Below are 72,089 nucleotides of genomic sequence, written 5' to 3' on the forward strand. Positions count from 1 at the left end.
CAGAGACTTTGGGGCACTACTCCAAAGTGTTCTTCTGTCATTCAACAGGGAGAACATTGTCAGCTACTTGGACAGGGCTTTTGCTCTTTGTTCAAAATTGAAGCCATGGAAGGATATTAGAACATTTACAGTGCTACACATATGTTCTGCACATGTGCTCAAAGCTGTCGCTCAGTCAATTGGGAGAAAAACAGCAGACATTGGTTTGAAGGATTTTGCAACATTTGCCAGGTTGCAAAACGTCTCGGGTTACATGTGTAACCCTTGTTCCCTGAAAAAAGCGGAACGAGATGTTGCGCTGCTAAGCGCTACAGGGAACAGCTTTAGCTGTGAGCCGAGCTGAATAATGTGTGGAACACGTCAATGAACATTGACCGGAATTTATAGCCTCGGCTGATGTAATCATTAGATGCACCTGAGGCCAGGCTATAAATGGATACGTCACCAGGTGTCGTCAGATACTTCTTTTTGAAGAGCAGTCCTGGGACGTCCCAGTGCGGCAAAGCAACGCAACATCTCGTTCCGCTTTTTTCAGGGAACAAGGGTTACACATGTAACCCAAGACGTTCCCTTTACAAAAAGCTTCACTACGATGTTGCGCTGCTAAGGGCTACGGGGAACGCATTACCCATGCCGCCGCACTTGGGGCTGTCCGGACCCCTACGGTTGTGGAGTGTACTCACAAAAACGCGAGAGGTCTCAGACATGAGCTTCAGATGTCGACTCAAGGGCATAAGAGCCCGGAGTAGCAAAGCATCTAACCCATAAAGTTCGATGAATTTGTGCGAAGAGAACCCTATCGCAACACAAACTTGTCATAAAAACTGATGAATGTGAGCGGAGAGGTCCAGCCTGCCACATCACAAACTTGTTCAGGTATGAGCTGAGATGTCGACTCAAGGGCATAAGAGCCCAGAGTAGCAAAGCATCTAACCCATAAAGTTCGATGAATGTGTGCGAAGAGAACCCTATCGCAACACAAACTTTTCATAAAAACTGATGAATGTGAGCGGAGAGGACCAGCCTGCCGCATCACAAACTTGTTCAGGCATGAGCTGAGATGCCGACTCTAGGGCATAAGAGCCCAGAGTAGCAAAGCATCTAACCCATAAAGTTCGATGAATGTGTGCGAAGAGAACCCTATCGCAACACAAACTTGTCATAAAAACTGATGAATGTGAGCGGAGAGGACCAACCTGCCGCACCACAAACTTGCTGCAGAGGGGAACCTCTAGCCAAGGCTTTAGAGGAGGAGAGCCCTCTGGTAGAGTGCGCCCTAAAACCTACTGGCGAAGCTTGATCGCGCGCCTCGTAGGCCCGGGCAGTAATGTCCCTCACCCAAAGTGACATAGTCTGTCAGGACGTGACCGCCACCCAGTCAAGGCTTCCAAATGAAGAATTGCTGCCCTGATTTTACGCCACTAGCAAATGCGGTGGACATAAATCTGACGGGTACAGACTGGACAAAGTCTGAGAAGTCTTAGCTGCTCCGGCGTTACAAACGGCAGGGAGCAGAAGGCTTAGAGAATAACCGGCCATGGGTCGCGAAAGGCACCTTGGGCAGGTAGTCAGGGTGAGGGTGCAAAGAATGCTTTTGGTCCTACCTGGGGCAACTCAAAACAGGCCGGCAAGAGAGACAGAGCCTGTAGGTACCCAAGTCTCCTCAGAGACGTAATTGCCATAAGAAAAACCATCTTGAGAGTCAGAAGTCTACCAAACGCTGACTCTACAGGTTTTAAAAAGGGGGGGTCTTACCCTATGAAGAGGTCCTAGCAAGGATGCCTCTTAGAGGGCACCCCGCCCACCAAGGCGTGGCAAACCGCCAGCACCCCCGAGGGGGGGGACTGGGTGACTCGGGGATCCTCTTCTGCCCTGTAAAATCTACCCAGATCAGTTCCAAGGGAGGAAGCCCTAGCACTTGCAATGGTCTCTATAACTTCAGGAGAAAGCCCTGTGAACCTCAGTTGATACCCTACAGGGGCCAAGCATGAAAGGTTTCACAATTCGGGCCGGGGATGAATATGTCCCCTGAGCCTGAGAAAGAAGGTCCTACCTGTTCGGAATCGCCCAAGGCGAGCCATCAAGGAGAGATATTAACTCCGAGAACCATATCCTGTTCAGCCAGCGCAGCGCCATTAATAGGAGGCAAGACCCTTGCTGGTGAACATTGCCAAGACTCCCGGGAGCAGAGAAACCGGGGAAAGAAACGCATACAGAAGCATTCTGGGTCATGTATGTGTCTTAACGTCCAGACCCAAGGGGGCTGGGTGATTTCAGGGAAAAGTAGAGGAGACATTGCACTATTCATAGAGGCGAAGAGGTCCTCTTCTGCCCTAAGATCTCACCCAAACTTGTTCCAAGTGGAAAAAGCCTGGCATTTAAAAAGGTCTCGATAACCTCAGGAGAGAGCCCTGTGTCCCTCAGTTGGTACCCTTAGGGGCCAAACATGAAAGATTCCACAATTTGGGGCAGGGATGAAATATTGCCCTGTGCCTGAGACAGAAGATCCTTCCTGTTCGGCATCGCCAAAGGCGAGCCGTCGAGGGAAGAGATTAGCTCCGAGAACCAAGCCCTGTTCGGCCAGCTGGTGCTATCAGTAAGAGGCAAAAACCCTTGCTGGCGAACTCTGGGCAACTACTACCTTAGGGTGGAGTTCTTAACTCCCCCATTGGTATTTTCTGTCTGGACCGTAAATCTGCTCCCATATCCAGGGATATAACTGACCTGAGTGACAGGAGCTTGCCCTGGGCCTTAAGGAGAACCCAGCGTGTCAGAAATACAGCTGACAAGAATGTGGGTCTCCTTGATGATTTATGTAAGAGGCTACCGCTGCATTGTCCACCCGCACCAAGACATGGCAGCCTCAGGAGGAGGTATTTCAGGGCCAGAAATACAGCCATCAACCCGAGACAGTGACTGTGACAACCGAGCTGATGACCCTCCTATCCCCTTAAGCTGGACGACCACTTAAGGCCGCTACCCCGCCCATCAGGGAGGTGTCAGTCGTTAGCAGCCTGAGACAACAAGACGCACCTAGAGTGGGACCCAAGGCAGAAAACCGGGGTCTGAACCACATAGAAAGGGAACGAAGCCTGAGGCGCGTAACCCTATTTAGCCTAGGGGTTTTGGCCCTTGGAAGAATCCCCTGGCTTTTGGCCACAACAAAAACGGTCTCATGAGCAGAAGGTCCAGAGGGATCACTGTGGACGCATTCGCCCTGAGACCTGGAAATCATTGATACTGATAACAGTGCAACCTTGACCTAGCCTGACTTTGCTCAGGGTGATCTAAATGGACTCAATCCTAGCGGGAGACAGTTGTGCCCGCATTGAGATTGAACTCGATAGACAGTGTTCTGAGTGGGAGAGAGGACGCTTTTCTTGGCGTTGAGCCTCAACCCCAGAGAAACAGATGAGCTAAGACGATGTCCCTGTGCTGAACTGCCAGTTCCTGGAACTGCGCTAGGATCAGCCAGTCGTCTACATAATTCAGAATGCAGATGCCCCGAGTCGCAAGGAGCCAGCTACATCATGCATTGTGAATGTGCGGGTAAAAAGGGCTAGGCTGAGTGAAAGAACCTGACCCTGGAAGACTTCAGCCCCCAGAAGTGAACCTCAGGAACTTTCCATGTTGTGGCAGAACTTCTAAATGAAGTATAGAAGTGCGTCATAAGATCGATGGTGACCAGCCAAACGAGTTGTAGGGCTTGAGACACGACCGTCTTGACAGGCATCATCTTGGACTTGAACACCCACGGGTAGTTCAAGCTTTAAGATCTAAGCCAGATGCCACCCCTCACCCTCCATGGGTAACGGGAAGTATTTAGTGTAATAACCTAACTCTCTCTCTGGAAGGGGAACACATACCATGGCCCCTTTAACCAGGAGAATGAGTTTTTGTTTTTACAAAAAGAAATCCGGTTTACGGTAGTGGGAACACGCCGTTGAAACACGGAAAAGCGGCGAGTGAATTAAATCATGACGCCCTTATAAGACCCACAGAAAAGAATATATCTGGCAGGAGTTTCCACGCTGCCAGGATCTCTGAGATGGGTATGTGACAGCCGCCAAAGGAAGAGACGGAAACAGGTGTCAGCTTAAGGGGTAAGCTTTTTATTTCTCTCGTCATATAGTGACAGTGTTGTAGGGTTTTCCTTGGTCGGGTTCTCCGCGCCCATGCTCTGTCACTGCTGCCCTTTTATGCTGCTCTCCTCATGTTACTGAAATTAGACACAGGTGTTAGTCATCATTTTAGCTCAGGTGTGGGCGCCCTTACCGCTTTTCTCTCCCGGACGGGCGCTTGACCACGCCCCCGCTGCCACATAACCCCACCGCCCGACTCAGGCCGGGGCGTCATCCGGCCTGCCTACCACTCCCCCCCCATTTCTGGAGAGGAAGTCAGCGGCAGCCATTTGCACCCCCGGTCTGTGGACCACCTTAAATTTAAAGGGCTGGAGAGCCAGATACCAACGGGTGATCCGGGCGTTAGTATCCTTCATGCGGTGGAGCCACTGGAGTGGGGCGTGATCCGAGCAGAGGGTGAAGGCCCGCCCCAGCAGGTAGTATCGGAGGGTGAGGACCGCCCACTTGATGGCCAGACACTCCTTCTCTACAGTGCTGTACTTAGTTTCCCTCAAAGAGAGCTTCCGGCTAATGTACAGCACCGGCGTTCCTCTCCCTCCACCACCTGCGAGTACGACCCCCAGCCCCTGTCTGAAGCGTCCATCTGCAAAACAAAAGGGAGAGAGAAGTCAGGTGCATGCAAAGCGGCCCCCACAGAGTGCAGCTTTAATCTGTATAAACGCCTGTTGGCACTGCTCTGACCATTGGACCGGATCTGGAGCCCCCTTTTTAGTGAGGTCAGTCAGCGGGCTGGTGACATCCGAATAATTAGGCACAAATCTTCTGTAATAGCCAGCCAGCCCCAGGAACTGCCTCACCCCCTTTTTGGTCTTGGGTCTAGGGCAAGTCGCAATCGCCGCGGTCTTGTCAATTTGGGGACGCACCTGGCCATGACCCAAGTGGAACCCCAGATACCGTACCTCCACACGCCCAACCGCAGCACTTTTTGGGTTTGCCGTGAGCCCGCCGCCGCAGCGATCTCAGGACGGCCCTCAGATGTTGCATGTGCCGCTGCCAATCATTGCTATAAATGATGATATCGTCTAGATAGGCAGCGGCGTAAGCAGTATGCGGTCTGAGGATCCGATCCATGAGGCGCTGAAGCGTGGCTGGTGCCCCGAAAAAACCGAAAGGAAGCGTCACGAATTGGTGTAATCCGAGCGGCGTGGTGAAGGCCGTTTTTCACGGGAAATTGGTGTCAAGGGGATCTGCTAATAACCCTTCGTTAGATCAAAGGTCGAATAAAATCGAGCCGTACCTAACCGATCGAGCAGTTCATCAACACGGGGCATTGGGTACGCGTCAAATTTAGACACCGCGTTGACTTTCCTATAATCCACACAGAAACGTACAGACCCATCGCTCTTGGGAACAAGGACGACCGGGCTGGACCAATCGCTGTGGGATTCTTCTATTACTCCCATCTCAAGCATCGTGTCCAATTCTTCTCGAACTACTTTCTTTTTATGTTCGGGCAAGCGATAGGGGCGGCAACGAACCACCACGCCCGGCTCAGTCTCGATATGGTGATGTATGATGTTTGTGCGGCCCGGTAGAGGAGAGAACACGTCCGCAAACTCCTTTTGTAATTCGGAAACCTCTGCGAGTTGGCGCGGTGAGAGGTGGTCTCCACACGGAACCGGGGTGTTGAGATTGCGGGCTTTGTTTACCTCCGGCCCGAGCTCCGCCCTCTCCGGAACTACCGTTGCCAACATCACGGAGGCCGCCTCTTCTCTCCACAATTTCAGGACGTTGAGGTGATATATTTGACGCGCGCCCCCTCTATCGGTACGTTTAACCTCATAATCGAGATCCCCTACTCGTCGTGTGACCTCAAATGGTCCTTGCCACTTGGCGAGTAATTTCGAGCTCGATGTTGGGAGTAATACAAGTACTTTATCTCCGGTCGCGAATTCCGTAGCTGGGCACCCCTGTCATACAGCCGGCGTTGGCGTTCTTGAGCCTGGAGCAAATTCTCTTGTGTTAATTTCCCCAGTGTGTGGAGTTTTGCTCGAAGATCAAGAACGTATTGAATTTCGTTTTACTATTAGAAGGTCCCTCCTCCCAAGCCGCGGATGACGTCGAGGACCCGCGTGGGCGTCGCCCGTACAGCAGCTCGAGCGGTGAGAACCCCGTGGAGGCTTGTGGGACCTCCCGTACTGCGAATAACAGGGGTCGAGCCACCTATCCCAATTCCTAGCATCTTCGTAGTACGAACTTACGAATCATATTTTTTAGTGTTTTATTAAATCGCTCCACTAGGCCATCAGTCTGCGGATGGTAAACGCTAGTGCTTGAATCGACTTAATGCCCAATAGTTCGTAAAGCTCGCTGAAGTGTACGTGACATAAACGTTGTGCCCTGATCGGTGAGGATTTCTTTCGGAATCCCCACCCGGGAGATTATTTTGAAGAGTGCCCCTGCAACACTACGTGCAGAGATGTTGCTCAGGGGCACTGCTTCCGGATATCGCGTTGCGTAATCCACTAGGACTAACACAAAGCGATGTCCGCGTGCTGTCCGTTCTAATGGCCCGACGAGGTCCATTCCAATTCTTTCGAAGGGGACCTCGATCAATGGAAGGGGGTGCAAAGGCGCTTTTGGGGTGGCCGGTGGGTTTACCAACTGACATTCACGGCACGCCGCACACCACCTGCGGACGTCACCGCCAATGCCCGGCCAATAGAAACGGGCTATTAGACGGAGAAGTGTCTTTCTTTCCCCTAGGTGACCGGCCATAGGATTATAGTGAGCCGCCTGGAAAACCATTTCCCGGCGGCTCCGTGGAATCAATAATTGAGTCACTTCCTCCTTTGTTTGAGCGTCCTGCGTCACTCTGTACAACCGATCTTTAATAACTGAAAAATACGGATATGAAATGGCGATACCGGCCGGAGTTGTTGACCATCGATTACTCTCACTTGGTCAAAAGCGTGCTTAAGGGTTTCATCCCGCGACTGCTCCAAGGGAAAGACCCCTCAGGGAACTCCCTGAGAGGAGGGCGACCCCTCGCCCCTTGCCTCGTCACTCGGAGCAGCCGAGGGCGGCCCCGGCTCCGCCTCCCCGCCAAAGCATCGCACATCACACACCTCTTCATTTTCATGCAGGACCCATCCGCACAAACTCCCTCTAATACACTTCTAAAATTCGGCCAATCAGTACCCAAGATTAGCGGATGGGTGAGGCGGAACTAACCGCTGCCTCCACACTATGTTTTTCTCCCCGAATTTGATCGCTAAAGTCACCAGGGGTACTTGTGAATATCCCCATGCACACACCTCACCCTCACCCGTTTAGCTGTGCCCAAAGCCCGGGTTGAACCAAGCGTTGGTGGATGGTGGTCTGATTACAGCCGGTATCCATCAATGCTTGGTATGTACCCCCTGGATCCTTACGGGACCCGTACGCTCCAGCCCGACCGGGGGCAGCCTGCGGGACATCGGAGACCCGCACCACCGTCCCCACCTCCATCAGCGGACACTGATCCCGGAAGTGGTCCGGGTCTCCGCACCTCCAGCAAACCGGCCCAGGCGCCACGGCCGCACCCGTGCTGGCAGGCGCCACCACCTGAGGAGGAGAGCGGCTGAAGGACGGGGAAGGGTTAGGCGGGTTCTCCCACGGCCGGGAAGTTGGCCTGGTGTATCCTCCACGCCTGCGGGGGGCAGGAACGGGCCCTGGGGAGAGAGCAGAGCGAGAGGGAGCAGGGGAAGCAGGGAAGACACAGGGAAGGGGAAGAGAGAGAGGGGGAGGGCTCATCCGCCCTCGGTATCACCGCCAAGTGGTCCTCCGCGAGCTGAACAGCTGCCTCCAGCGACGCCGGGCGGTGGCACTGGACCCATTCCACCGTTCTCTTGGGCAGTCGTTGCGCGAATTGCTCCAGTACCACCTGATCGATGACTCCCTCGACGTCGCGGTCCCCCGCGAGCAGCCACCGCCGACAGGCGTCCCGGAGCCGTTGAGCAAACGCAAACGGGCGGTCGGACTTCTCAAGCTTCATGCTCCGGAAGAGCTGGCGATTCTCCTCCGGGCTCCGACCAACCCGTTGCAAAATGGCCTTCTTTAGGTCAGAGTACGCCAGGAGGTTAGTCGCCAGCAGTTGTTGTGCCGCGAGTTGTGCTTCCCCGGACAGGAGAGGAATTAGACGGGCTGCCCACTGTTCGGGCGGCCAGCTCCAGATTTCAGCCGTCTTCTCAAACAAATCGATGAAGGCCTCAGGATCATCTGCTACCCCCATCTTCTGTAACGTGGGCGGGGCAGCGTAGCGTGAATGTCCGGGGTCGCGGCTGGGGCCGGCGCAGCCTCCTGGCTGAGGAGGCTCCGGATAGCAAGTTGGTCCTCTGCCTGAGCCCGCATGATCTCGAAGAACCGCCGATCTTGATCCTGCCGGAGCTCAAGCAGGGATTGTTGGTGGCCTTGATGGAGAGTAGCGAGGGACTGGAGGATTTCCGCCAGCTGGGAGGACTCTATGGGATGACCTTGCTCCATAACACAAAAGAAAAAATGTCCCGGGTTTCTGCACCAATGTAAAATAGCTCAAGGATGGGCAAGGAGGAGGCGAGAACCGGCTTGTCAATATAAATGATAATTTAATGAAAACTTAAACCAAAACACATAAACAAACACACACGACGGACATGCCCATAATTCTCTCTCTCTCGAACCATCGTCACCGGCCGCCTTTATCCCTCGCTCGCCTCATCAGGCCGATTGGGGACCGGGCGCGCGATATTCTGATCGGCCGCGCCCCCCCTCCGCTCCACAGGGTATTATATTTTAACACTTCCTGTTGACTGGTTGTCAGGTGTTTCGCGTCCTGAATATGATGCAGGAACAGCGAAAACACCCAATTTTGATGGAAGCCTCTGCAACCCGAAACACCAAGAGGTGGCGGAATGGGGGGCTTCGAGGGGGTACCGGAAGGGGTGAAGTGAAACACGTGCCCCGTCCCGAGGGGAGCTACCCCCTAATCTAGGTGCAAGACCGTTAGGGTTTTTTCTTGGGTCTTGCTTTGGGGCTGGCGAGGGCGGCGAGACTGTCCCCAATCCCTGGGAGGAAGAGCACGACTCGCCACGCTTTGTTTTTGAGCCTCCCTTCAGTCAGGACCGAGGCGGTCTGCGGCTTGCTCGTCAAGCGCAGAACCCACACTCAGGTCGTCCAGGGGTCAGCCTGGTACGCCTGTAAAACAGCATAGTGTGCAGAGCAGCACCAGCCTGACCTGCTGCTTGATAAGCCCTTCCCACTAAAGTGGAGGTTGTCCTACAAGGCTTTGAGGGAGAGAGGGCTCTTAAGTGACGATGCCGAGCCCGGCGAGAGATAGCCCATAGCGTCTCTTCGACTGGCGGCATCACTGAATACCGCCGTGCCTCAGCACCCACGATAGTCGAATATAATGACGTCGAGGGTATGCTGAACACGGGAAGGAAATATATATATATATATATATATATATATATATATATATATATATATATTTTTTTTTTATTTTATTTTATTTTTTTTTTGGGGTTCTCCATGAGCTAAAAAGCTCTTCATGGAGGTTATCAAAGAAGGAAGGGACCCATGAGGCTTTCCCTTTCTTAGACTGGAAGATAAAATATATCCCCTAATTTGAAGCGTTTGGAGCGTTTGGGGTCTCTTTTCGCGTGGCCAGTCCAATCTGGCAACCGCGACGAGTAACAACATCGAGCAATTTCCTCCGTAGATTTTTTTATCGCGGACGGAAAGCTCGGAGGCGGGAAGAGAATCGCGATCCACCTCATGACCCGAAGAAGCGTCGAGATCATGTGTGAAGGACCAGCTGGGTTTGGGGAGAGAGTGAGAGAAAGGGATCAACCCGTCTCTTGCTCCTCAGCCACATCCATGCAAGAGCCTCACGAACGATTTATTTTTTTTTTCGTGAGTGCTGACTCCCGGAAGCAGGCGAGTACGACGCACTCTGCCTGTTAAAACAAATCGCAGTGCTCGCACCTGCCCTGCTGCAACGCGAGAGCAGCGTGCTCTTACCCCCAAACAAACAGAGCAAAAACTGATGTGTGTCGTCTTCAGCTATAGAGCGGAAGAGGGAACACGCACCGCTTATGACTTTCAGTCATTCTCTCTTTTCTAAACAGAAGAGAACAACGTTCACTGCACACTGCCTAACTGATTCTAACTTCTAACAGAGGAAAGAAAGTTTTGACAGGGTTTGTGAAACACACAGAAACAGAATCACTCTGGAAAAAAGAGTTTCTGACGACACCTGGTGACGTATCCATTTATAGCCTGGCCGCAGGTGCATCTAATGATTACATCAGCCGAGGCTATAAATTCCGGTCAATGTTCATTTACGTGTTCCACACATTATTCAGCTCGGCTCACAGCTAAAGCTGTTCCCCGTAGCGCTTAGCAGCGCAACATCGTAGTGAAGCTTTTTGTAAAGGGAACACTACCTCAATGACCACAGCACTCAAAATCTTTAGCTCACAGTGCACTGTATTAATTGGCAAACACAACACCAATACTGTCCTGAAGGCCATGCAAGACTTAAAAGAATGCAAGATTCCCAACATGGAAGTGGCAGACAAATTAAAGAACAGCCCCTTAGCTCAGGTAGATGATGATGAAGAAAGAACAAATGCCCACACAATTGTTGGCAGATCTCCCTTCACATATGAATTCAAGAAGGTCTTGATGGAGGTACAGGAAGAGCTTGATAAAAAAGGATGCAGAGAACCCACATGATGAAGAAAATCCATACTTCTGCCAAGGCACTGTTAATGTCTTTTTGAGAACATTTTCCCTCTTTAGAGTGGTCTCTAGTGGTTGTGGAATTTGAAAAGGTATGCATCTGACAAAGATGACAACTTTGAACCAAGTAAAACAAGGGACACAAACTGACATGTAGAGAGATGGTTTGGAATTGTTAAACAGTCAATTCTGAAAAAACAGAGGTGACTGAGGCCAGGGACCTTTGTCAGGAAAATGCATGGCTCTCTACAGGTGTAACGTTTGGTGTGCTGGAGTGAAACTTTTTCTTTGAATCTTTTAATTACAAACACAGGCGTCGTACATTTGCTGAAACTTAAACAAACACATTAACAAACATATCCATTTAAACATAACAAAAAAAGGGTTTATATACACATGGACACTAATGAGGGAATGGCATACATGTGGGGATAACAATGAAGTGATTGGGGCAGTGGATTCTGGGAAATGTAGTGCTGAGGAAAACTTCAAAATAAGATTCCTTTTATACAGTTGAGACAAACTGTGACAACAGGGTAGATACAGAGAACACATGTCTCATAACTGCTCTAAGCAGTTACTCCTTAAACCCATGCTACCAAAATACATCAATCACTCTCAGGAGGGTTGGGCAAAGAGAGATGGAGCAAAGCCCCACACTGCAAACTCCAAATTTTACACTGCTCCACCCACTGTTCCAGTTCCAAAGAGAGCAAAGTCAACTGTAACCACTGGCAAAGATCTTCAGAAGAGCACAGATGTGAAGAACAGCAGCAATGACCTCACATGTAAAGTGTCCGAGCCTGCCACAGAGGTACTTATTTGCTGATCACTAAAATAAAATGTATGCTCGAAACCCATTAAAATCAATTAATTGTAACTTGTAGAGCCTGAAACCACTTAGCACTTTGCAGAGCTATATAAACATTGTTAAGGAAGCATTATGAAACATTAAGCATTAAGCCAGCTGTATTGACACCCAAGGTGTGTTAACCCCTGGACATATGGTCCATCTTCCAATAAATACTTCCAAAATCACAGAAAATAATATCCTTTGGACATGCAAACCAACTGTTGTTGTTGTAGCTGTTGTGGCACACGGAGTTTCAGAGTTTGAGGCCTGATGAACTCATCGTAGGCGAGGCATGTTTCTCATTAAAACTGTGGTTGTACCAGATTGTTAACGCAAATGAATCCATCTGCTGACGCATCAATCCTTAAAAAAGATTTTGGGAAAATATCATGGGTTTTTCTGCATAAATTGATATCCAAGTAGAGTCCAGAAGTTCTGGAGTGACTTCAGACCAAAATCTTACCAAAGTGTTGCATATATGATCCATTCTCAAACTTGTTGACAGCGATGTGATCAAACATTAAATCATGTGTGATTAATTTTCTCTACAATTTATTAAAAAGGTGATAGAACGTTACATTGGAGCCATCCTCAATTCTAAGAATTTTGCTGGCCGACTATACCACATGAATCACTACACCATAGGTGTAATTTTACACGGCACAAGATGACCAGGCAAGGGTTAAAAAATTTATACACACCATTTATAGTGTTATCATAATCCATGATATGATACTGGGATATTTAGTTTTTAACCAATACACTTTGGTTCATCCTGTGGAGGATAATGCATAATGTATACTGTGTACATGCAATCTCTATTTTACTTCTGTATATTATGGAGAAAATAGTTGTTTTTCCATTTTCACACATTGTATCAGGTCAAATTTGATGACTATTATGGAGCCATTGGATTTGTCAATATAAAAAATGTACACTGGAAGCTTGTGGTGAGTATATATCTACTCATGTAATACTTTGTGCCTTTAAGCATTTTTGCATGTTTCGTGGTTTGTGCATTTAAAGCTTATCAGACTTTCAATTGCTATAAAGATGTATAACTACATATAATCAAGTAAATATAACTAAATATACATTCATATTTATTAAACATTTTAATAAAAGTGAATGTTTTTTTTTAAATGTAATTAATCAACACACGGACGGTGATATATACTGACATGTGATCTCATGCAGCCTCATTTTGTACATGCTGATAATAACATATTGTCAGTGCCTCAAAATGCCTCTTCATGGTCTTCATCTCTATCTTAGTGAAATAATTTAAAATTATTGCCCAAACAAAGCACTCAGATCATCCAACAGTATCTCATTGATGGTCCATATTGCTCATCTAAAGTTTTGAGTCTTCTTTCATTCAATATGACCCCAAATTGATCTGAAAGCTTAGAATTTTCTCAATACTTTTAAGAAGAATATTAAAATATACCTAATTAAAATGGCTTGTTACTTTTTATACACCTACTTTTAAGTCTCTTTTGTACAGCAAATGTACTTTCAATGCTGTGTATCAGTTTGTCAACTGTGGTTTTTAAGTCTGATATAAAAAAAGCGTATTTTCTATTTATTAGTGATGACCTATTTAAAGATGGCATGGTGTAATTATATGTCATTTTTCAAACAGTATCTTCATGCCCTTTCAAACCACATTTTTGTGGTTGATCCTATGCAAGGGTCAAATGAAGTTGAGGACTCTAAAAAGGCTGGCTACAGATGTGGGTAATATAAGAAAGATTATAGAAATAAATAGGTCAAGATGACAGTGATGGAATTTCCAAACATACCACAAACGTTTCACATTGACTCATCAAAACAGTCTATTCTTAGAAGAGACATGGCAGAAGAAATTCTAAAAGCATCAGGTATCGTTCTAAATATTAAATTCATGTGTTGAACACTTCTTACAAATTTAGCAGTAATATACTTGTATTGTTTCAAAGAATGATTTCTGTTCCTTGTGTGGAAATGCGGACCTGCCAAAAACTTTTGATGCTGTTTGGGTGAGACTTAACGTGTAATTGTTTTAAACCATCAATACAATTGATAATCGAAATAGTACATAATCTCTAAATAATCTGTTGCGAAATCCCAGGGATATAAAATAATCAAATATTCTATACTTTTATGCATTACAGGATTCCTAAAGTTAAAATTTTCTTAAAATGTTTAACGTATTATCACCATATAGATTCAGTGTGGAACTTGTGCAAGATGGTTTCAAATACAATGCCTTGGAATGAAGGAGCACAAATACCAAAAAAGATATCCCTTGGCCATAGGAGAGTTTGGTTATCTCTTATAGAGTTAGTAAAAAAAAAAAAAAGTGTCCTTATAAAAAATTCCCAGCATTATGCAAAAATGATGTGTGAATTGAATTTGGTGACACTACAATGTGTAACAGTGAAGTTATTGAATATTTTGTTGTATCGCTTTTCGGTTTTGCACTTTGTAGACGGTCCCTGCGGACTCGTCTCTCAGCCGGCTGCGTTTAGAGATCAATGTAATTTGTCCAGTTCCGATGGAGGCTTGTTTTGATGAAAATGAGCTTGTAGCTCGTTGTCTACATTACTACGGTTGGAAAGAGGTGTTGTTTGTATTTTAACAACGTTTCGCTTATGAGTTATTGATCCGTGAAGTTCGAATCTGTGAATATATTTCCAAATTTAAGTTGACACGTTCAATCATTGATTAAAGTAATCATCGCAGTGAGTGAATACTACATTTCTGCAATAGCATCTGAAACTGAAAACGAATGATTTTAAATTAATCTGCATCCAACTCGCTCAGTGTTACTGTAAATCCAAAATGACACAAACAAAATAAAAGTGTGCTCCTTTAATGGGTATTCAGTTTAATTTAAAGGCGCTCTCAGTAAATTTTGTCTTTGTCATCTTGGACTTACAGTGACACCCAGCGGCTTGGATGCAGCATAATTTAAAATCAATAAATTGGTGAATAGAATCAGAAATAAATAAATAACAAATTGTCTAAAATTATAGAAATTTAAATTCTGCCATTATCAGACATCAGATCTGATAATGGCAGAATCTGACATATCAGACAATCTCTGTCCTAAAAACACTGTTCAACCTTTCAGTTGATCTACCTTCATAATATAGTTGATAATATAGTTAACTCTTGCCTTAACGTATGCCAGTGTGGTTAAGTTGTTCACGTTTATTTACCCCACAGCTATTACAAAAATATTATAATACAAAAATTTTAGTTTGGAGGGTATAAATATAAATATTGGCCCTGCGATGGACTGGCGACCTGTCCAGGGTGTCCCCCGCCTTTCGCCCAATGTTAGCTGGGATAGGCTCCAGCCCCCCGCGACCCTGTACACAGGATAAGCGGTTGACGATGGATGGATGGATGGATGGATGGATGGGTATAAATATAAAAAAATATCCTAATTTCTTACAGTTTTGAACAAGGTGTTTGAAATCAACATACACAACCACTGCTAGAGAAATCAAACAATTATTTATTGGACAGTTGAATCACAACCTTACAGTTTCCTGTAATATCTTGCCCCTACAAATGAAAAACTAAATGAACAGTCGTAATTTGATACATAAAATAGAACACTGAAAAAAATGTATTGTTATATATGAACACTATAATTCTTACAGTTAAATTTTTTTTTAATACAATTCTCTTAAATATTTGAATAGCATCTTTGCCTCTGAGTTCAGTGCAAACAGTACAAAATCATTGCAGTTAATGGTTCAAAAATAGAAGTCAGTTGCTCTCAACTGGTTGATCGCACCAAAATATGGCTCACAGGTTTGTTCTCGTAGGGTTGCGTAAAGGAGTGAAAACAATGCTTAAAGCAAATAATTAAAAGCAACTAACCGTATAATCATACATTTCGGATTGCAAAATAAATAGGATTATCAACTTTTAAAAGGGAGGAGAATATACTTTTGTTGTTTGTCAAACCAAACTCTCTGCACAATTTAATCTGTCACTTGGTTGAACTTAGCTAAAGTAGATAGATGCCAACATGGCCAGGTTGCGTGAACCATGAACCGAAACTATGCATGTAAAAGAAAATACGACCCAGACTACATTCAATCCGGATTACATGATTGCCATTGTGTTGGGTCGCAACTTGATATCCAAAGTAAAATCTAGGTTCTGAAGCAAAATCAGTCAAGAATCAATAATATAAGTAACAGTCTAAGAATTTAAGCTCAGTTGTGTTCCCCTGTGTGTATTTTCTCTATACTGCAAGCATATCAAGTATCAGCTTCTGCCTAGAATCGATTTCTCCATTGGTTTAGAAGGAATCCCATAAGCTTCTTTCGACTGGCTGTGATTCTCCCAAAATGTTTGCCGGATCTTTTCCAGTTCTGACATAAAAGAAAGTCCAATATCCAAGTGCATCATCAGGTTCTCAAGCCACTCCTCCAATTTTGCAAAAGTAGGGCTGTCGAAATGAAAATGAAGAAAAATCCAGAAGTTTAAGCAGAGGAGATTTTGTTTTTAGTATTGTTCTATAATTTGCAAATGACAATTACCGTTTCTCAGCCTCCAAGGCACAACACAAAACAGCGATGGGAAAGAAAGCAGAAGGGCATTCTTTGGACCAGCAGCGCTCCAGAAATTCATTCACATTCAATCCAAACTCCTGAGTTCGAGGGAGGTAATCTGGATCAGCATACACCCTGCCGATAATCTGTCATGAGGAATAAGGACATAATGTTAACTTGGTTTTAAACAAGTATTTTAAATGTTTTGTAAATTTCAATATATCTTCAGAATATGAAAAATTCTGAGGTAAGAAAGTTCATTTTCATGTCTTATGATTCGATTCACAATCATATTAATGGATGTAAAAATAACAGATCTGGTATCATCTTAAAGTAAGGAGCGTGTAAAAGTAACTGCATACCTCACAGAGCACAATCCCAAATGAGAAAACGTCAACACGTTCATCATAAACCTTTCCTACAGGTGAGAAAATGGGAATGTAACGTGCATGTAAAAATACCACAGTAGTCAGTGCTATGCTGGCAGTCCCATTGTTTTTCCAGTCCATTTATTTATTATGGCTCACCGTGGATCATTTCTGGTGCCATCCAGTAGGGGTTCCCCACCACAGCATACCTTTTCTTACGTCCAAGATTGTTCAGTTTGGACATTTGCCCAGGAGAAGAGGGTCCTCTCTTGTCTTCCTTCACAAGCTGGGCCAAACCAAAGTCTGCAATTACCACTGTTTGGTTCTAAGGGAAGAAATTGTACTGGTAAACCATTCCAACAGTCCAGATGGAGAAATAAATTGTGCATTCATTTATATTAAGATGTATTCTGACCTCTCTGACAAAGCAATTATGTGAGTTTAGATCCCGATGGATGACATTCATTGAATGCAGGTAGGCCTGGGATGAAGAGAGAGAGAGAGAGAGAGAGAGAGAGAGAGAGAGAGAGAGAGAGAGAGAGAGAGAGAGAGAGAGAGAGAGTGAATAACTGAAATATATTTGCAGACTTTATTATTTCCTTTATGTGATTTTTGGAGCTACAATGTTTTGGTCACCATTCGCTTGCATTGCATGGACCTACAGAGCTGAAATATTCTTCTAAAAATCTTTGTTTGTGTTCAGCAGAAGAAAACAAGTGATATACATTTGGGATGCTTGAGGGTGAATAAATGATGAGAATTTCCCATTTTTGGTTGAACTAACCCTTTAATGTTTCAATTGTTTGCCTACATAGTAATTCAATTAAATAGATAGCAAATTGAGACTTGAGTCTACTGCCTTTTAGAGTGTTGTCCCTAGAAAAAGTAATCTCACATCTCAAAACCACATTCTCAATAGCTCTATACTTGTACTGTTTATGTCAAAAATGGTCTCATTTGCTTTTATTTTTATTTCTTCTAAGGAAATTAGGGGAGACATCTGAAGCAAAGTTGATGCCTTGAAACATAACTGAGTGTTTTTGGAAGGATTTGTTTTTTAACATGCTTCAATGACAAGCACTGCATCACTAAAATCAGCTGGTTGATGAACGCTTTTGATTCTTATTTCCTGTCAAGACATGTCTTTGTATTATGGAATGAGGCAGCACAAACATGTGACCCTCACTTTACAAGAGTGAGGGTCACATGTAAAGATCTCTTTCTTGTTTTGTTTGGATACTGACAGACAGAGCAGATTCCTGCAGTTTATACCTTTAAAACTTATTCACATTTATATGTGAACACTTTACTGCTCTCCATTACCTACCATTCCAGCAGCAATGTCCTTGGCATAGCTCACTCGACGATTCCACGGGTGATCCCTATCCTAAATGAAGAGAGATAAAGTAGTGTTGTTGTTGTTGTTGTCAAGGAATACCATGAATAAATATTCAGCAAAGTGAACTGAGACAAAAAAGGAAATGTTCATACCATTTTCTGTATGGTGTCCGTCAATGTCCCTCCTTGTACGTACTCAGAAATCAAGTTTAGACGCTTGTCTTTGTAGAGAATGCCGATAAACCTTAAGACATTAGGATGTTCCAGGCATCTCATAACTTTGACCTATAGGGATAAAAAAAGATTCTAAATAATTTCACGTGGTCCTGCAAAGTTGAAATATTTATACACTACCTGCACAAGAAAGAATGTACCAAACCTCTTTCAAAAATGTCTTCTGGGTGTCCTCATCGAATTGAAGAAGTTCTTTAATCACCATCACCTCACCTGTTTCCAAATGTGTCACCTGACAATACAAAGGGTGCAACTGTTTTCAGTTCTGTTGTGAAACCAATCTCATTTTTTCATCACTAGCTGAAGCTGTGGTACATTCCCCTGCTGAAAAGACCAGCTTAACCAGCATGGTTTAGGCTGATTTGGTGCTGGTCTGAGAAGGGTATAGCTGTAGGCAAAGCTTTAAAAAGAGACGTGAGCTCCAATTTGCCATTTAAGATATTGGGAGCCCCTAAACTTACCCTTTCCCTAACCTTAACCATGAGTGGAAGTGACGTTCCCTTTTGGAGTTGGCACAACCACCTTTTGGAGAAACCCCACCCTCTTTCGGTGTAACTCCACCCTCTTTTAGAGATTTCATCCCCATTTGGAGGTCTCTGGCCTATAGCTATACCTACTTGGTTGGTCTAGCTGGTGGATCAGCATAGCCTATTTTTCACAAGCAAAACCTAGCTGGCAAAGCTGGTTGACTGTTATGTTTTTTTCTGGTTATGCTTGTTAAACAAATAAAGTCTTAGGACTAAAGCTAGTCAGAAAGTCTTGTTGGATCACCAGCACATGAGCATCCATTGTTGTGGAGCAGCAAAAGTGCTCACAAAGATGTAGTTCGAATCTGGCCTGCGTCATGTACCAGTCCCATTCCATTTATCTTTGTCCACTTTCCTGTCTATCTCGACTTTTCTGTACTAAAAATGCCATAACGAATACAGCAGTGGTTCCCAACCTTGTTCCTTTTTATGTGACACACCCAATTCAGGTTGCGGAGTCTCTACTAAAGAGCTAATGAGTTGGGAACCACAGTATTTCACTTACTATAACGTAGAATCAGTGACTCTGCTTTACCTTGATGGCTTGGCCAAAACAGCCTTTCCCTAGGACTTCCCCATATATTAGGTCAGAGGGACGAAAGATTCGTTGCATCTTGTCAGTAGAGTCAAAACGCAGAGACTCCGATCGATTAATGTCTCTTCTATGTGAAAGCAGAGATGCATGGCGTTGTGAGCATGGAGCTTTGTCAATACTGCAGCTACGCCTGCAGGGAATAATAAAGTGAAATAAACATTAATTTGTATATCAGTTAAAGGTTAAAGGAATAGTTCAACCAAAAATACAAATAATCTCATCTTTTACTCACTCTCATGCCATCCCAGATATGTATGACTTACGTTCTTTGGAACACAAATGTAGATTTCTAGAAGAATATTTCAGTTCTGTAGCTCTATACAATGCAAGTGAATGGTGCCAAAATTGTGATGCTCCAAAAAGCACATAAACACAGCATAAAAGTAATCCATATGATTTAAGTGGTTAAATCCATATATTTAGAAGTGATATGATAGGTGTGGATGAGAAATAGATCAATATTTAAGTCCATTTTTGCAACAAAAAAAAAAAATTCTCCCTGCCAGTAGGGGGTGATATGCATGAAGAATGTGAATCACCAAAAACACAAGAAGAATGTGAAAGTTAAAGTGGAGATTGACTGAGAACTAATATATTGATATTTTTCTCACCCACACCTTTCAGATAGCTTCTGAAGACACTGATTTCACCTCTGGAGTCATATGGATTACTTTTATTCAGACCTATGTGATATGTACACATAGATCTGGACCTACAGAGATTAAATATTCTTCTAAAAATAAAAAGATGTGTGTTCTGCAGAAGAAAGAAAGACAAACACATCTGGGATGGCATAAGGGTGAGTAAATGATGAGAGAATTTTCATTTTTGGGTGAACTATTCCTTTAATTTCATCAAATTGTTGGAGTAAACTAAAATATTGATGTCTTCAAAGTTCTTACTGTACATAGACTAAAAGCTACTAAACTCTTCAAAAGGCTTAACATTCATTAATAAGAAATAACATTTATTAAAACTTGTTATCTAATGTGTTACCACATCTTAATTCTTACAGAATATTATTGGAACGAAGGCCTGCTCGTTTACTGCTGGGGGGATAGAAACCTAATTTTCCAGGCTGGTCCAACTCTTCTCCAGATAAGTCCTCCTGTCTTGTGAAGTCTTTTGGGTCATGTTCAATTGTGATTTGTAGCCAGTGCTCTGTATCATGAATCACAAGATCTATCTATTCAGAATGAAGACATATTTTGAGGGTAACGGTTAGAGTATTATGTGTAGTACAGGTCATCTGTCTTATTATCTGAGATCTTTGAACGCGATCTACCTCATCGAGCGGAATTTTCTTCGCAGAGATTCCATTGATATCAACGATCCTGTCTCCAACATGGATCAAAGGCTTGACCTCAGGACTCAGGTTCTGCAAGTCCAGTCTGTTCCACAGATGCAGGAAAAAAATTCAAGATAAATTCAAAGTAATGTTGAATGGGCTCTATACTGTATTTGTTGCAATTTTGACTCACTGAACCACTTTGATCACAGGGCCCGTGTTATTTGCAGGACTCTGCTCTACAGTGAAGGATAAACCTCGCCTGCTTTCTGCAGAGGGAGGAAATGACATTGACGTCACTGTATGTGGCAGTGTTGAACATTTTGCTCCCAAATGCTGTGTTGAAACCTTCTGGTAATAACATTGACCACTACGAGAGAGAGAGAGTGATACAAAAATCAGTAAAAGACACAAACCAGGCTAAATTAATTGGATTAAATAATGGTCCATTTATTAGTTTCTGAAACTAACCAGTATAAATTGGTATAATCCACTAGAGTGAAAGAATCTCCATCCCCAATGTACATGCTGCAGCTTTCACAGAGGAAACACTCTGGATGATATTTATGCTTTCCAGCCACCTGCAGGGATGGAAGGAAGAGGTAAGGTGTTTATTTATTATTTTCTAGAACAGTTTATCTTGAGTTCAACTGAGAAACACAGAGAGAATGGAGGGAGGTATTGGGGTGGGTATCGGCCTGATGACATCAGGGCAGCAGAAGTGAAGCTGCACAATGAAAGGAAGTGAGATAGTGAGTGGGAGGGGATGTCTGCCCTCAGGTCAAAATAATGACAAAAACACAAAAGAACCAAAACTCCAATCTTCTCATGATAAAAGAGACCAGATTAATGCCAGCTAATCTATTACTATAAAGGAATGCATGTGATTATATGAATCTGTTGGGTTCACACCCAGTGTTCCAGTCAGTAACTCCTCAGAAAGTACAATTTGTTCCATTTGTTGATAGTGAAAAGAAAACTGTATAGATGCATTTCCTATAAGGGGAACATGTTCTTCTGAAAATCTTTTGCTGTAATTGTTTAAGGGCACTCAATTTGTGGCAGGTAGTGCTACTTTAAAGGGATAGTTCACCAATAAATGAAAATTCTCTCAGCATTAACTCAGATATGTATGACTTTTTTCTACTGCAGAACACAAACAAAGATTTTTAGAAGAATATTTCAGCTCTGTAGGTCCTTTCAATGCAAGTGAATATTGACCAGAAATTTGAAGGTCAAAAAGGCACACAAATTCAGCATAAAAGTAATCCATATGACTCCAGTGATAAAATCTATTTCTTCAGAAGCAATATGATGGTGTGGGTGAGAAACAGATCAATATTTAAGTCTTTTTTTTTTACTACAAATCTCCACTTACACTTTCACATTCTTCTTTTGTTTTTGGCGATTCACATTATTCGTGCACCTACTGGGCAGGAAGGAGAATTTATAGTAAAAAAAACTTAAATATGTATCTGTTTCTCACTCACACCCATCATATCACTTCTGAAGACATGGATTAAACCACTGGAGTCATATAGTTTACTTTTATGCTGACTTCATGTGCTTTTTCTGACCTTCAAAGTTCTGGCCACCATTTACTTGCATTATATGGACATACAGAGCTGAATATTATTCTAAAAATCTTCATTTGTGTTCAGGAGAAGAAAGAAAGTCATACACATCTGGGATGGCATGAGAATGAGTAATTGACGAGATATTTTTGGCTGAACTATCCCTTTAATGTCACTGAGTAGAACTAAGAGCTCACCCCTAAACACAAACATTCAGTGTTTCATAAAGTGATTTGATATATGCTTACCATAATGAGACCAGTAGTGATAGACTCTGAACAACCATGGCACTGTTCCCCAAATCGTGACCAGTAATCTTTCTTACAGAAGAACTGTCCATCTCTTTCATAGTACCAGTGAGAAAGTACACAATTACATTCACAACACCTAACAAAGGATGAGAGAGAGAGACATTTGTTTTTGTTTAATCTGATTTGTTTATGCAAACATTTATTGCTTAAACTATTCATTTATATCAAAGAGGACATCTGTTTTGCCTCTCTAGTTTATGAAAGAGCTTTCATCATCTCTTTCCTCATCTGCTGATAGCTACAGTGTGAAGCCTATATCAACAGCAAGAGATTGCAGGCAACCATGAAGGAAGTCATACTACAAAATATAATGGAATAATATTTTTACAATTACAGTTAGAAAGACTCATTTAGAAATTAGTGAAATATCACAAATTGAATAACTGTGTAAGACTTTTGTCTTTACAGTAAGAGTATCCATTTCCCTTTGTTGATGAAGACTTTCATTTTTAAACCACAGTTCTATAAAAACACGAAACTACCAAAACATCCAAAATCCTTAAATTGTTACAGTTATTCTTACAGTGCCAATATCTTTTCAATGAACTATATGAACATCCAATGGAAGTCTGAAGTAAAAACATGAACATTTTAAGCAACCTTGAAAAGGTTGTCTTAACTTTTATGCAAAAATACCAAAAGAGAATTAAAATAGTGTTCACAACAAGCAATTTGACGAATTCAGTCGGACAACTTTTCTTTTCTTTTCTTTTTTTATAGAAGTTGTTTGGAGACTTTTCGTGTGACATAATTAAATATATAATTTGTTGTTTATCAAAAAAAGCTTTTAACTGCTGTTAGAGTAACATTGAGCAAGACTGAATTCCAGGGGCGTTTCCTATCTGTGAAACATCCTGCCATGTGTTTCACAGCTGGCGGTTATCTGCTGTTCCATTCTTCCATCTAACAATATACAGACCTTGTACGGAAACACATGTACATTCTACACACATGTATGCACAACTTCACACGTATGCATAGACACACCATGATACCTACAAACAACAGTAATTAAAGAGTACATCAGCAGACTAATAAAAGAGTGTTTTTTAGTACTATAGTGAGAACAGATTAAATGGATATAATCCATGACACACAGAATATCCCTGCTAAAAAACAAAAACAATAGAAACCCTCATAGAAATGTTAATGGTTATAATGCTAATTGTAATGGCCCCAGTAAGTCTGTACTGGTAATGGGTTGGCATGTTATGTTTAGTGGATTCCATTAAAGACCATTGTCTATAATGTAAACCAATACTAACCATTACATTATAATAGTATATGACCCAAAACATATTACACTCACAGTGGCATTCATAGTGGAAACCATTATAATTTCTAAAACATTTTTTTCATCAGGGATGTTTTTGCCCATTTCCTAGTCAAACACTAACATTGCCTTTAATTTGTCATTTGTTTCAATATGAGTTCAGTTTAAAACTATATTTAATGCTACTTTTTTCTCTTTCGAAAAGGTAAATGTCTGTTTAAATGTATAATATTTCAATGTTCAAATTTAAATTAAAATGTTGTTGAAAATGTGCTGCATCACTTCTGATGTGGAACAGAGAAATGGGCAGGACTGGTGTGAAACTAACGGTTTATGTTCTTGTTTTTACATGAACACTCTAATAAACACAATATAATATTGAATCGTCATGCCAAAGGATCTTAGCCCAAAGGATTGAAGACCACACATTGTGCAGAATAAGAGGATAATGTAACCGTTAATATCACATACAATAAGTCCAATAATCACATTATTTCAAGATCATCTGAAACTAAAGTGTTGACAAAGAAGTTCCTGTTTTTGTTTATACAAGAAATGCATCGGCATTTCTTACCATGGCTTCTAAAACCACAGCTGCCAATTTCTAAGAATTGAAAAATGAAAAAATAGAAATAGAAATGAAAGTTTCAGGGAAATTGTAAACAAGTAAATAAACAAAACATGTACAATCTGCCTTACCTTGCCTTCCCCCCTCTCCGATAATGCAGGTCCTGACAAGACTTGAGCATAGCAGCAATGGTAAAGCTGTATTAGTCTTCTACTGTCCCTCAATCATTTCAGGGGAGGAGTGCAGAAGTATAATGAGAGCAGAAGAAAACCCAGGAAATGACTGCAAACAGACTGATGTTGAAATGTTTGATGTAAGTTATAGTTTCCTTTCAGCAAATGCAGAATAGAGCTGCACTATACTACTTCCTGTCAAAAAAAAAAAAAACATGAACAAGAATCTTAGATCCCTCCCACTCCTCCTAACTTTAGCCCACCTTCAGACTGCTTTAGTAGGCAGAATGTATGCATGCTGTCAGAGGATAGAGTTACCAAACCAGTGTCACCTGCTGATGGCCCCCATGAACTACATGACCAGGCAGAGACCTGCATTTAAATCCCACTCCTATCATGAAGGGAGGTTTTGTGTGAGGATATTCATGCAGAGGAGATTTCAAAAAGGATCTTCTTGCCAAACATTTCATTTTGGTCCACTAAGTCCAAGCAAGTAGAGCAAAACCAAACAGCTATTTCAGACCCTTTTGTGTCCCAGTTTTTTTTTTTTTAGAAGTGTAGATGTACACTAGATGTATATTGAGTGGAAACAAAAACAAGATACATTTTTATAATTTATTTTAGAAATGTAAGATGGATAAAAGGCACAATTAAAATCAAAGGTCATACAAAAAAGTGAACTTGATGAAATTTCACAAAATTCTAAGTAACAAGTGCACAAAAGTGAAGATCAAAGTAAACAATGCAAAAAGATTCACTAAATGCATTGCATTATCGGAGGTTCAGGTCACATCTGAATTTATATAGCACTTATACAAACACAGATACATCATTCACAACAAAAATTGCTTACAAACCCCAAATTAAATGCATAGATATCCTTACAATACAACATTAACATAATTTAAAACATGAAAACAAACAAGGTTTTACTAGGGTCAGGATACTATGAAAGAAGCCTTAAGTTTCTGAGGTATCTTTGAAGAAAACTTGAAATCCTCAGTCTTGGCAAGTACGGTCACATGTAGGAATTACAAAAAGACTAAGATTTTGCATTCCTAGATCCCGTTCCTTTGTGTCTGAAGCCGTTGGGGAAAATAAATGTAAATGTGGAATCATGCACTCAACAGTTATAGAGGAGGCCCCCTTTACTTTAAATAGCAAAGAGAAGTGCATAGTGTTTAAAAAGGTGGCCAGAACATGTAGCTTAATGACACTGCTTACTCCACTGACACAAGTTTATCCTGAAATAGCGGCTACACATCCCTATATGACATACAGCTCTGGAAAAAATGTAGAGACCACTCCAAATGTTCAGTTCCTCTGGATTTAATATTTACAGGTATGTGTTTGAGTAAAATGAACATTTTAGTTTTATTCTATAAAGTACTGACAACATTTCTCCCAAATTCCAAATAAAATAATGTCATTTAGAGCATTTATTTGCAGAAAATGACAACTGGTCAAAATTACAAAAAAGATGCAGTGTTTTTAGACTTCAAATAATGCAAAGAAAACAATTTCATAATAGTTTATAAGCTACACAATACTAATGTTTTAACTTAGGAAGAGTTCAGAAATCAATATTTGGACGAGGAAATAACCCTGATTTTCAATCACAGTTTTCATGCATCTTTGCACGCTTTCCACAAGTCTTTCACATTGTTGTTGGGTGACTTTATGCCACTCCTCGCTCAAAAGTTCAAGCAGGAATTCAACAGACACTGGAATGGAATGGCTGCCATACATGTAGAGATGCTGATTTAAGAAACATTTGGAGTGGTCTGTTAAATTTTTCCATAGCTGTGTGTCTGAATATACAGCTACTGAAAAGAGTGTGAGCAACTGACTCATCCATAAGTATACACTATCAATTGTAATATTGGTAAAGGAAATGTATTGTGACATTATTATTAAGTAAAGGGAGCTTAGGCAGTGCAAAGAGTGCCCTGTGAGGTTCACATCACACTTGTTTAGGTCACACCTAATCATACAGCTGACAAAAACACTTAATGTTCCAAATCACAATCACATATTACATAAGGCACTTTTTTAATCAATTGTAAAAAAGTGCATTTGAGATCAGGCAGTAGCACCATTTGTTCATGAGGTCACATCTCCCGCTGGTGTCTCACTTCCTTCTCCTTCCGCAGTATTTGCCTTGACATCCTGCGCCCCCTGAAGGAAAAGACACAGCTAAGTCACCACTACCACCACTACTAAAGAATTGGGTTTAAAAAAATGGTTCAATGGCAGTCTATAGGGCAAGGCATTTCGGAGTGTTTAAAAGGGTCATGACATGCCTTCATTTTTATTATTTTAAAATATTCCTTAACGGATTAGTTGCTTTTGGGGAAATCCTTATCTGACGACCAAGTTGAAACCCTTGTATAATAACGTCAATCTTATGATCGGCAATGGTGTTTGAGCCCCACCTCTTTAGGCGTGCAGTTGGCCTATATAAGCGGGTGCGTGAACCCCATTTCTTCAGAATTTTCTGACTTTAGGATGAGAATGCATTGCTCATACCTCAAAACTCTGAAGAAGTAGTATGGCCATGTTTCGCAATGTCTCGTCACCGTCATCTCAGGGAACTGAGGTTACATGTGTAACTGGAGACGTTCCCTATCGATTCAGTTCAGTCAACATGAACAAGCTTTTGGGGAAAATTACACCACACTACATGGCGTCATACCCTGAGAGGTACACCAGGCTATAAACACTTGTAAAAGAATATGTATATGAGGTCATGGGCCGGCCAGGCAGTAAAACATATTTCAAGTGTATAGAATAATTAATAACCCCACATGGTGACAACCAGACGGGAAGTTAAACCTAATTTGGGGGATATATATGAGTCATATAATACACACAGTATAAATGTAACCCCTACTAGAGGTAGGGAGGGAGGTTTATGCTTATTGTAAGTGCTTGTGACTTCTAGTGGTAGTAAATTGGTAGTAAATAGCCTACACAGGCGGTTTTATTAAAATTGCATATACGCTCCAGTGAGAGAGCCTTTGCTTGGAGATGGACATGCCTTTTGTGAGTCCTCCATAACAAACAAAGATCTGATCTGACAATCTAAACTGGTTGGTGCACTCCACATAAGTGTGTAATGCCCGCACAGGGCATAATATATGCGTTAACTGCTCCTCATCTGAATTAAACGGTGGGGAAGAGAAGGCTTGTAGGTGGACTACCTGAGCCCTAAATGGTGTGGAAAGCACCTTAGACAAATAGCTTTTTTGGATTTGATGGTGGCTTTTGAAAGCCCCAGTCCAAATTCCAGTTATGAACTGTCAACCGACAGTGCCTGTATATCACCAACCCATTTAACAGAGGCAAGATCCAACTGATGTGCAGTCTTTAGAGAGAGCACACACAACTCAACGGATTCCAATGGTTTGAATGGGGGCTCGTGAGCGCCCTCAGCACCATATTTAAGTCCCATGTTGGAACTGTAGCAGGGCTGTTCAAAACTAGATGATTGTCGTAGAATTTTTATTTTTGGGTGAACTATCCCTTTCATATCCCTCCCTATTATATCTTTGTAAAACATGATAATTTTCCACCCTCAATCTGAACCTCTGTCAGGGACACTCAGGTTCGGTGCTGCTTCTCCTTTAAGATGGCCACTTTTATGATTGGCTCTCTGCTCTTGATAGACCTGCTCTCTATACTTGCCATCTCACTGCTCATCACTGCTGGGCAGGCTATGTTAGTAATAAGGTAAAGTAGTTGTTGATGTGTTGTTGTGGAGGAGGTAAGATGCAAATGTCTACCACATTGTGACATAACAATGTGGAGGAGGTAGAGAACTAATCATTTTGTCAGCTTTGTTTCAACAAATGCACAGTATATTTTTATTGAACAATAACCTCTTAAATGTCAAAAGATCAAGGAAAATGTGATGCCTCAAGTTTATTCTGCAGTAAAAGTAAAATTGGAGATTTATAGTAAATAAGAACTAAAATATTTATCTGTTTCTCTCCCAAAATGGTTACATTGCATCAGAAGGCATGGATTAAACCACTGAGTCATATGGATTACTTTTATACTGCATTTGTGTGCTTTTTGGGCCTCCAAAGTTCTGGTCAACATTCACTTGTATTGTATGGAACCACAGAGCTGAAATACTTTTCTAAAAATCTTTGATTGTGTTCAGCAGTAGATACAAGAAGTCATACACATCTGGGATGGCATGAGGGCGAGTAACTAATGAGAGAATTTTCATTTTTGTGCGAACTATCATTTTAATTTAGATTTCTGGTTATGAAAACTCAAAAGTCAATGTTTTAACAGGTTTTTGCTGCACGGTGCATAAAAAAAGATGGGAATTGAGAGAAGTGCATTTATATTTATATACCTCTGTAGCCTCCTGCACCTAGAAAGCCTTGAAGAGCTGCATATTTGGCTGCTTTTGCTATATAAAAAAATAATAATAATACAAAAATAAATACATAAAATACATAAAAACCATAATGATGGCTGTGGATAATTGATTGCTTTCACCCAAACTGTAAGTCATTACATTACATTTTAATGTCTGCTGTATTAGTGTATATATAGCAATGAACGTTATGTTTTTCATGCTGTAATAGTGGCATTTCTTACATTGTTGAGGTGTAAGTGGTGCGGTTCCAGGTCCCCCCCCACCAGTGCCTCCATAACCTACAATGTAATGTGAACAGGACTTATTGATTATTCTGAATCAATTGCAGCAATTGATTTCTGAAACAAAAATTCATCTTTTGTTCTGAACTGTAATGAACAAGAGTGTTGTTAGGTCTGTCCTCTGAATTTTGATAAGGCATAATATTTCACTATAGAACACTTGTGACGAAGGTTTTAAGGTAGGTTTTGTCAGGGGGCCTGGGTAGCTCAGCGAGTAAAGACGCTGACTGCCACCCCTGGAGTCACAAATTTGAATCCAGGGCGTGCTGAGTGACTCCAGTCAGGTCTCCTAAGCAACCAAACTGGCCAGGTTGATAGGGAGGGTAGAGTCACATGGGGAAACCTCCTCATTGTGGTTCTGGCTCTTGGTGGGGCATGTGGTGTGTTGTGCGTGGATGCTTCGGAGAATAGCGTGAAGCCTCCACACATGCTAGGTCTAAGTGGTCTCAGACACAGAGGCAACTGAGATTTGTCATCTGCCACCTTGAATGAGGTGAGTCACTACGCCACCACGAGGACTTAGAGCGCATTGGGAATTGGGCATTCCAAATTGGGGAGGAAAAAAAACATCAGATTTTGTTTTCATTACCTGGATATGGTTGTTGATATCCACTGCCAGGACCTACACCAGTTCCATATCCTGGCACTGCATTACCTGCAAGATAAATAGATGGAACACTGTTTCCTGACATCTGCTCTTTCAAACCACTTCTTACAGTACATGCAATCAAGAGGACAACAAAAGTTGTATAAGGAGAATTGAGGAATGATGTAATAATGGCTCACCTGGCAGATAACCTTGACCACCCAAGGCACCTGTGCCAAAACCTTTAAAAGAGGACACCGATCAAATAAAAAAAGAAATAATATAATCCATCCAAGCAGCCTAACAACATAAGAAGGCATATTACAAGTACTCATTCAGTTGATGAGACAGATTTTGACAAAAATCATGCACAACACTGAGTAAATGAATATACCTGATTTACCAGGTTTCCCTGTTCCTGCTCCCCCTGGGTACCTGAGACCTGAGAACAACCAACATATATAAAAATTACCTTTCGATTCAAACTTGAAATGTAATTTCCATCTATTGTGAAATATAAGTCAGTTTAAGTGAAAATGTTGAATACAAAGTTAATAATCCACAATGGTTTACCTCCACCCGTTCCTACTGGGCTTCCAGGACCTCTTCCTACACCTCCTGGACCCCCACCGACTCCTCCAAGACTTCCTACACCTCCAGCTTGACCTACACCTCCATAACCTGCAATACAAGCAACATGTCAAATACATTAATATCATGTTCATCAGTATCTCAAATTATGTCAGTAAAGTAGTATTCCACAATTTTTCAATTTTTGTAAAAAATTTGTCAGATTCAGAACTTATACTATTTCTCTGCCATTTTCCAACACAAATGGATTATATTTCATGGTACCGGTAAATATATTTTAGACATAAGTAACATGATTTTGAACTCGATTACATTTCCTAGTGCCATCTAGCACTCTGTGCATGTGTCAAGCACTAGGAAGTGTAATCGAGCTGAAATCATAATCGTGCCTAAAGACTGCAAGGGCAAGACAATGAAAAACGAGTTACATATTGGTATATTAAAGGGGAGTAAAGTAACGAATTACAAATCCTCAAGTTACTGTAATTAACTACTTTTTTCCCAAGAAGTTGTATTTTTAAGTAGTTTAAACATTGTATACTTTTACTTGAGTACATTTTACTGTACTTTTACTGCGCTATTTTCCCACTGTCTGTTTTTGCTTCTTCCCTGTCCTGATTTTATTTTTATCTATCAACATGATTGCTAGGGAGAGTCTCGTGACTCCCATCCAATCAAATCACAAGTAAAAAACTTGAACGGCAGCTGCAGATCTGGCGCCAACTGTTATGGATGTGGAGAATGCCTCAAGCACAGTTTACACCTGAACATGTCGGCCACATCTGGAAGGGATTTCCGAAGTGAAAAAGGCCAATTGCATGATCGTGTCATGTGAGTTTAACTTGCTCAAGCCAGATATCAGCATTAATCCTGCCTCTAATTTGAAGAAACATATCGAGGTAAATTTCATATTTCTGCTTACTAGATTCGCTGTCTATAATGTAGCCAATAATTTAATGTAGCCAATAATATCTATCACTGATATTATTGGGCTGCTGTGAGAGATTAATGCAATGTTATCAATAGGGCTGGGAAATAAAATGATCTAGATGTTTAACGGAAAAAAGAGAGATGTCCTCGATCAAACTTTTGAGTAATTTTCTATATTAATCAAAATCAGAATCAGCTTTATTGCCAAGTATGCTTACACATACAAGGAATTTGTCTTTGTTACAGGGGCGTCCAGTCTACAACAATACAAAAACAGCAACAAGACATAGATAATTAAAAATAAATATATAAAAAAGAATAATAAAAAAATTCTTATACATATACGTACATACACTCACCTTCATACATACCCACATATACACACACGTAGTGCAAATCTAATACAAATCCGTTATATAAAGAACAGAAATACAGTATATTATGTACAGTGCAATGTAGGCCTATGTAATGCAGAATTGGATATGTTGGATAATTTAAATAGACTTAACTGTGTATTGCACATAATTATTGCTCAATGGGGAAATTGAACTGTTCATGAGATGGATAGCCTGAGGGAAAACACTGTTGCTGTGTTTAGCCTATGTTTTACATCTAGAACAGGGGTGTTCATTACATCAATCACTCTAGCAAGAGCACCACTGGTTAATTGATCTAGATGAAATATAAAATATTGACTTTTTATTTCCTGACATCTGACTCTGCGTGTTGTTTGATTGACAGGCAGCTAATGTTTGAGCGCTAATGCAGTTACGCACCTAAATGATCAAATACACTTTATAATTCCACCAATCCCCATCTTAGTGAGGATTTAATGTAAATCCAGTCGTTTATGTCTAAAGTGAATTCGCATCAAAATGTCGGACTTTAAATGTACATGTAACAGAATTGAGCACTGTCTAGTATAGGCTATGTCATATAAAGGCTATTAATCAAACAACATTAACAAGGAAACAAGAAAACCACTCACTGCTTTTGGCTGAATAACTTGAGTAGCTTTAAAAGTATTAATGTAATAGAATAAAACAGTGACATTTTTCATAATAATATTTGTTCAAAATATTTTTTTATGTTTTTTAATAATACTGACCCCTGATGTAGAGATTGTGTTAATTGGTATGATAAATTAACAGGAAAGTAGAGATGATAAAATAATGTATAATTATGCTCAGCCTTTACAAAGATAGAAAAGTTTCAACATTTGTTGAGCAATACTTCAGCAGAATATTCCACCAGCCACAAACTTCAGAAAATTGTGCATCATGAATGAGAACACAACTACTGCTGGCTTAAAGATACAAGAACTAAATCATTTTGGAACATTGTATCTCAAAAAGAGGACAAAGTTCATGTGCTACTTAAAGAAATAATTCACACAAAAATGAAAATTCTCTCATCATTTACTCACCCTCATGCCATCTGTCTATGAATTTCTTTCTTCAGAACACAAATTAAGATCTTGAGAAGAATAATTCAGCTCTGCAGGTCCATGTGCCCCTTCACAATGTATGTGCAGGGGTGCCAAAATTTTGACACTCCAAAAAGCACATAAAAGCAGCATAAAAGTAATACTTACAACTGGTTTAATCCATGACTTCAGAATTGATATGACAAGTGTGGATGAGAAACAGATCAATATTTAAGTCCATTTTTGCTAGAAATTCTTCTCTCTGCCCAATAGGTGGTGATATGCATGAAGAATGTGAATCACCAAAAACACAAGAAGAATGTGAAATTTAAAGTGGAGATTGACTGAGTAGGGAGGAGAATTAATAGTAAAAAAGGTATTAAATATTGATCTGTTTCTCACCACATCTCTCATATCATTTCTGAAGACATGGATTAAACCACTGGAGGCACATGGATTAGACTACTTTTATGCTGATTTATGTGATTTGTGGAGTTTCGATATTTTAGCACCGATTTACTTTCATTGTCTGGACCAAAAGAGCTGAGATATACTTCTAAAATCTTAATTTGTGTTCTGCAGAAGAAATAAAGTCATACACATCCAGGATGGCATGAGAGTGAGTAAATGATGAGAGAATACATTTTTTTTTTGTGAATTATTCCTTTTTAAGCATGATGTAGCCCCTGTACCAAACAACTTTTACCATGTCTGCTGTACCTCCTCTATTGGTTAGGACGTGACGTGCCAAGTGATCCTACCCATTTAGTATTTTTTTGCATTCCTTGCATTGTTTGAACATGTTTTATACAAGAACTCTCTGTCGGCATTAAGGGAAATTTAGACCCTACACATAAACTGATTTTAATGTAATTGTTTCATATATAATGATTTAAAATGGTGATCAGTGTATTGAAAATAACTTTTTATTCTTTTCATTTCTGTTATCATGTCTCCCTTTTATTTTATGGAATCAGATTCATGTAGTGTTTATCATAGATAAGTGATGTATTTTAAAAGTTGGCATACATTTTTCATTATAAAGGGGTATAGGTTTTGCAACTCAGTACTCAATACTCACTACTCATTAGTACTTTTAAATGAGCTGCTCTTTTACTCTTACTTGAGTAGTTTTTAGGACAGCTAATATAATTTAGGACAGCTTTACTCTACTCACACTCAATTTTTGGGACGTAACATTACTTCTACTTGAGTATGATTTTTCAGTACTCTACCACCCCTGATCTGTTCTCACCCAAAACCCAAAATGTGTTCTGATCACTTCAGAAGACATTAATTACTCCACTCTAGTCTTATAGATTACATTTATGCTGCCTTAATCTCCTTTTTGGAGCTTCAAAGGCCTGATCACCATTCACTTGCATTGTATGGATATACATAGCTGAGATATTCTTAAAACAAAAATTGTTTGTGTTCAGCAGAAGAAAGAAATACCTACACATCTGGGATGGCACGAGGGTGAGTAAATTACAGAATTTTCATTTTTGGGTGAACAATCATATTAACCCTGTTAGTCTTTGTGTATATAATACCCCATGTTCTCTGAGTCTTTGTCAGTTCCTGTCCATTCATGGCAGTAGTATTTGTGTTTCTTTTTTGTTTTTTAGTTTAAATGAAATGCTGCAGTTAGATCATGTTCTTCTCCTCTCTCATCTCTGTAAACATTACAATCAGTTAATGCATTTTATGTGAAGATGGAGATGCATATTCATTTAATGTATTTTGGCATCGCTTTCTTGTCATTTATAATTATCTGTCATCTAATCAGAAATGTTTTCCAGGAAATTGTATAATAAAATTGCATTGCATTATTGTCAGATTTTTGCTTGATGTATATTAAATTATGTCATACCTGCACCTTGTCCACCAAGTCCTCCAACTCCTCCAGAACCTCCCCCAACCACTCCTGTTCCAACTCCAGGACCTCCACCAATACCTCCTGGTCCTACTCCTAAACCTCCACCAATACTTCCTCTTCCAGCCCCACCCAGTGTTCCAGCTCCTCCATAGCCTGATATCATAACAACAGAAACCAAAGGTTTATTATTATAAGTTGTTTCTAGTCTACACAGGTTTGGCTATTTTATTGTTTATTGCAAGTGCTGACTGAAATTATTGTACATACTTTTAGGCGGCTTTATTGTGTCAGGACCATAACCAAGCCCTTAAAACAAAAATATTTAAATATTATACATGTAAAAAAAATTGTTTTGATGTATACAAGTTTCTATTCTAAAAAATAAAATATGTAACATTAATACATGTGAAGTTATGAGGGAAACTGAGCATTTGTAAACACATCAGAAACTCACGACCAAATCCGGTCCCTCCAAGTCCACCAGGACCAACTTGGCCTCCACCGTATCCACCAGGGCCTCCACCGTATCCCCCTGCGCCTCCACCGTATCCACCAGGGCCTCCACCGTATCCCCCTGCGCCTCCACCGTATCCACCAGGGCCTCCACCGTATCCACCTGGTCCACCCCCATAGCCACCAGGTCCTGCTCCATATCCCCCTGGGCCTCCAAGCCCACCAAGTGTGCCTGCAGCCCCATAAACTTACACAAAAGTGATCAAGACGTTATTTTAAAACAAGATTTCTTGCTTTTTCATTGTAAGAGTAGTGGAATAGCAAGAATGTTGTCTGATACCTTTTCCTTGTTTGCTGCCCACTGCAGCCCCACTTGGGAATCTGAGACCTGTAAAAGATTAGCAGATACTCCTCTAAGTTTAGAAAACCAGAATTATCTTTACTGTGTGTAAAATAATAATATACCAGAAAAAAACAGAGAATAACAATATGTTTTCTGTTTGTTCTTTGAGAAGAGAGTAACTGAAGAAACTTACCAGTCCCTGGAAGGATTCCACCAGCTCCTAAACTTCCAACTCCACCATAACCTACAAACGATTTATAAATCCTTATACACAAGCGAATCATAGTCTATTTGCTGTTTAAAGTTCACAATTTGTTGTCTTTATTATATCTAAAGTTATTTTAGTGCACTTTAAGTAATCTAAGTTTTCATTAAAGCATTTGACAAACACTATTATCCACAGCAACTTAAAGTGCATTCAAGGTATACATTTTATCAGTATGTGAGTTCCCTGTTCATAGAACCCATGTCTTGTGCATTGCTAGTGCCATTACCTACCAGTTGTGCTTCAGAAACTATATTAAGTTAAGTTTACATAATAAAATGTCTCTTGAGCTAATCAATGCTTTAATTACTTTTGCCTGGTTTCTGTGCTCCAAAACCTGTGCCTGCTCCAACTCCTGTACCTATACCTCCTGGTAGCAGACCACCACCTCCAGGCAGAAGTCCAGCTCCACCCACTCCTCCAACACCTAGAGTTCCTGTTCCACCAGCACTGCCATAAACTATTAGAAGAAAATTGCTTTTGCTACAAAAGTACATAAGTACAAAATACATTTGACAGAGTCAGGATTTTTATTGCAAATAACCTTTAGGAGGTTTAACTCCTTCTGGAACTCCACCCACTCCTCCTGGAACTCCACCTACTCGTCCTGGAACTCCACCTACTCCTCCTGGAACTCCACCTACTCCTCCTGGAACTCCACCCACTCCTCCTGGAACTCCACCTACTCCTCCTGGAACTCCACCTACTCCTCCTGGAACTCCACCCACTCCTCCTGGAACTCCACCCACTCCTCCTGGAACTCCACCTACTCCTCCTGGAACACCACCTACTCCTCCTGGAACTCCACCCACTCCTCCTGGAACTCCACCCACTCCTCCTGGAACTCCACCTACTCCTCCTGGAACACCACCTACTCCTCCTGGAACACCACCTACTCCTCCTGGAACTCCACCCACTCCTCCTGGAACTCCACCCACTCCTCCTGGAACTCCACCTACTCCTCCAGTAGCACCACCAAGTCCTCCTTCAATAGTACCTGGAGTATCTCCACGTCCAGCAATGGCACCACCTCCGATGCCTACAATAAAATAAATCAAATATAAAGCATCTGGGGTTATTAAAGATTTAATTTTAAAAAAGAATCAGTAGCACCATACTTACATATTAAAAGCACCTGCTTATTTGAATATATCGAGACAGTTATAAAAATGGGAAGAGTATGAATTACCTGGGGGTTTTAGTGGTTTGGCCCCAGGTAGTGTACTACTATCACCAATTCCACCTAAGAACAACATATTTATTTAGTATAGTAGTTCAGAGGAGTGCCTAACTAATTCTTAAGAATGTATAATTGATTTCAAATACATTTAGCTTTCTGGCTAACCTGGACCAACACGATCTGTAAACACAAAGCTCTTAAACACAAAGTCTACTTGAGGTTCTCTCTGAATGTGTTTATATGCTATTATACAAATATATATTTGAATTTAATTCTAAAAGATTTCTTTGTTTAAAAATTTTTTTAGTGTGCATGGGAGAAAAAGTCATCTAGGTTTGCTACTTCAACATTCATGTGACTCTTCTCACCTCTAGAGGGAGCTGCACAACAAGCTGCCTGTCCTAAGCGTAAATGGTGTAAATCTAAATGTATAATGATCTATATTAGATTAATTACAGGTCGACCATTGAACGTTTTGAATACGATGTAGAGAAATTATTTGAATTAATTAGAAATACTTAAAGATAAAATAAATAATAATAATAAAAACAATACAAATCCAGCTATTGAAAGAACTAAGAAACTCATTTTGAGCTCAGTTATCAAACGCGCATTTTCAGCAGAAATGTTTTGATGTTGTGAAAGGAAAATCTAACTTGCTGGTCGTGGCACTCCTGTTCCACCTGAAAAGATGAGATTGTGAATTCAAGTAACTACCAACTTTCTCACTCTTTTCCAAACCATTTTAACATTGCCACTTAATTAGTATTAATACATAGTAAGTTTATACATTTTAAAATGTTCAGTTGGTATTACATGAAAAATAAGTGTCTTTGTTCATCAGTGGTGCATCTTAACTTTGTATTACAGCTTAATTTGCCCCTGTGTCATTTATGGCCAAATGCCTTAATCCAATTATGTTGCCACTCATTATTCTGGAATACATACTTTTATGTTATTTATATTTATAGTGCCAAAATTTCACCATCTATAAGCAATTTTAAACAAAGACTGAGGGCAACCCTGATTAATATATCTCTCTAAACAGCATCATATAATGTCTCATGCACTCACACTTTCTGAATTACTATTGTTTGGTTTATGTTGTTTTTCTGAATATTTCAATTTTCTGTTTTTATACTGTTCAAACTTGCATGCATGTAATTAACTAGATTTCAAATCTCTCCTGCATATATTTCTTTCCTATTGTGTGGTCTTGTATTGTTTATTATTATTATTATTATTATTTGATGATGCAAGCAAACAAACAAACAAGCAAGCAAGCCAAAAAAAAAAAAAACCAAACAAACAAAAAAAACGTATCAGCTTGTAGTAATAAAATTCAGAAACATACCTGGAGTTGATCCAGGCACTCCTAAAACATGAACAGAAATATGATCAGTCATTTAATAGTTATGTTTATTGGTACTGCAGCTTTGCAAAATGCACATTTCAACACTCTACAAGTCAGTACAAATCATTTGGGACATGCATAATACAACAAGAGTATTTGAGTCTATGAGAACATGCAATTATTGGATTTGTTCTTCCTGTTGACAACAAATCTATGACCCAGTAATCTTACCATCTGATGCATTTGCTGTATTATGGTGCAATAATATCAGTTTCACTATACACATACCTTTTAGCTTTTAAACCAGTTGTCCTAAAGACATATTTGTAAGCATAACAGGTACCCTCACAGTTGGCGGTGTAATACATTTATAGACAATGGATGAACAGTAAAAAAGTGTGAATATGAGAGATTGATGTTAAGCAGCACCTGACACCTTAATTCAAGCACCTTCAAATCTCCTCCCTTATCTGTTCAGTGGTAAAGAACATGAAAGTGTGATGTTATGGGGCAAGATAAGCCATGCTAGAAAGATGAAGCTTAAAACTTATGATACTTCAGCAGTGTGACCAACCTGCACTCAATGAGTAGTGCAGCTGGACAGTACTTGTGCCTGAAGAACCACAATCAATCTGGTGAGCTTTTAATGCCTGTATTGCATATTTGACATATTGTCTATGAGCGTAGAGATCAGCATAGGTGTACCTGGTTTTGTTCCAGCTAAGATGGGTATTCCGGTGCCACCAAGTCCATCACCATCAGTTGGCCCAACAGTAACACCTGAAAAAGAATAAAGCAAATTATAATAATTAAAAACAAAATTAATTAGTAAGTAATTAGCACTCAGTTCCCACAACTTAAAAAGTGAAATATCTCATTGATCATTTAATAACTTGACTTGGTCATACCTTCGCCTGGGCCACCTCCAATGGACCCACCTGATCCCTCTATTGGCCCTCCAGATTCTGTTAAGTTAAAACGTAAAATAAAATAAAACTAATTGCTAAAAGGTGGAAGCACCTGGTCACTTTTTCTTTAAATGTTCAAACAAAAATGTTTTATCACAGATGCAGAAGTTTACTTTGGCTAAAAGACACTGTGGCATGTATAACACAATAAAAGTAGACAGCCTTACATGACTTGCAAATCTGAAGAAGATTTAACACAAATGTGCAGGGTCTTGAACAGTCACTACAGACTGGCAAATTTAAAATGACTGTTCTTGTGAAAGACTCAGTAATTTTTGTTCACATTGTCTTGGACTTACACTGACACCATGCGGCATGGATGCAGAATCATTCAAAATCAATAGTTTTCAATTTCAGATGCCATTGTAGAAATTCACTATTCACAGCCAGCCATGATTAATTAAATCTCTGAGTGAAAGTGTCAAATAACAGGATGGTTATTGAGATTAGGCGAGTAGTATTCAGCTGGTCATATGATTCTAACAAGGCAGCCCCCATGTGTGGACCCTCTCCATGTAGAATAAAAGAGCATTTATAAGGTTACTGAGATGACTGAAGTCTTGATTTCATGTGAGTGGTCATGATTTTAGACATTGGTTTCAAGATTACAATTAATATCTTTAGAAGTAAAACTTTTAAAATAAGGAAAAAATTACTTTGTGCACCTTTTTACGCCTTTGTACAATTTATTTGTATAATGTAAACCACAAACTTTGACTGGTTCACCAGCAAATTTGTATTACCTGGAGATTTGTACAAAAGTTTTTTGTAGTTACAATTTACTGTAGTAACAATATAATTAGTTACATTTTAATGGATTTATTCAGGGATTGCAGTACTTTACATTACTGCACAAACTTGACTACTTTAATATCACATATTTAAAGGGGGGGCACTCCGAATTGTTTTTTTAATATTGCACTGACACCTAACCTCGTAGAAAAAAAATTCTTACCTGTCTTTGGAGCTTTTGTTCCACCTGTGTGTTCAGAAAATTATTGAAATTACTATGGAGGAATAAACTAACAGCTCAACTATTTTTTATATTATATATTAAGTTTATATATATATATATATATATACATACAGTCGCAAGAAAAATTATGCGAACCCTTTGGAATTAACTGCATTTATGTATACATTTGTGGGTTGATCTTTATCTAAGTTACAATAATGAACAAACACAATCTGATAATCTGTTTTAACTAATAACACACAAATTATTGTATTGTTCTTGTATATATTGAATACATATAATTCAAACATTCACAGTGTAGGCTGGAAAAAGTATGTGAACCCCTAGGCCACGCGTATTGAACTGGTGGCCTGTGGGCCAAATCCGGCCCGTTTGAAATTTTCAGTGGCCCGCCTGAGGTTGTGAGTTGTCTTAGGGCTGTTCACACCAAACAAATTTTGTGTCTGATTGTGCTGCTTTTCAATTGTTTTCATGTGTAAACTTGATTTAGTACTTTGGCTTCTCTCCCTAGAATTGGCTGTTCAGTCAATATGACTCAAAGAACACACCACAGAATGCTCAATGAACATACCTATTAACAGTCCCGTTTTTCCTGGGAGTCTCCTGTATTTCAAACCCGCCCCCCACCCGTTTTGTTATTTTTCCCGGGAAACTCCATAATTTGTATGGCCCAAACCTCGTTATATGAATAATCACATCAATACATTATTCCAAGTTTGTCCAGTTGCCAGATCTTGTATGAAACGCATCCTACTCACACAATCAACACATCACACATATTTCAACACAGTTGTGACCTCAACCTACAACCCAGTTGTGCTGTTGATATCTGCTCCGGTAGCAGATGCGGGAAGTTGAATCGAGCATCACTGGTAGATGGGAGGAGAAGATTCGGGTGGTTCTCCATTGGAAAAAAATTAAATATACATGTAATTTTAACAACAGCTAGACGGAAGAATTTAATTTCATATCTCGAAGCCATATCGACAATGCCCACGCGTTTTGCAAAGTGTATCGCACTGATTTTAATATCAGTAGCTAAAAAAGCTAAAGACACTGGTTATCATCTCTGTTCATGAGTCTATTATATGAAAAACATTAAACTGTGTCAATGGCAGGACACCACGAAAGAAGCCACAGCTTTCCAACAAAAACAAATTGCTGTGCTCCTGAAGGTTGCCAAAGACCACCTTGACACTCCACAACACTACTGGGAAAAATATTTGTGGACTGATGAAACGAAGGTTGAATTTTTTGGGGAAAATATGCAGCATTATGAGTGGTGTAAAAAGGACATCGCATACCAACATGAAAACATCATCCCAACGGTGAAGTATGATGGTGGGACCATCATGATTTGGGTCTAATTTGCTGCTTCAGGGCCTGGACCACTTGCCATCACCTCCCTATATTACGGATCTCCTTCAGCAACACACGCCTTATAGACTACTAAAGGTCTTCGCAGAGTTTATTTTTAACGATCCCCAAGTCCCGTCTTAAGTAAAAGGGAGATCGGGCCTTTTCAGTGGCGGCACCACGGCTGTGGAATAGCCTTCCACTACATATCAGGTCTTGTACATCAGTTGATGTTTTTAAATCTTATTTGAAGTCTCACCTTGTTTTACTTGCTTTTAACTGTGCTTAATGTGGGTTCATATTTTATGTATTTTTATATTTTCTATATCATGTATTTATATGATCTGTTTATGCTATAATGTGAAGCACTTTGGTCAACATGTGTTGTTTTAAATGTGCTATAGAAATAAAATTGATTGATTGATTGATTGATTGATTGATTGATTGATTGATTGATTGATTGATTGATTGATTGATTGAAGGGAAAAATGAATTACCAAGTTCATCAAGATATCCTAAAGGATAATATCAGGGTAGGCGTGCACCAGCTTCAAAAGTTAAGTGATGCAACAGGACAATCACCCTAAACACTGAAGTAAATACACTACAGAATGGCTCCACAAAAATAAAATCCACCTTTTGGAGTGGCAATAGTGGTATCTTTGATTTTTAATGAGAATCACAACAAGGCTTTGAGGGATCGCTTCAATTGCATGCATGGAATAAAGCTTTAAAAAGTGCCTAGATAACATCTGATTTTCCATAACTCATGTTGTCTGGAGTTTTTGTCAACTGAATGTTCTTGAACAGATGTTTTTTCAATGTTTTGTCCACGGAATGATCCAAAAACACTTTAAACTGGAGTATAACCCATTGAACAGACTTTACGTCTATCCCTCACAGCCTCATTTCCATCAAAAATCAAAGATGCCGCTGCTGTGAATAAGGTCTATGGCTGAGCTGAAGCAGTTCTGTAAGGAAGAATGGTCTAAATTCCTTTTGAACGTTGTGCAGGTCTAATCCGCAGCTACCGGAAATGTTTGGTTGCCTGAGGTTATTGCTGCCAAAGAAGGATCAACCAGTTATTAAATCCAAGGATTCACTTACTTTTTCCACAGCACTGTAAATATTTAATGAGATGTGTTCAATAAAGACATGAAATATTAAATTGTTTGTGTGTTAAGTGAACATCTTAAGCACATTGTTTTTGTCTATACTTGTGACTGATGAAGATGAGACTTATGATTTATGAGACTTACAGGTGAAACTCGAAAAATTAGAATATCGTACAAAAGTTCATACATTTCAGTAATTCAACTTAAAAGGTGAAACTAATATATTATATAGACTCATTACAAGCAAAGAAAGATATTTCAAGCCTTTATTTGATATAATTTTGATGATTATGGCTTACAGCTTATGAAAACCCCAAATTCAGAATCTCAGAAAATTAGAATATTGTGAAAAGGTTCAGTATTGTAGGCTCAAAGTGTCACACTCTAATCAGCTAATTAATCCAAAACACCTGCAAAGGGTTCCTGAGCCTTTAAATGGTCTCTCAGTCTGGTTCAGTTGAATTCACAATCATGGGGAAGACTGCTGACCTGACAGTTGTGCAGAAAACCATCATTGACACCCTCCACAAGGAGGGAAAGCCTCAAAAGGTAATTGCAAAAGAAGTTGGATGTTCTCAAAGTGCTGTATCAAAGCACATTAATAGAAAGTTAAGTGGAAGAAAAAGGTGCACAAGCAGCAGGGATGACCGTAGCCTGGAGAGGATTGTCAGGAAAAGGCCATTCAAATGTGTGGGGGAGCTTCACAAGGAGTGGACTGAGGCTGGAGTTACTGCATCAAGAGCCACCACACACAGACGGGTCCTGGACATGGGCTTCAAATGTCGAACGTCTTACCTGGGCTAAAGAAAAAAAGAACTGGTCTGTTGCTCAGTGGTCCAAAGTCCTCTTTTCTGATGAGAGCAAATTTTGCATCTCATTTGGAAACCAAGGTCCCAGAGTCTGGAGGAAGAATGGAGAGGCACACAATCCAAGACGCTTGAAGTCCAGTGTGAAGTTTCCACAGTCTGTGTTGGTTTGGGGAGCCATGTCATCGGCTGGTGTTGGTCCACTGTGCTTTATTAAGTCCAGAGTCAACGCAGCCGTCTACCGGGACATTTTAGAGCACTTCATGCTTCCTTCAGCAGACAAGCTTTATGGAGATGCTGACTTCATTTTCCAGCAGGACTTGGCACCTGCCCACACTGCCAAAAGTACCAAAACCTGGTTCAATGACCGTGGTATTACTGTGCTTGATTGGCCAGCAAACTCGCCTGACCTGAACCCCATAGAGAATCTATGGGGCATTGCCAAGAGAAAGATGAGAGACATGAGACCAAACAATGCAGAAGAGCTGAAGGCCGCTATTGAAGCATCTTGGTCTTCCATAACACCTCAGCAGTGCCACAGGCTGATAGCATCCATGCCACGCCGCATTGAGGCAGTAATTAATGCAAAAGGGGCCCAAACCAAGTACTGAGTACATATGCATGATTATACTTTTCAGAGGGCCGACATTTCTGTATTTAAAATCCTTTTTTTTTTATTGATTTCATGTAATCTAATTTTCTGAGATTCTGAATTTGGGGTTTTCATAAGCTGTAAGCCATAATCATCAAAATTATATCAAATAAAGGCTTGAAATATCTTTCTTTGCTTGTAATGAGTCTATATAATATATTAGTTTCAACTTTTAAGTTGAATTACTGAAATTAATGAACTTTTGTACGATATTCTAATTTTTCGAGTTTCACCTGTATGTCTTATGACCAATCAATGCAGAAAGGCACAAATGCATTTAAAAGGTGCTTACGATGAGACAATCTGTTCACAAACAAAAGAACGCCCAGACCATCGGTGATAATTTCCCCTCAGGTGTATACTAATTTGCACATTTCCATGGCAACCTATAGGACCCGGTCACAGTCTAGCTCAGTGTTTCCTAACCTTGGTCCTGGAGTACCCCCAAAACTAAACATTTTAGATGTCTCTCTTATCTGATACACCCAATTCAGTTGATGGGGTTTGGGGGTGGAATGGCATCACAACTATTCGAATTCGGATAGAATTATAAAAAATTCAGTATAATAGACTATTAAAAATCAGTAGTCACGCAACCCCTAATATATCCTATATATATATATATATATATATATATATATATATATATATATATTAGGTTAGTTAAAGTAACTAACTAACCTTGACCTTCTCCAGCACCACGAGTTCCACCACCAGGGCTGCCAGTCACTGTGACTGAACAGGTTACAGGTAAGACTGATAGTTACTACACCATTACAGAAAGTAAACACAAGCATGTTAACAGTTATCAAGAACAGTTCAGATAAATGCATTACCCCCATCAGCTCCAGGTTTAGAACTTTCTGCACGATCTACGCCAGTGGCCACTGCACCACCTGGAATTGCTGTTCCTCCATGCACAACTCCTGTGATACCTGGAACCCCTGGATTTAAAATGAGAAATGGAGACATGGATTACACTACATGAACATGTTAGCAAATTCTTGTCTGTATCTCTCAACTTGTATTTAATTTAGCCCTGTTTTACCAGTAATCACCCACCATTTCCAATTCCAGTTCCTGTGCCTCCAGTTGCACCAGTTCCTGTTCCAACCCCACCACCAGGCTGTCCTGTTTATGCAGATTCATGAGGTTAAATCTCAACCTGGACTGGACATTTTAATTTTAGTCTCTAAGGTGACCAATCAAAAGTGGTTTACCATATTTAGGTGGTTTCTGTGCACCCCAATAACCTTTAAATTTAAACATAAAAAAACAGCATGTACATCAAGTAATGTATTGTAAAACAATTTTGTGATAGGTATTGTACAATCTACAAACGTTTTAATATTTACCTCCATACCCTCCATATCCAGCACCCGGCACTCCACCTGGAACTCCTCCAAGTCCAGATCCAGTCCCAGGACCTCCCCCAACTGAAAGAGAAAGGAAAAAATAAATGTACGGTGGTGTTATTCAGAAATGTTGTATTCAAATTTAACGTTCAAGCAAATATTAAATTTGGCCAGTAAAAAGATGTTTAAATTGAAATTTGAAGAATATTATTTAAAATATATATATATACTGAATGTTAGATTGTCTAAAAATGGTTCACATACCTCCAGGGACTGCTCCCACTCCTGTTCCAGTTCCTGATGCACCTCCTACTCCTAAAACTCCCCCAGAACCAGGTGAACCACTAGCTATACCTGTCAAAATATCCATGGATTTGAACACTGTCCTTTTGCCATAGCAAGGCGTAAATTAAAATTTTTAGGACACTTTAGAATAACTTTCAGCACCTCCTGCAGTCCCTGGACCATAACCACCAACTGGCCCAGCTCCTGTTCCAAATCCTGGAATTGGGCCTGTTCCTACCCTACCCTGCACACCAAGTCCTGGAGTCCCTCCACTTGCACCGGGACCTACAAACAGATTAAAAAAACGTATAACGGAAGATTCAAAATTATAGCAACAACCACAATGGCAAATACCAGTTTACAATACCCTACCATATTTTAGAGCTTTAGGTCCACCTGGATATGCTGCATTCAAAGTGAGATACAATTAATACATTTAGATGTGGAAATGAAAAGATAATGTCATAAGTAAAAAGCCTTAATTTGAATGGTATGTTTGTTAGCATGCCTCCAGAGCCTGGTCCATATCCTGCACTAGGTACACCTCCTGGTCCATAGCCACCAACAGGTACACCTCCTGGTCCATAGCCACCAACAGGTACACCTCCTGGTCCATAGCCACCAACAGGTACACCTCCTTGTCCATAGCCACCAACAGGTACACCTCCTGGTCCATAACCACCAACAGGTACACCTCCTGGTCCATAGCCACCAACTGGTACACCTCCTGGTCCATAGCCACCAACAGGTACACCTCCTGGTCCATAACCACCAGCTGGTCCCCCTCCAGGTCCAATTCCTCCACCTGCTCCAACACCTGGCACTGCTCCAGTACCAAGTGTGCTTCCTAACCCTCCAGTCAATCCTGTCCCAACAGATCCACCATTTTGAAACACATTTTGAAAAAAAAGTAAAAATAAATGATGTATATAGAATGTCATTAACATTAAACAGAATTGAAAATGAAAATGAGTTTACTTTCCCCTACCATATTTGCGAGCTTTGGCTCCAGCGTAACCTAGAATATAAAAGGTTAATATTAGTTAAATAATGCTGCAGTGCTTTGTTGTTCATTTTAAACATTTAAACTCCAATAATGGATTTCTCAGAATTGGGTCCAAAAACAGAAACAGTTATGTTTACCAAAAATCCTGTTCACACTAGAAATCATTGTAGATAATACCACTTCTAATCAATATGAATAAACTGAACAATATGAGTATTTCATCCTCTTTGATCTCTGGTTTAGGATTTTACTCTGAACTGGGACACAAACATTTTAAATATGAACATATAAAGAGAAAGTTTAGTTTGTTCTCCAGGTCACTTTTGTATCTTACTGGGCTTATAGCCCCACTTGTGCCTCTGTGGGAAGTTGGAACCATTCCAGAGAGATGCACCAGAGCATGGACCTCCAAATCTTCCCCTCTCTTACCCTGTTTACACCTAGTATTAAGATGCATTTTGGGTGATCTGATCACAAGTGGTCAGTACAGGTCTAAACATGGTCTAAACCTTTTTGTGATTGTATCACAAAAACACATACAAAGGTAGTCAAAAAAGCATGTAACCACATCACATGAGGAGTAAACACTAATTCGTCCTGAATGTGTCCCGGATAGCAAGTGCCACCCTTCACCTGTCAATCAACTTCTTTGCTAAAACAAGAGTGTTAACTTGTTACAAGCGGCTTTAAAATAAAATAAACACAGATGCCAAGCACACACATTTGAAGCTCAGCTAACACAGGTAATACAATAAAATAATTAAGAATTCTGTTACAAATTCTGCATTTGTACTTAGATTAAATATCAGCTGCAACTGGGAGAAACAGTGCACAGTTTTTTTCTGACTTTGTTGCACTTTAATGTCATGCAGTAACACATTAACATAGTGACTGATGTATGTCGCCATGAAATCAGAGACCCTCCTCTCGAAGTGACCAGGTGTAAACAGCGATGTGTCTTGCCTGACCACATGTGATTGCCCAAGACGCATCTTAATACCAGGTGTAAAGGGGGCCTCGGTTTTACCAGCTAAAAAAGGAATTCTTATGACCCAGCACATCCAGCACCCAGCCATCAGGATTTTATTTTGACACAGTGCAAATAGACAAGTACATGCATAACTTATGTTTGGTGGCTTAATACAGATAATACTACCTAGACTGTGAGCCTAGGTGCTGTCCTAAATTCCCATCAGGAAGAGTATCAATCATACGGTAGATTATCTGCAGCAGAAAGTTGATATGCAGTTTTGAAGAGAGAAACCCTAGCTATAAAATGTTGAGATGAGACAGTTGTGATCACTGGCCGCACTCACCTACAGTGGATAGCCAGAGCAAAGTATACAAAAACATAGGTGACTCTATGGTTCCTCACAACAAATTATTCTGTATTGTGGAAAATCTTTGCAAAGGGGCACATAAAGCAATGAATGGACTATCAAGTATACCATCAAATGAGGTTGGGTAAGTAGCAACCCTTTCCTTTTTTTTTCCTTTTTTTAAAGGTACTAGTCTGTGAAAATGTGCCTTCTTTGCATAACTCGATTCAGCTTGCCAACAGCTACAAATATTAAGACTTATGTTAAATTAGTGAAAATACTGATTTACCTCCAGGTCCAAAGCCACCACCAAGCATATCTCCTGGTCTATAGCCCAAACCAGTATTGCCCCCTAGTCCAGTTCCAGTTCCTGGAAGATCTCCTGTTCCTGGTCTATAGCCTCCAACTCCAACACCTGCGCCACCTGGTCCCACACCAGCACCTGGTAATCCACCTGGAATACCTGCAGCTAATCCACTGCCTGGGCCTACACCAGCACCTAAAGGTAGACCTAGAAAAGTAAAATAATTATTGCAGATAATAACCAACAACAAAGTATTGGACAATAACTGCTATTGTATTAATAATGCCTCATCATTCCTTAACAGTGCAGAATACTCTAATACTATAAGGCAAAATGTTGTCTTACCATATTTACGAGCTTTTGCCGCTGCTCCATATCCTGAAAAGCACCAGAGATTTTTTTTAATTTATTAAAAATTCTATATTTAATAAATGGCAGAGGCTATTTGAACTAAGTGCGAATAGTGATATATGCTTTTTACACCCCTTATTAAATACTAACATACAGTATATACGGGCATCACTGCAGGGTGTTTATTTATAGTCCAACAGACACCCTACACCAACCTCTAACCTTAACCTTCTTTTACAAAAATGAACCATGGTTTTCTTACAGTAACCATTGTATCACCAAGGTATTTTGTAGTAAAATCATAATAACCACAAAATTAAACATGGCTACTATATATATATACACCATATTACTGCAGTAACACCATGGTTAATGGCATTAAAACTATGGCTATCGCAACAAACATGGTTACCACTATGTCACTATGGTAAAACCATGATTAATTTTACCCAGATCAAACCTTTCTTTCAACTCCCTTACCTCCCCCGTGACCAAATCATTGCGAGATCAAACTTCCTATTCTTTTTTATTTATTATTATGAGTAGTATTTCAGGAAATATTAAGATTGAATACAGGAAAAAGGATGGAAAAAAGTGGGAATCGAAACCAGGTCGTCTGCACAAAAAAACACTGTTTTACCGTTGTTACACCCCACACCACTGCAGCGAAACAAGAGGCCCAGTTTTTCTTCAATTTGTGTGTTTTTACCAGACTACTGGAGAGCAAATAGCCATGCTTTGTGGTAGGTGTTCTTTACACCTAGTGCAAATAATCACTCTGTTAAGAACATTACCTCAAAATTAGCAGAACAATTACATGATGCATTATGTCAGTATCAGCTCATACCAGTTCCAGAGCCAGGGAGTCCTCCAGAAACCCCACCAGGGAGACCACCAGCTCCTCTACCAGGTAAGCCACCAATCCCACCTCCAGGTAGCCCACCAGTTCCAACTCCACCACCAGGTAGTCTACCTAGCCCAACACCTGCTGCTCCACCAGGTAAGGCTCCAGTACCTAAAGCCCCACCAGAACGTCCAAGCTGAGCTACAGGGGAAAGACATTCATATTCACTGAAAATTTATTTTCTATGAGAGTGACAGAATCTTAAAATGAAAAAATTTAAAGAAATCAGTAAAGACACATTAAGGTACAGTTAAGCCAAATTAAAATTATTACTTAAAATTATTATTATAATTTTGCTTTGTGCTTTGATAAATTATTTACTGTACAAGACATAAGGTATACAATATTTGTAGGGCATACAATACATTAATATAATTTTTCTTAAAAATATATATTTTAACTGTAGAGCTAAATACTATACAAATTATGGGAAGTAAACAAATTTTCAATTCAAATATATGAAAGAACTCATTGCAAATATGAAACTGAACAAATGTACAAAGCATCAATCCCTTATAACTGAAATTTGGCATGCATGTGAAGATTGCTTTTGGTGATACAACTATATGCATGTGTGGTGACACTACTGATGATCTGAACAAACAGCCAATCAGATGTGTGTCAACCCAGCTTTTCTTTTGTCTGTTGCAGACTGATCTAAATGTATGTAAATGAGTACAGTGCAAACTTATAATAAAAATATTTAGATTTATTTGTACATTTCTTATTTGACTTTGCATATACATATATCCTTCTTGTAATTTAGAATTTTAAGTTTGTTACCATATTTTCTTGCTTTGGCTGCAGCATATTCTGAAACATTAAAGAAGAATAGTAGGCATCACTATGCTGTTGATGCTTATATTAACACTTTATACAAAAAAAAAAAATACTATACAACTAGTAAAATAATGTATTTTAAAAGATACCTCCAGCACCAGGTCCTGCTCCTAAACCAGAACCTATGGCTCCACCAGTTCCAAGACCACCCACTCCTAAACCAGAGCCAGGGAGTCCACCACCTCCAAGACCACCTGCTCCTAAACCAGAACCTAGGGGTCCACCAGTTCTAAGACCACCCACTCCTAAACCAGAGCCAGGGATTCCACCACCTCCAAGACCACCTGCACCTAAACCAGAACCTAGGGGTCCACCAGTTCCAAGACCACCCACTCCCAAACCAGAGCCAGGGAGTCCACCACCTCCAAGACCACCTGCTCCTAAACCAGAACCTAGGGGTCCACCAGTTCCAAGACCACCCACTCCCAAACCAGAGCCGGGGAGACCACCACCTCCAAGACCACCTGTGTGTATTTGACAAGTGCATTTGTGAAGCTATTTGATCAACTTTTTCAGCAATTGTTTCACATGAAAGTGTTTTTTTATCAATGATAGTGAAAATTCACAGGTTTTGGACATATGATTTGATTTCTTTATGCATTTCTTTTTTTCCCAAGAAAAATTGTATTATATATAATATGCATCATTGGGTTTTCTTACCATACTTCCGAGCTTTTGCCCCAGCTCCTAGTGAGAGACATTGAGTGGATATTATAAGAATTAAAACTTAAACAAGTTGTATTTTTAGATATTAAATCACTGTTTTTTAGATAATCCATAAATAACAAAAATTTGAAATAATTGTTTTAATTACCACCAGGATAGGTACCACCAGCTCCAGGATATAGGATTCCAGGAGTTACCCCTCCAGACCCAGGAATGACTCCAGCACCTGGCACACCACCTATGCCTGGAACACCACCTGCACCTGGCACACCACCTATGCCTGGAACACCACCTGCACCTGGCACACCACCTATGCCTGGAACACCACCTGCACCTGGCACACCACCTATGCCTGGAACTCCGCCTGCACTTGGTACACCACCCATGCCAGGTAACACACCTGCACCTGGTACTCCGCCTGCACCTGGTACACCACCGGTTCCAAGTCCACCACCTAAACCAGGCACACCACCAGCCCCTGAAAGAGTCAGCAATATCAATCATGTTCTATAAACAATTTGAAATTCTCATCCAAATTAGTCATTTAAAATTTTTTCTCCATGACTTACCATACTTGGCAGCTTTAGCCTGAGACTTTGCAGAGCTTGTACCTTAAACAAGGTAAGAAAAGAAATGACCACAAATACCCAACGCTTAATCCTATGGCAAATATATCTGTTTTAAAACAATGAGTAAATTGACTGCCCCATGACTTCATGACTTCAAGTACAATGATTGATTAAAACTCTCAGTGAGCTGATTGATCCTAAACTTGAATAATAAAGTAGAGATGAACGGATCAAACCGCAATACCTCCAGACTTAGGTAATATTAGTGGATATCCACGAAATATGCCTGGTAATTGTTGACCAAAGCCTCCACGGCCTCCTACAAGAGAAAAGACAAGTCAGCTCATTTAGTTAGACCTAGGTAGTTTTCACACCTCTCATTGAAAGAATTGGTCATTCATTTATTTGTTATCATACCATTGGCTCCGAGTGCACCTTGACCAAGCTGACCTGTAAACGAAAAAATTTGTGAAAGAGAGCCTTGAAAGAACAGTTTTATTGCTGGCTATTTAATAGGTCTTCAATACTTAAACTGTCAAAAATATACCCGTTTGAGATCCTGTGGCTACACCTGGCAGAACGCCTCTACCACCAAAACCTTCATAGAAAAACTAAAATGTAGTTTTGTTGATTTATGTGAATAATCTTGAAACACTGCAATATTTTAGCCACAACGATGTTCTCACCTTGTCCAGGAACAATGCCCCCTTGGTACAGCCCAGGAATCCCAATACCTTGTTGATTGATTGCAGCAAGATAGAATATAAATCAATGCTTACTTGTCAAAGATTTGTCAAAAAAAGTTTTAACATGAGGAGTGCTCTATCTATAGACACAAATTACCTGGCACTGGTGCCTTCCCAGTCTTTCCAAGTTTGCTACCAGTACCCGTCCCAGTTCCAGCTCCTGGTAATCCAGTTTGAGGTAGAAAAGGTGCTAGGACCCATAAAGGTGACAAATTATTATTAAAGCTAATTTCTTTAGGCAATAGAATAATAATTAGGTTCTTCAGAACCCACCTCCTCCAGGCCCCACCCCTGCTGCTCCAAGTCCAACTCCGGTGCTACCAGGTCCGATTCCTACACCTCCAGGCCCAACTCCCACACCCCCAGGTCCGATTCCTGTGCCACCTGGACCAATACCTGCACCACCAGGACCGACTCCTGTGCCACCAGGACCGAATCCTGTGCCACCTGGACTGATTCCTGCGCCCCCTGGACGGATTCCTGCCCCACCTGGACCGATTCCTGCCCCGCCTGGACCGATTCCTGTGCCACCTGGACCGATTCCTGTGCCACCTGGACCGAATCCTGTGCCCCCTGGATGGATTCCTGCACCACCTGGACCAATTCCTGCCCCGCCTGGACCGATTCCTGCACCACCTGGACCGATTCCTGCCCCGCCTGGACCGATTCCTGCACCACCTGGACCAATTCCTGTGCCACCTGGACCAACTCCTGTACCACTGGGAACAAATCCAGTTCCACCAAATGCTGGTCCTCCAAATCCTTATTTGAATAAAAACAAAATTATTCAGGAAAATGTGTAGTATGTGTCAGTAAATTTATTGTCAAAAGGTGCTTGGCTTGAGTCCTTTTAATTAATACACTTGTACTTTAATATACTTTTACCTGGTTTTGGTGGTTTCTGACCAGCCCCTCCAGGATAAGGACCTCCTTGGCCACCATATCCAACAAAGCCTAAAAACAAATTTCCTTAAGTAGCAAAAAGTATTCCTGTTTAATTAAAAACACCTTCCCCAAAATATCATTACTTTAAAAAGCTTCTATTCCTTAAATGTCTAAATGGTTTCTTGTTACCATTTCAAGTATTATCCTTTTATAAGGAATCTTATTCTCCATTAATTTCCCTAGTCATCTGGTAGACTTACAGTCAGGTCCATAAATATTGGGACATCTACACAATTATAATCTTTTTGGCTCTATACACCACCACAATGGATTTGAAATGAAATGAACAAGATGTGCTTTAACTGCAGACTTTCAGCTTTAATTTGAGGGTATTTACATCCAAATCAGGTGAACGGTGTAGGAATTACAACAGTTTGTATATGTGTATTGAGTATTGAAAGAAGTGTAAAGCAGTTACCTGTTGGGTAGCCTGTTCCAGCACCTCCAGGTCCAAATGAACTAGCACCAAGCCTTGGATCTACTGCTCCAAAGTTTCCTGTTCCCAATGGGGCACCACCAGAGCCGCCAGGCCCAACATAACCTAAATGTGGACCATTTGAAGTAAATACATTTTTACATCCACCAACATTAAAGGAAATTGCTTAAAGATATAGCTCACCCAAAAATGAAAATTCTCTCACCATTTACTTTCCCTCATGCCATCTAAGATGTGTATGACTTTCTTTCTTCTGCTGAACCCAAACGAAGATTCTTAGAAGCAGGGGCAAAATTTCATCAAAATGTTGGGGGGGACAATAAACATAATTCTCAAGAGCAATTTCTGAAGGGGACACCAGGTTTTTTTTTGTTGTTGCCCCGTTTGCATTTGTATTATTTTATTTCTTAAACAATTATTTTAAGAATATATCATTATATTATTTACAATACACATATTTTAATGATTTTTTTGGGGGGGACAACCCTCAGAGGGGGGGGGGATTTCCACCTATGCTTAGAAGAATATCTCCGGGCTGTAGGTCCATACAATGCAAGTGAATGGGTACTAAAATTATGAATCTCCAAAAAGCACATAAAAGTAATCCATACAACTCATGTGGTTTAATCCTTATCTTCAGAGATGATAGGTGTGACTGAGAAAGAGATAAATATTAAGTCTTTTTTTTTACTATAAATTCTCCTCCCTACCCAGTAGGTGGCGATATGTAGGAAGAATGTGAATCGGTAAAAAAAAACACCTGAGTGTATTTGACAAGTCATGGATTTAACCATAAACCAACAATACAAAAAAAATCACCCAGATAGTGCTATTCATCATAATACAAATTTGTTTTGATGCCGTGGATAAAAAAAGTAAACAAAAATGAATATATGCTAATTAAATTACTTTCTCCAGAGAAGCACTTCAGCTTATTAGGGCAAAGGGGCAGTGAAGCTTTGTCACCCCTTGAATTCACTTCCTGGACTCAGTCCCCCCTTCAAAATATTGTTACCCATTCACTTGCATTTTGAACACCTACTGAGTGGAGATATTCTTCTAAAAATCTTCGTTTGTGTTCAGAAGAAGAAAGAAAATCATACACATCTAAGATGGCATGAGGGTGAGTAAATGATGCATTCCCTAAGTTCTGAGAAAAATCTCTGTTCAGTCTCTGTTTTCAGGACAATCTAAGCTAATGTACAGATATGTTTGACCAGAAATAATTACTGAGTTTCCTAGACAAGGTCTTTGGCACAAGGGGATCTTTATGAACAGCCATTAAAGCTGATCGTACCTTACCTCCTGTGACAGGGCAAAATAATTCATGTTGATGCAGTGCTGTGCAAAGTACAACTAAACTGTTTAAACTGTGCAATAGTTCAACTATTAATAAAATGTTAAATGTCTTACCTGGACCGAAGACACCAGGTCCAACTCCTCCAGGTCCAATGCCACCTGGTCCAACTCCACCAGGTCCAATGCCACCTGGTCCAACTCCACCAGGTCCAATGCCACCTGGTTGAATGCCACTAGTTCCAACTCCACCTGGTCCAACCCCTCCAGGCCCTAAACCTCCAAGGCCGACACCCCCTTGGCCATAGCCACCAAGGCCTCCATAACCTACAAATAGTACATATACACAATGAAGCTGCCTTAAATTCTTAAATTAAGTTTAAGTCTTTCGTTTTTAATAACAGTGCAAAGAATGGATTGCTAACCTGTTTTGGGGGGCTTTCCACCCAGACCTAGAAGGAGGGAAAGAATAAATAACTAAACAAAAACCCAATGTATTTATGACTATGGGTTTACTACCTGCTCCAAGACATAGAAAAACATAAGGTGAAAGAAAAAGAGGTGTACACTCAAGAAAAGGACAAATGAATGTTTCTTGTAAATAAAACACTTTGATTGTTTTTCCTTCCCTAAAAATTTAGTAAAAACCAGGGAGCATAATTTCTCACTATGTTCCCTTGCTGGAAACGTTGTTCTTCTGAAATGTTTCAGAAATGTTTCAAGTCCTTAAAAGAAGAGCACAAGTTTAGAACTATGAATTCAAAGCCTTATTTTCTCTTTAAAAGAGATGTTGTTTGTAATGTCTTTCATCAATCATGATGACCATAGGAAACAATCTATTAAATAGAGTTTTTAGAAGAAAATAAGAATACACTCCACGTTATAACAATGGATAATGAATAATCCATGTACAAGAATAAGTTGTTTTCATGTCTTAGACTGGCAATTCTAAAAAAAAAATTAAAGAAAAGAAAAAAACTGGATAGAGAAAAAAAGCAAGTGCCTCTCTCTGACATACATAACAATCATGACCCCGAAAAACATTCAACATTGTTTGTTCATCTGTTTGAGGCTGCCTGAGCATGTCTGATGTTCTCAATGATAAACTCTGTTCTTACAATACATTAGTGTACACATATTTGTTGATATATATATTTGAAAAATATATTTGGTGTTTAAAGGCTCATTTCTTTAGATTCCTTCAGGAGCATTTATAACTATCTCCACTTCAAGAACTCTTAAGTTTGCGTATTGATAAAAAAACAAAAATACATTATATCAAATATCACCTGTGCCAAGGCCTCCAGTTCCAAAACCAGCACCAGGACCAATCACTCCAGGTCTGACACCTCCAGGTCCTATTCCCACAGGTCCTGTGCCACCAGTTCCAGTGCCTCCTGGACTTATTGAACCAGTACCAGCAGGACCAACTACTCTAGGTGTTCCAAGCCAGCCAGTTCCAGGGCCAACACCTGTACCACCATGTCCAATTCCAGGTTGACCTCCATATGCTCCTGTAATATGGCACAATTAACTTCTCATTTGATGTGAAGACAATGACTCTGCCATTCCCTATTGATACCACTAATTAAAAATCAATAATTTTAGCATGGCATCACAACACACCTGTCTTAGGTGGCTTGACAATGGACCCTGTGAAAAGATAAAATTGATTATTAATCCATCCATAAATTACTGTTTTTTTTTTATATATATATATATATATATATATCTCCTTGTATCCTGCAACATTGGTTTAAGGTTGATTACAAGTAAAAGGTGAGAGAAACTTCAGGAACCTGATCCAAGGCCTCCAGTGCCAAATCCTCCAACACCAAGTCCTGTTGTACCTAGTCCTCCAACTCCTAGTCCACCTACACCTGGACCAGCCCCATAACCACCAGGTCCAATTCTCCCAGGAACACCAGGTCCAAGACCTCCAGCACCCAGTCCCCCAGCGCCTACAAGACCACCTCCATAGCCTATTACAAATTAGATTAGTATTTATTACTCACATCAAACTCAAAATGACTACAATTTAATATTCAGAACCTGTAAAAAAGGCAGTGACATCGACTTTGTCAACTACAAGAACTGCATTTGCAATATCAATGGCAATGGCAAAAAAAGCACCATGAACCATACGCCATTGTGGCTCAACTACAGCACAATGTATTTAAAGGCATCCATTTAATTCTGAATAATTTGAAGATCACATGTAACTTTACTGTGGACTTAAAAGTCCTAGGCAGGGTTGTTGGATAGCTTACATGCAGGTGGCACTGCCATGTAAGCTATGGACACCTATTGAACATTAAAGAGTTCACTTTAATAGATAAAGGAATAATATAGACCCCACCAGTTCCAGGTCTAATTCCAGTTCCTGGCCCAGTTCCAAGACCACCAGCACCAGCACCTAGACCTATTCCTGTTCCAGCTCCTCCAGTACCAACTCCTGGCCCAACACTTCCGATTCCTCCACCAAGTCCACCTCCTGGACCAGTTCCAGGCCCAACCCCAGCACCAACTGGTATGTAAACTCCTGAGAGAGAAATAGCACATTAATAATCGGCTGTGTCAATAATTCCCATGCAGAACAAGATGCCAGATAAGTACATAAGGAAGCATTTAGTCTTGATGATATATTTGTTTGACATAGCAAACTAATAAGAAAGTTAGAAAATTCATAAACAGCAGAGTTTGCAAAGATATGAAGACTGCCCAGCAAAGGCAAAACACAGTAACAACACATTTTGTCCAGATTTATTTATGACAGAAATCAGGTCTCTTAGACTATGATCTGCCCTGTGAGAGACAGGTTTGGCTCAATATGCACAGATTCAGAGAAAACCAAGCGAGGCCATTGTATGATACACATTTACATAAATAATCAAAAACGTTATCCCAACACTGAAACTAAGAAAGTCAGCTTCAGTTACTGCATTTTGGCTCTGTATGGAAGAAAACAACATAAAGAATACAATACAGTTGGTGTCTTGTAAAATAAGAAAATTTTATGAAACATGTGTTGTGCAAACTGTAAAGATGATCAAATCTGTTGAAATGCTGAACATCACCTTGATTTTAGTTTGCCCAACCCCACAATTTGTATTAGATTGCATTGTATGATGGTTTATATTAGGATCTCACTCCTGCAACACATTATCAGTTTATGAAGACCATTCTTACCCTCACTCAGTAATGATGTCACATACCAAAGGGGCTATAGATAATCTCCACATCTAGTCTTTAATGTGAAGCACTTAATTCACAGCACAAAATACAGGATGACATGAGTTTAAGATTGTATGTCCTCTTGCCTTAAACAGTGTTGTTTAAGATTTGGAAGGATGGGGAGAGCAGTGAACGGATGTTAATTATTTGGGGAGTAACATACTTTATGTGACCTTGTCCAAGAGCTTTGAATGGGAAAGCTGAAATCCATCCTTCTACAAACTCCTTTGGTGAAAACTTGTAGTTTGTTAGTGTATGACGTAATGATCTGGACCAGAGATTCAAATCAGATCTTTTTCTTTTTATATGAATAAAAGCTGCCAAGTAAGTAATCAAGCAATATCTAGAAACAAACACTTCAAAATGAATTAAAATCTTAAAATAAAATCTGTTATGCAGAACATATGCAATGTTTATGAAAATCCATCTGTTTCATGTAGTGCTATTTATGACTGCATGCTATAAAAAAAAAAAGAAAAACCAAATTACATTATGTGCTTTTGAAATCTTTCACCAAATGGATATGCATCATATTTCATTTATACTGTATGTTGCACTAATATTAGATTAAAAACGTCATTCCACAAATGTATATTCTTATCTCGTAAGTTTGTTTCCCGTCTAATTTTAATGATATTTTGTCTCAATATTAAGAATTGGCAAAGTTACATTTCCTGCACTAAAGTCTTCATAGAATTAAAGATCCTGCAGGAATTAAACCCATTTCATTGACAGTAAATGCTATAAATAAAATTATCCTGCATCAACACACCACAGCATTCCCTCACAGTGCAGCACTTTTAAAATCACTTGCTTATGTTTCATTCTTACAGTTTGTACCTGCGTCAAAAACATTGAGAATAAGGATTAAACCTGACTTCAACCATCAGCTGTGAGAAACTGATATTAAGTTACAGAGGGATGCTATTGCTGCCATAGTGGCAGTATACCTGAAATGCAATAAGATTGAAATTTTAGGAACACCTTACCTCCTTGAAGGGAGGGTCTACATAGAACCAGCAGGAGAAATCCATGAAAGAGCAGAGGTACCTTACTCAAGGCCATTCTGCACTGTAATACCCCCTCCACTCTCATACTGTGGGTTTTATCCCCCAAAAGCTTATGTCTTGAACAAGAAGGATGGGGGGTTGGGGGGGTTGGGGGAAGTAAGGATGAAGAAACATTACGTAATTAGGGGAACCAACACACTTGGGACTTGTACATTATGTTTTTTCTGTTTGTTCTAACCACACCCCCCTATCCCCCCTAAATGGCTGGTTCTAGTGCATTTATTTGGGTCAGTTCTGCCAACAAGAGTCAAAGCATTGGCCAAAAATTAAAGAAAGATATTCTGGGATGGGAAAGAGAGAAATGGGATAAAAAAGAGAAAGTTTTAAAGAAAGAGAAACACACTTATTCTCTCTCTTTCTCCTACATCACCAAACTAAATGTTCTGTCTGCCAGATAACAAATGGATTCCAACAGCACAGTATTTTTATTCTTCAATAAAATGCAGCAAGTAATCACATCAGGTAAGGTTATTACGTGATCTATTGTTTCCACCTACGGGGGAGTAAGTAACATTTAAGCACCAGACCCATCATTCAATCATTCAAGGAGGAGGAGAACTCATGAGGTTTAAAGTCGCATTGCCGGGCTCTAGTTATATCTCCATTGTTATTAATGTATGGGTCCCTGTGGAACACATGAAGTCATGTATGGGATGGAAAAACATTGAATGGGTGTGCATTAGAACACATTATTGAAGGTTGACAACACAGATTTCAGACGCTATAGCCTCAACTTGGGTATTGACGGATAAATCATAACAATTGACCTTTGGAACAATGGCACATTATTACTGCTTAGTGTGTGATCTCAGAAATGGAGGCTTACAACAGGGACAAATGCATGAATTGCCTTTTAAGAAATTAAGTTGCTTTTTTCCTCTACTAGTAGGCAATGATACATTGTGATGAACTTCAAAACCTTCTCGGTTGAAAGGCATCCAGAAAAATTTTATTGCAAAGAGGTTGCTCTTTTATAGCTCAGGAGACTTAATGGAGCTCTCAATTGCATTTCATTTAAGTAGGCCTATCAACTTGGTCTCAGATGTGTTTCCATATAGCTAAATAATTAACATGGATTGCATAGCTCAGATCATTTGGTCTGGGCAGTTTGAGGCATTGCTGAAATCTGAAAGACTTAAGGAGACACATATGAGGTTACTTAGGTTGTTTGTTTGTTTTTGGGGAAAATCTGTGTAGCAGAAGACTTATGTCAGCATTTTTTTTTTTTTTTGGCATCAATCCAATTGCTATCTGGGAGAACTGAGATGTTAAAGAGATCCAATTTGTGACATTTCTGACAATACAATCATGAGTCATTTGTCACACACAACATTAAAACTACTTTAAATGTCATTTATCAGCTTAAGTTTTCTTATTCTGACAGCCATACTGACTAGAAGAGGTATCATATTGTGTTTTATTTTAGCATTTGTTCTCCAAAGGTATCAACCAGTTTTTCCATATGACTGGTCATTTATACTAGGTGGTTATAATAATCGCTTACAACTGCCTGTTGGGTACTTGCATGTGCATGCATTCTGGCAGTTTGTGTCCAAACATACACACTGGCAGTTTGTGTGCATACCCACATCCCTTGCTGAGTTTTTAACCCTGATTGTCTTGCACTCCTTGTTTGGTCTGGAGGAGCTTTGCCAAAAAGTCTACATTCAAGCACTAGTTGTGTTTCAGGCTATTGGCAAGGAAGAACATTAGGTCATTCCTCTACTAATAGACACTTTCTTGAATTAAACGTAAAACCATGTACATGTGAATTTCTGAGTGTATGTGTGTGTGCTTCATGAAGTGGGTTTGATAGTGTGTGTGTGTGTGTGTGTGTGGTGGGTATTTTAAACATCTGGCAAAAGCAATGATATAATTGCTTTTTTTAATAATTGGTATTTGCTAAGGCAATCATTACTTTTAATACTCTTCATACTGTAATCCCTAACCCTATGTATTATACTTCTGCAGATAACATGAATGATACCTCACATCAAGGAGGGATGTACTATTTCCATTCTGTGTGATCATACTACTCTAGTGGACCATTGAATGAAGAAAGAATACCTGAGACTTACATTGGAGGGACCCGAGCCATTTCTAGGGACCAGAATATCGAGAATTGGGGGTGGGCTTTTTGACTTTGGCCAGTAAAGCCCAAAGTATACTTCAGTCAGATATCTGTGTACAGGACGTTTGATGCAAATGTCATCATCAGCAGAATGCTTGAGCACTGAACAATTTTTTACTGTGTGTAGTAAGAACCATGGTTCAAACCATTTATGTATGCACCTGGAATTATTTGCATAAATAAGTGGGTCCACAAGGTGGAAACACCGTTGAGCTGTTGCTATCATGAAGAAGTGCTACAAGAACATGTAACAGCCGCTAAACAACAGTAGACGATGATGCAAACAAAAACAGTGGATGTGCACATCAAGAGCATGTGAGTGAAGAGGTCAGAAAATTAGTGCATTTGTAAAGCTTGAGTCTGAAGGTATCTTTATGGGTCTAAGCTCTCATAGAGAAATAGTCCTTTATCTTATAGCAGTCTTAACGAACATGCGCCAACCGCCTGTGTATGCAGGCACAGTGACGTATACTTTGAAAGGTGAGTGTTCACCTCAGAACACTCAGAAAACCTTGGCAACCACACAACAAGTATCTGAAAACCACTCATAACACAAGCAAGGATGATTTTTGGAAGTCTGAAATTTCCAGACAAATTGAGCCTGACAGCTCTGCATGTATTCTGCATTATTCTAAGCTTACTATAGTGACTATAGTGACTCAGGGTAAGTTTTGAAAAGAGATTTTTGTGTACTGGTTCAATAATGGTATTTTGTTCCTTTCAAACAAAGAAATTAAATGAGAAATCCTCTGGAGTCTACATGTTCCCTTACAATAAAAGGACAAATAGGCAAAAACAGATGTTTCGATCATGTTGGTCTGCAGGAAAGCCTCTCAGTCTCTTCTGAACGAGTTCCCAAATTCACACAATGACATATTGATATCCAATAACCAGACAGTTTTAAAACAAACTAAGCACTATGCTAGGCCTGGGTAAAAACCAATCAGTATGCAATCTGTTGAACCAGTTACACTCTTGATTCAGGGATTGAAGGCTGATCCAGCCAATCTCAAAAGAGTTTTGTTGCAAATTGGGTGAATATAGAGTATAGAAGGGTGTTTTGCACTACAATCCCATAACTGGAAAGAAAAGTCTGTTTTAATGCCTACATGGTTGAAATAATTTTACATGGACACTTTGGAGGAACATAGTTATGTGGTGAAATGTGTGGAATAATAAGACCTAGAGGAAAAAAAGATAAGATACTGTATTTGTCTATTCCAAGCCAGCTTGAAGAACTGCAAAAGAAAGTCTGAGAAAAACAGTTCTGTTTAGTGATGCCAATCTAATAAGAATGATATGCAAGCTTGGCATTTGATTTGTTTTGGAGAGGCACTTTGACCTACAAATCTACTAAACTGGATCAAAGTAGGATCATAAAAATATCTTTAATAGCACAATGTATGCATTTTATTTATTGTGCTCTAATAGACTGCCTATGACTGTACATTGTAAACTCAACCATACTCTTGTCCACATAAAACAGTTGCAGCAGCGTGCCCAGCGCCTTACACCCTGTGCCAGTGCAGAGAGGCATATCACAGTTATGAATAAAGCTGCTGACTGAAAAGTGCATGTTTTCAGTTTACCTAACGTCTACCTTGCGTTTACCTAATGTCTGCTGTCTATATAAGGGCCGGCACACTCCGTGATTAAACTCCCCAGTGCCTCACTTTGTAACACGGCTGAAGAAAACTGTCTTGGCTTTTGAAAAAAGGAGGGGGTATAAGAAATGGGGTTCAAGGGCCCTTCAGATAAGCTGGCACTGGTGCTGATATTTCTCAGACCTTATCACTTTTGCAGGTCATTTTTGACTGATTCCAAGTGAGAAATGTCTTGCTTTATTTCAGTTCCCATGGGCAGCACAAAATGTAGTGGCCCTGAAAACAATAATCTAACCAGAATATTTGACTTTATTCCACCCTGCATGCATACCAGGTCCAGGATCAAATTTGATGAACATTCTTAATAACACTACATGTTTTAGCTTGCTATTGACCTTGACATTTGGTATATTGACCTTACACCAAATAAGAATATGATCATGATATTTACCTTTGCATAAAGCCTATGTAATTACATATATTGATAACAGATGGAAACTGAAATAAAAGGCCAAAATGTAAACTAGTGTCATAGTTTGAAATATTTTTATACTTAAACACAAATGAACCAAAGATACCTGGGTGGTTGTTGCCAGGTGCATATGTCACAGATAATATATTGCAAAGAAAAGAATAAATCTTGCAAATGCCTAAAGAAAAGTCTTTGACTAAAACATTGCTATTTTCAGCACTGAATATATAGCCTATATAAATAAAGAATGTCACCGCCAAAACAGTGCTGACTTATCAAGGCATGGACTCTACAAGACCCCTAAAGGTATCCTGTGGTATCTGGCACTAAGACATTAGCAGCAGCTCTTTAAAGTCTTGAGGTGGAGCCATCGTGGATCGGACTTGTTGGTCCAAAACATCTCACAGATGCTCAATCGGATTATATGCAGCAGGGCACAATGTTACTACATGTTTTATAAGTCTTATCTCTTAACATAAAGTAAATTAGTAAAATGATGAGTCTAAAGGACTAGTGTGTTGATCTCCACAAGACTTCAACAGAAAACGGCATGCAGTTATGAGGCCGATTCCACAGGCCGATTCCACATTCCAACCTAGACTGCCCAGTATGTAAATACAGTGCAGTTTTTATAGAATTAATTTGACATGTTTCCTCCTTTGCCTATGTTTGGTCTGAACAGAATGTATGTTGAATTTTCTGTGTGCAGGTGGAGCGATGGGTTGGTGGCGCAAAATCGCACTCGCTCTTCTTTCAGTTTCAGCGCGAGCATTGAATATGGCAAACCCTGACTGGATTAGAATCTTGATGGACCAGACAATCATTCTTTTCTTTTTTCATTGGATCCATTAAGTTACTTATAAAGAAAATGTACTTCACATAAAATCAAACACTTTTTGTATTATTAACCAACAGTATCTATGAATAAAAACATTTTGTAAAAAAAAAAAAGGTGCATATTCAAGTATGTATTCATTAATTAATAATGCGTTACATGACCCTCACTTTAAAATATTTTGTAATTCCTTCATGTTTATGTGGTAATACTTTACTTATTACATACTTGTTATGTTCATAAATTAATTCCAGCAAAGAACACACGTGAGGCATGTTTCTCTGAAGATGCATTTCATGATCATGTTCACGTTAAAAACATATTAATTCACATTTTAGACACATGTTAATGTTTTGATTAGTAATTACTTTGCAGTTATTTTAAATTAGCCATAGGTAGTTGATAGATCTCAATGAGGAAAATCAAATTCAGTAATTATTGATTAACTAACAGTGAACTACCTCAGTCATCAGTTCACTATTACTTACTGATCAGTACTACATACTGTTAATCGTGTTTCTATATTAGTTAATAGTAGTAACTAAAGTGTTTATGTAGTACTACTAATTAATCCTCATTAATTCCTGCATAGTTACCTATTAATGACAGACCATTATTATAAAGTTTTACAACAACATTTAGGTCATTTATTAAGCTTTAAGGTGAGACACTATCAAATATCACTGTACTGAAAAGACGGACCGCGATATTAATTAAAACATCTCTTTATGTGTTTAGCATGAGAAAGAAAGTCATTAATGTTTGGAATGACATGAAGGTTAGTCAGTGATGATAGAATTTTCATTTTTGGGTGAACAATTCCTTTGAGCATATTCCCATTGATTCTTTAGTTCATCCATTTCACTAAACAATGAGGTGAACTTGTGTTTAATCGCAAGTCGTTTGTACTCTAAACTTCTCAATTCCTATTTATTATGTTTCTGAAACTAAAGGTTTGACGAGGTTATTGACATGGATTAGTGTCAAGTTTGAGAAGTCTAGTTATAACATTTGTTCTGCAAATCATTTCAACTGAAAACACATTTTGGAGAGGGTTAAGCAGGATCATTGATCACCAGCATAAACAAATTGATTTTCTAACTGGAAATGAGGTTGAGAACCCTACAGCTTTGACTATGTCAACATTCTGCTGTAATTTACCAAATAGATGAAAAGTTTCTTGACCTCATTGGATTGCAGATGTGATGTTGAACATTACATGTCCCTGAAGTTAACTGAGGTAAGAACATGATTTTAGGTCTGCTTCAAATGATGCTTGTTCGCTCAACTGGGCAAGGACCGGGTAAAAAAAATCTGCGCAGATCAAGCATAGTCTGAGATCATTCTACCAGGAGCCAAAGTCACCAGAAAAATAGGGTCATATATTCTGAGAATCTACTGCTATGAATAATGTGCTTGGGATCGTATAATCATTTTGATAAATGTTAGGCAATGTTTGCACAGCAGACAAGTGCAGTTTCTCCAAATGTTTTCTTGTATGTAAGAAATTACATATATTACAATTAGATGTTTTGCATGTTCTGTAGTAAATGTGATTTGTGCTTGCCCATGCAAAACTCGTAACCGTGATTCTAAGGTTTTCCTTATTGTAGACAGGATGTTGCTATGGAGTTGCTAAGTTTGTTTTGAGTAGTTTGTAACATGATGCTATAAGGTTCCTAAGGTATTTTGGACATTGCTATCTGTAGGTGGTTGCTTTGTTGTTTTATTTCAGTGTAAGTCTCTGGGATTTTCTTGCCTTTTAGACAATAAAATTGGTGAAAGTCTTTCAAAAGTAACAGCACACCTCTCCTTAAAGGTGCACTCAGTCATTTTAAAACTCCTAAAGACATGAATTTTGCAATATATGTATGAAATCATGAGCACTCACATTAAAATGAAGACTCCAGTCATATCAGTAACCTTATAAAAGCTGTTTTAGAGGGTCCACACATGGGGGCTGCCATGTTAGAATCACACGACCAGTCAAATACTACTCGCTTAATCTCAATAACTATCCTGTTATTTGACACTTTCACTCAGTGATTAAAGTAATCGTGGCTGACTGTGAATAGTGAATTTCTACAACTGCATCTGAAACTGAAAACGACTGATTTTAAATGATGCTGCATCCAAGCCGCTAGGTGTCAGTGTAAGTCCAAGATCACACAAAGACAAAAGTTACTAAGTGTGACTTTAACAAGCCACATGATTCAAGGTATCATGTTCATAACACAATTGGTATTAGATGAGTTACTTGTTTTAAAACGCCCAGTATGTATATAATACACATGCCTCTCTTTGCCATGTTTACCATGTGTCTAATGAGTGGATATGGTATTATAGTAGAGTGGTGTTTACCTTATTTTATTGGGGTGGGGACATGGGTAAAGTGTTATACCAAAGTAACATTTGTATAACCCATTTTCTTTGAATGGCTGTTAGAGTAAAGCTAATAATGTAGCAAAAAACAGTTTTATTTCAAAATATCTGGTTATTGACAAAAGATATTTTAGTTTAGAATCAGGTCTTTAAAAAGAACATGGAAGAATAGACTTTATCTGTGACAAATCAATGATTGCTACAGAAGAACATGAGGACAAGACACTATTGATATTATTCAACCAATAAAAGGATTGGTACTATTTACCCAAAAGGTAAATATTCTGATTTATTTTCAGTGACACCCAACTAAATCTTTTTGGTTTTCCCTTGGTAAAATATGAATTTAATCTTGTGTGACCCCGTGTACACATGCGTGGAAGTTGTATTTTGGATTCGCTATACGCATCGCATAACTTACATTTATTTAAACCAACTGATCTCATTTCAGGACACTCTGGGCAAAACATGGCACAGATTACATTGTCTTTGAGAGAAACACCAACAAAACTACATCTGGTAAGAAACCTAATTAAGATATTACATTGATCCAATATGCCATTGTTTACATTTGAGCAATTTATCACAAAACACCAGGTTTATAAACACAGTGTACATTAATATGTACTTCAGCAGATTTTTCCATAGAAATAGCATATTTACTGTGCATTTTTACATTGAGAATCAATGAAAAATGCTTTCAGAGGCTTTATATGGAGTTAGTATGAAAATAAAGTGCATTTCAAATAGTTCTGAGACCAGTGCAGAAAGACAGCGCACTGGAGGTTAAGTCATTCACTAAATAGGGAGCAAGGGAGCAACCTATATATCTCTATGCGGCTAAGTGCATTCACTCGTAAAATCTTACCAAAAGTTCATATTTAGGCTGCAGATGATGTTTGGACCACTAAACATGGGTTGGATGACATGGGACAATGATAATCAGTTCTTGTATTCAGAATTTATAATGTATACTTCTATTTTAACATGGTTGGCAGTGATTGGATGATGCTGGCCATTACTTTCAATCAGAATTTATTATGTTAACTTCTGATGTAATGTGTGTAACATCTCAAAAACCTTGAAAAACTAACACTCCTGGAAACATAATTTGATTAAAATAAAACACACAACTAAGTACCACTGTCCACATATGTTGCCATCAATTTTTAGGAAAACTATTTGCTCTAGAATTTGTTATTGCATGTTTATAGTATTAGGTGCTACCAGTTACAAATTAAAAAGGGGAATGGAAAATCCACACAGCAGTCATACTCAGGTCTCAGGAGGTGAAACAAAACACAAAAGAATCCCTTTACTGTGGTTCAACTTTAGATTTAGAGAGTTTCAGTGTTTCAAGATTAATATTTACCTCATACTTCAGTCTGCAGTCATCTTTCAGTCAGTCGTTGTTGATAGCAATGCTGACCCAAGGAGAACAGACATAATCACTGTCACCAATGTCAAGTGGAAACCGTCCAGCTGGAAACATTTAAAATTGGTTTAGCTCTTGACAGAATTTTAATGTAATGGTCCAATCCAAATGTTGAAAAAAAAAATGTCCTTGAGTAAAATATTTGAGCATTTTTGAACATTGGAGTATTTCTAATAGCAAAGAAGAAACTATTTGAAGCTAAATAACTGAATTTGGTCAGCTCTTCCTCTGAACTAAAATAACAGTTGTAATTTTTATACCATAACAATGTATCTGTTGTTTTTATTTTACAGTTGCAAATAAACTCTTCAGTGGTATAATTTATAGGTCAACCATACGAACATTGTCTCATTGGTGTATCCCTGACAACTGACCATTTAATGAAGCACTCATTCTGCACATTGAAGGATCACCCACAATTAACATACCTAACAAACCATGAATGTAGACAAATCTGTTTTGAAGTCGAATTGCATAATAATGACTCATTTAAAACATAATTTATATCAAGTTTCTGGGCTCTTAGAAAACCGTTTCTGGATGATTCATGGTGCAGAACATCACCAGTCAGATAAGCCCCATTATGTATGCTGCTGTTACCTGATAAAACACAAGCTGGTATTTGATTTGAGCGGAATTTAAACAATTATGCAACTTATGGTCATTCCAAGTCAGTTGTTATCAGAATATGTTGTTTAGTTTATTATACTTATTCAAACACACAGGTTAAATTGTTCGTTTGCTAAATGATTCCCCAGAGATATGAATTCTTTGCATCTTTGCTTGGTGATTTTGGTGGGTAGTGATAGTAGATTTGGTTTTCCGTCTGGCCAGTCTGATGCTATACAGAAGGGTTGTGGCTGGTAAGACTGTTATCAGTATGACTGAAATTAAAACAAGCCTGCTTTAGCTGGCAGGCTTTCAAACCAGGGGAACACTTACTTAAGCAGTTACTTGGATTCATGGGGTATATGGAAAATTTTTAATTTTGCATTGTTAATAAATAAAACCAATAAAACAACATTAGACACATTTTAAGGACTTAATCTTACATCCACCGCTGGTCTTGTTATACATATTTTTTATAAATGATGGTGTATTCACTTGTGTGTGATATTTCAAACATCTTGAGCTTGAATAATAATTAACCAAAAAAAAAAAACTATTTTACATCTGTATATCTTTAATATTTTGACATAAGCTTGAAAAATATTGTATTTTATAATTGTAACTGACTTAAAGTCAATGGTTTTATATTGTACTGTGATATCTTATTTGATTCTGTCAGTCACAATGTTTTGTGGGATTGATTTCAATTTTAAATTTGGCATGTTTTTTTATAAAGGCTTTTTTGATTTAATGTGATTCACCTTGGAACTGGTTGGTTTGTTTCCAGGCTTAGGGGTAATTTACACAAAAGCTTTTTTTTTCTTCTTCTTTTCTTTTTTCTGCTTGCATCTCTGCTGATTTTCAATTATTTTCTATGTAAGCATGCGCTTGACAGATTTCTTTGACCATTGCGCCTTGTCTCGCTGTTTTTTTCTTGCACAGGAATGGCACGTTTTTAAGCATCTCAAGGGAGGCCCTGAGTAGCTCTGTGGTAAAGGCGCTGGCTACCACCCCTGGAATTCACTAGTTTGAATCCCAGGGCATGCTGAGTGACTCCAGCCTGGTCTCCTATGCAACCAAGTTGGCCCGGTTGCTAGGTATGGTAGAGTCACATGGGGTAACCTCCTTGTGGCCGCTACAATGTGGTTTGTTCTCGGTGGGGCGTTGTGAGTTGAGCGTGGATGCCGCGGTGGATGGCGTGAAGCCTCCACACACGATGTGGCTCAACAAGCCACGTGAAAAGATGCGCGGGTTGATGGTCTCAGACGTGGCGGCAGCTGGGATTCGTCCTCCACCACCTGCAATTTTTTTTGTCCTCAAATTTGTGGACTAATTGCAAAAAACAATTCACATTTTTTTCTTATTTTATAAGTCTCCAATTATTCAAAATTATATGTGATTACAATCTTATGATGAATAGAATTATTATTTTATTTTATATTGTTGTTGTCCTAACTTTGTAAGTATGTGCTTAAAACACATTAAGCATGTGGTGCTCTAATACATTTTAGCCCTCACAGATTTGCTCATCCACAGACATTCAGTCTAATTTTGAGTTTATGCACCACCCCCATTGTTTAATAGAATATATCGGCCTCTGAGTGGACCGGAAGCTCAATCTAGGTTTCATTAGAAAGCTGAGATCCCCGATGATTTATAGCATTTTATCACCAATAGTCAGTAACACATATTTCTGATGATTTGTTTAGCATGTTTTTCCTGCTGGACTGCATATTTTGTTCTTGAAATCTAAGATTATTTACACAAGCAAACTCATAGACAATTAAAAAAAATTACATGTTTTTTTTAGAAAACTGCCTAAAGGAAAATCAGATATAATATTTTTTGCTATTTGGGGCTTAAAGCAGCAGTGATTGCTACATAAAAGATTTGTATTTGAAGTCTTACAGAAATTATATTCCACTTCGTCATTCTTTTGGATATTTTTCAAACTGTGGTATTAGGACAACAAAATAAATTCCTGAGAATGAGAGCTTTCATTTGATATATGATTTGTCAACAGTGCTTAATTACAACGCGAATGCTTTCAGGCCTTATTTTGTTATTTTATGTAACATAAATGCAGATGTGATGTTTACCTATAAAAAGTTCAGATTCTTAGCTTTCTTAGATACCACATATGCCTGACTTATGTATTTGTAAACTTTTTTCGCAACATAGCTCCCCCTTTTGGACTCGCTGATGTGAGCACAGAATTGAAGAGGCTGAGAACTCCTTTTTGAATATTTTTTTTTTTAAATGCCTAAGAAGAAAATTAATGGGACAAATACTTCCAACCAAAGATGCTACAAAAGTGGGCGGTAACTGTTGCGCTCTGTAACAGGCACTTTAATCATTTTAATGATCATGCCAGTTGACTTCAGGTTTGGGTCAGTGATGGAGTACTTGAGCCTTAATGATGGGCTGTGGGGGTACATAAGAAAAATAATTGGGGAACACTGGCTTTAAATTTGGCTTTCAAAGAGATCAAACACAGATGTGCTATTTAAAATTTACGTTTCATATTATGCACAGCGTTATTTTATGCATCATTGTCAAACTCTTTACTAGCTGTAACAAGTGATGCACAATCTTATTTGACATCTTAAAATGACATGACCAAGTAAAGAGACATGCAATTTCAAGATGACCATTTTAACATAAGAGTTAATACAAAAAACGCCTTAACAACAGTGCTTTATGGGAAACATGTCCACATATCTAAAGACAAAACAATACATGATGGGTTTAACTTACAACCCTGAATAGTTCATTTTTTACTGATTTTAGGCCACAGAATGCATGACATATCTCTATAGACAGTACGCCTATATGCAAACAGCACATGTAAAATGTATTCCCTCTTGACTGCAGGCAGTAATACAGTAATAGCGGCATCTGTCTTACATTGTCTTTTTGGCAAACACCTTGACACACAATGAAAAAAGATAAAAAGTTAAGCCCTCTCACATGTCATTACATAAATCATGCAAAGATATCACTATAGAATGAGAGTGGCAGACCGCGGTGAATATGTTTCATGCCATAGTTGTGAGCACATTATATATACACAGCATTAGAGCTCACAGCATGAATCACTGAACAAACAATGCAGAGGTCTTTAAACAGACTGTAACAGAGAGAAAAAAATTGTGCTGTCTGTCTACTTTCTGGCCGACGCTAAATCTCTCTTTGGGGCACATACCTGTGAGCTGTTACCATACATAGAA

At 39.6% G+C, this 72,089-nt stretch overlaps 2 protein-coding genes across 2 annotated transcripts; both read right to left on the bottom strand.

Moving 5' to 3' along the window:
• Nucleotides 1-15,191: 15,191 nt before the first annotated feature.
• Nucleotides 15,192-24,688, bottom strand: limk1b (LIM domain kinase 1b). Its single transcript, XM_052103626.1, has 15 exons — nt 24,467-24,688; nt 22,432-22,570; nt 21,081-21,190; nt 20,803-20,979; nt 20,607-20,712; nt 20,335-20,507; nt 19,262-19,451; nt 18,345-18,431; nt 18,119-18,250; nt 17,955-18,014; nt 17,043-17,108; nt 16,787-16,952; nt 16,622-16,677; nt 16,248-16,405; nt 15,192-16,156 (listed from the first exon to the last, which is right to left on the bottom strand). Exons 1-15 carry the CDS (start codon nt 24,514-24,516, stop codon nt 15,973-15,975), a joined length of 1,854 nt encoding a protein of 617 aa, XP_051959586.1. The 5' UTR covers nt 24,517-24,688; the 3' UTR covers nt 15,192-15,972.
• Nucleotides 24,689-25,148: 460 nt separating this feature from the next.
• On the bottom strand, nt 25,149-59,422 carry elnb (elastin b). Its single transcript, XM_052103619.1, has 53 exons — nt 59,311-59,422; nt 57,447-57,629; nt 56,887-57,069; nt 56,714-56,740; nt 56,377-56,601; nt 55,513-55,539; nt 55,205-55,414; nt 53,774-53,896; nt 53,296-53,364; nt 52,684-53,172; nt 52,508-52,600; nt 52,351-52,398; nt 52,212-52,262; nt 52,082-52,114; nt 51,909-51,983; nt 51,665-51,706; nt 51,358-51,573; nt 51,244-51,321; nt 51,090-51,116; nt 50,519-50,893; nt 50,373-50,402; nt 49,533-49,730; nt 48,680-48,712; nt 48,320-48,541; nt 46,694-46,723; nt 46,214-46,570; nt 46,078-46,110; nt 45,868-45,990; nt 45,685-45,774; nt 45,421-45,501; nt 45,286-45,318; nt 45,128-45,196; nt 44,902-45,009; nt 44,747-44,800; nt 40,116-40,139; nt 39,101-39,157; nt 38,898-38,972; nt 38,193-38,213; nt 36,848-36,901; nt 36,203-36,697; nt 35,969-36,118; nt 35,587-35,637; nt 35,391-35,438; nt 35,052-35,297; nt 34,865-34,903; nt 34,592-34,750; nt 30,345-30,452; nt 30,166-30,213; nt 29,972-30,013; nt 29,775-29,840; nt 29,126-29,182; nt 28,878-28,934; nt 25,149-26,686 (listed from the first exon to the last, which is right to left on the bottom strand). The coding sequence occupies exons 1-53, from the start codon at nt 59,414-59,416 to the stop codon at nt 26,640-26,642; spliced, it is 5,985 nt and encodes a 1,994-aa protein (XP_051959579.1). The 5' UTR covers nt 59,417-59,422; the 3' UTR covers nt 25,149-26,639.
• Nucleotides 59,423-72,089: the final 12,667 nt, after the last annotated feature.

Source organism: Xyrauchen texanus, chromosome 34, assembly GCF_025860055.1.
Source record: "Xyrauchen texanus isolate HMW12.3.18 chromosome 34, RBS_HiC_50CHRs, whole genome shotgun sequence".
Classification (NCBI taxonomy): Eukaryota; Metazoa; Chordata; class Actinopteri; order Cypriniformes; family Catostomidae; genus Xyrauchen; species Xyrauchen texanus.

What these genes read in the sequence shown, in the direction of transcription:
- elnb (XM_052103619.1), bottom strand. Translation starts at nt 59,416, where the DNA reads ATGAGAGTGGAGGGGGTATTACAGTGCAGAATGGCCTTGAGTAAGGTA. An exon ending in TAAACCTGGAGCTGATGGGG is followed by an intron (nt 44,801 to 44,901) that starts GTAATGCATTTA and finishes TAACCTGTTCAG; the next exon opens with TCACAGTGACTGGCAGCCCT. An exon ending in AGGTGCAGGAGGCTACAGAG is followed by an intron (nt 26,687 to 28,877) that starts GTATATAAATAT and finishes CTTTTCCTTCAG; the next exon opens with GGGGCGCAGGATGTCAAGGC.
- limk1b (XM_052103626.1), bottom strand. Translation starts at nt 24,516, where the DNA reads ATGCTCAAGTCTTGTCAGGACCTGCATTATCGGAGAGGGGGGAAGGCA. An exon ending in AGAAAATTCCGCTCGATGAG is followed by an intron (nt 20,508 to 20,606) that starts GTAGATCGCGTT and finishes CATTCTGAATAG; the next exon opens with ATAGATCTTGTGATTCATGA. An exon ending in GGCACCAGAAATGATCCACG is followed by an intron (nt 16,678 to 16,786) that starts GTGAGCCATAAT and finishes TCTCACCTGTAG; the next exon opens with GAAAGGTTTATGATGAACGT.